General features: G+C 43.9%; 1 protein-coding gene across 1 annotated transcript; it reads left to right on the forward strand.

The window, feature by feature from the left end:
• The first annotated feature begins 14,057 nt into the window (after positions 1 to 14,057).
• On the forward strand, positions 14,058 to 44,662 carry LOC143766285 (uncharacterized). The gene is made up of 7 exons (XM_077253840.1): positions 14,058 to 14,183; positions 25,914 to 26,063; positions 26,193 to 26,372; positions 26,455 to 26,578; positions 26,656 to 26,753; positions 30,073 to 30,163; positions 41,006 to 44,662. The coding sequence occupies exons 1-7, from the start codon at positions 14,157 to 14,159 to the stop codon at positions 42,418 to 42,420; spliced, it is 2,085 nt and encodes a 694-aa protein (XP_077109955.1). The 5' UTR covers positions 14,058 to 14,156; the 3' UTR covers positions 42,421 to 44,662.
• The last annotated feature ends 27,427 nt before the right edge of the window (positions 44,663 to 72,089 follow it).

Genomic DNA, 72,089 nt, shown 5'->3' on the forward strand with positions numbered 1-72,089 from the left:
CCGGTCTCTCAGAGGATGTCTGTCATCTGGGTGGTTTGCGATCGTTTTTCTAAGATGGTCCATTTGGTGCCATTGTCTAAATTACCTTCCTCCTCTGATTTGGTTCTGCTGTTCTTTCAGAATGTGGTTCGTTTGCATGGTATTCCGGAGAACATTGTGTCGGACAGAGGGTCCCAGTTTGTGTCCAGATTTTGGCGGTCCTTTTGTGCTAAGATGGGCATTGATTTGTCTTTTTCTTCGGCTTTCCATCCTCAGACAAATGGCCAAACCAAAAGAACTAATCAGACCTTGGAAACTTATCTGAGATGTTTTGTTTCTGCTGATCAGGATGATTGGGTGACTTTTTTGCCATTGGCTGAGTTCGCCTTCAATAACCAGGCTAGTTCTGCTACTTTGGTTTCACCTTTTTTTTGTAATTCTGGTTTTCATCCTCGTTTTTCCTCAGGTCAGGTTGAGCCTTCTGACTGTCCTGGTGTGGATTCTGTGGTGGACAGGTTGCAGCAGATTTGGAACCACGTAGTGGACAATTTGGCGCTGTCACAGGAGAAGGCTCAGCGCTTTGCTAACCGCCGTCGCTGTGTGGGTCCCCGACTTCGTGTGGGGGATTTGGTTTGGTTGTCTTCTCGTTATGTTCCTATGAAGGTTTCCTCTCCTACGTTTAAGCCTCGTTTCATCGGTCCTTATAAGATTTCTGAAATCCTCAATCCTGTGTCATTTCGTTTGGACCTCCCAGCATCTTTTGCCATCCATAATGTGTTCCATAGGTCATTGTTGCGGAGGTATGTGGTGCCTGTGGTTCCTTCTGTTGATCCTCCTGCTCCGGTGTTGGTCGAGGGAGAATTGGAGTATGTGGTGGAGAAGATCTTGGATTCTCGTGTCTCGAGACGGAAGCTTCAGTACTTGGTTAAGTGGAAGGGCTATGGTCAGGAGGATAATTCCTGGGTTGTTGCCTCTGATGTCCATGCTGCTGATTTGGTTCGTGCCTTTCATTTGGCTCGTCCTGATCGGCCTGGGGGCTCTGGTGAGGGTTCGGTGACCCCTCCTCAAGGGGGGGGGGTACTGTTGTGAATTCCGTTCTCGGGCTCCCTCCTGTGGTTGTGAATGGTACTTTGTTGAGTTCTGTTCGTGGGCTCCCTCTGGTGGCTTTGAGTGATACTCCTGGTCTTTAGCTGGGCTCCAGCTGCCTCGTTTTCTGCAGTGCTGGTTGCCTATTTAACTCCACCTAGATCTTTACTTGTTGCCAGCTGTCATTGTATTCAGTATTGGTTCAGTTCTCTCTGGGACTTCATGTGTGACCTGTCTCCTCCTGGAGAAGCTAAGTTCATGCTAGTTCATTTTTGCTCATTGCCTTTGGAAAATGTTTCTCAGTATATGATAAGTTCAGTCCAGCTTGCTTATATGCTATTTTCTTGCTAGCTGGAAGCTCTGGGGAGCAGAATTGCTCCCTCACATCGTGAGTCGGTGTGAGGGTCTTTTGTACTTTCTGCGTGGATATTTTGTAGTATTTTATACTGACCGCACAGTTCCCTTGCTATCTTCATACTATTTAGTACTAGTGGGCCTCTTTTGCTAAAACCTGTTTTCATTCCTATGTTTGTATTTTCCTCTTAACTCACCATCATTATTTGTGGGGGGCTGACTTTACTTTGGGGAAATTTCTCTGAGGCAAGTGAGGCTTTTGTTTCTCTCTAGGGGTAGCTAGCTCTCAGGCTGTGAAGAGGCGTCTAGGGAGAGTTAGGTACGCTCCACGGCTGCCTATAGTGTGTGTGATAGGATCAGGTTTGCGGTCAGTAAAGTTCCCACGTCCCCAGAGCTTGTCCTATATTTCTGGTTTACCTATCAGGTCATTCCAAGTGTTCCTAACCACCAGTACCATAACACTCCATATAGTATAATGCACTCCCATAGGTCTCCATATAGTATAATGCACTCCCCACAGGTCTCCATATAGTATATTGCGCACCCCTTAGGTCTCCATATAGTATAATACACGCCCCATAGGTCTCCATATAGTATAATGCACTCCCCATAGGTCTCCATATAGTATAATGCACTCTCCATAGGTCTCCATATAGTATAATGCACCCATAGACTCTATATTGTCTAATGCATTCCCCATAGGCAGACTATTTATAGTATAATGCACTCCCCATATTATAATGCACTTCCCGTAGGTCTCCATATAGTATACTGTACTCCCCATAGTCAGCCTCTATAGCATAATGTACCCCCCATAGGCAGACTCTATAGTATAATGCACTCCTCATAGGCAGGCTTTACAGTATAACGCACTTCCTATAGGCAGACTATATAGAATAATGTACCCTCATAGGCAGACTATAGTGTAATGCAGCCCCTAATATAATGCACCCACAATAGACAGCCTCTATAGTATAATGCACTCCCCATAGGCAGACTGTACAGTGTAATGCACTTCCCATAGGCAGACTATATAGAATAATAGAGTAATAAAATCACTGCACTCATACCATGGAAAATGCTCAGGTGAAAAGTTTATTCGAACAATATTGAAGTGGTAGGCGATTATTTTTAAGTTTCGGCCAACCCGTGGCCTTGATCACAATAACGCTGTAACAAACAGAAACTCACAAAATAAATATATACAAAATCAAATATATACATATATACAGTTGCCAAAGCATATATACAAATTCGAAAACATGTACAATTCAACAATAATGTCCAAATATATAATATGGCACTTCTTAGCATAGAGAACAACGATTAGGAGGTTCAGTGGAATCAACACCTAGCTCCAATGAAGAGATCCACAAAAAGCCAAATAAAATCAATTATTTATTTAGCCAAATTTATAAAACCATAACAATGAGACATACATAACAAAGAAATACCCAAGGGGCCGGAAAAATACCCTTGATATACATGTATACCATCAGAGAAAAGAACTAAAACAGCCCATATGAATTAAAGCCTTGTGGAACATATATTGAACACAGTATATAACACAATCCACCCAATGAATGTCTACTAGCAATATATAGTAATATGGTACCAAACAAAGGAATCCGCACTATATTGTTTAAAGTAGATAGATATAAGGGTTACGAAATATAGATAATCTCACCGCTATAAGCACGTATATTCTGTGGTATCAGGTGATCGGGTGATCCGGCGTTCCCCTGTCGCCCCGACGCGCGTTTCGCCCGTAGCTTCTTCGAAAACATGTCAGGACCATTTGCCAAAGAGAAAACATATCTAAAGATATATATGTTTTTCACAGATATATATGTTTTTTTGCAGATACATATATTGGTATGATACAAGGACATGCTATGGAGAAACTAGATTACAAAGGCAAAGCATATATCGTATGCACTAGAGGAGGCAGACATACCCTTGGTGCAGGTTCTTTCTAGGATGAGTATGTAGTGTTGCTGGGAAATCAGCTAGAGTTAGTGGTGTGTGATCCTGTTAAAGGTGACAAGGGGCAGTAAGGAATGATAAAAGCAAAAAGAAGAAACTAACTTAGCTGAGCAACTATATAGAATAGTGCCTGGAGAGGTATACATAAAGGGTGGTATGGCTACAGGGTGTTGTAATACTGTGGTAAAAAGAAAATACTCAGAGCAGAGGGGGAAAACAGGATTTGACATTAATGGGAAATCTTGGCACTGCCAGCTCACTCCTAGACACCAGGGTAGGTATGTGCGTAGAGTTATTATAACCAGATCAGCGTGGTGATGTAGTGGGGTCCCACAAGTGTTAGTTGCACCTCTGAGTACACAGGACCCTGTAAGTAACCAATGAATGGATACAAAACTATAATATACTTGCCAGCATGGTGTAAATATGACTAAAGCCAGGTATATAGCGGCTGGGATGCCATCGCTGAATGGGGCTGAAATGTATACAGGGGTATAGCTGTGGGGAGAAAATGGGGATACAATAGGTAGTGTACCCAGAGAATAATTAGGCAATGGGTATATTGGGTATATGGGTAATGGGCCTGTGCAATACCTGCCAATATATATAGACTGCCAGGTCCAGACCCTGATACCGCTGTATTGTTTTAGTGGCCAGAGAGAGGGTATGAAAGGAGAAAACTGTAAAAAATAAAGCAGAATCAAGATAAGAAAAAACGATAAAAGAGAGGGGGTGACTTATCTGATGAATTAAGTTGTCTCACATCCAATTCTAGCAGTGATCCTCGTGGTTATAGCCTACGTTGGTGGATAAGTGGAAAGAGCTCACACAAGCCGTGTCTTAGCAGGGGAGAGGCTGCAGTGAATGAGCCGGTCCTGCTGTATAAAGCCCCGGCCGGTCATGTGTGCGGATCGCCAGCGCATGCGCAGTGCGCACTGAGGGCAGGAGAGCCATATCGCTCTAAATGGGTGATGGGTGTCTGTAAGATGCAGGGTGCTGGCTCATGCGTGATGTGTGTTCATATAGTATCAACGGTGCTGTCTCCAGCCACCACATCTGTGTAGACAATGGAGCGCGGATCGCTAGCATACTACGTATAGATCCAAATTACAGCTGGATGGAGATGATTTGTTGCATGTACCGAGGAGTTGACACTTTCAGGATAGAAAATTCGCTACAATAATGTGATAATCATGTCATAAAATAATGACAATTAAATAGTTGATCAACAGACAACACATAATGTACATACACAGAAATATATGGTAGGAGTAGAATAATGCACCCCCCATAGGCAGACTCCATAGTGTAATGCAGCCCCTAATATAAGGCACCCCCATAGGCAGACTCTATAACATAATGCACCCCCATAGGCAGCCTCCATAGCATAATGCAGCCCCCATAGGCAGACTCTACAGTATAATGCACTTCCCATAGTCAGCAGCCTCTATAACATAATGCAGACCCCCATAGGCATCCTCTATAACATAATGCACTTCCCATAGGCGGCAGCCTCTATAACATAATACAGCCCCCCCATAGGCAGCTCCTGCAACATAATGCAGCCCCATAGGCAGCAGCCTCGATAACATAATGCAGCCCCCCTCATAGGTAGCCTCTATAACATAATGCAGCGCCCCTATAGGCAGCCTGTATAACATAATCCACCTCCATAGGCAGCCTCTAAAAATATATATATACTCACCTTTCTTTCTCCTGATTCCTGTGCTGCTCTGAGCGCCCGCACACCTCTGGGCCGCGTGTGCCAAGCAGTGATGTCATCGCTCACGCTGTCAGTGTCTACGTCAGACGCTGACGGGGATGATGGGAAAGGGAGTGTATCACTCCTTCTCTTATCAATGCAGACAGCTGTATCAGCATCTAGCCAATACAGCTGAACCTGCGATGATGTACAGGAGGGCCCACAGCTGGCACCGGGCCCCCACACCACCTCCTCAGGGGCACCATAGTGGCCGAGTGGCAGAGCAGGGAGATCGATTCTCCCTGCTCTGCCACAGAATGTAAATGTATCTGCACAACGTGCATGCCGATGCAGTTACAGTAGCCTAGCTCTGGGTGGACACTCTCAGAGCGCGGGGCGATGGCCCCCTCTGTCCCCTGGTATGCTACTGGTGAGGGGTGAGGGGTTGCATTATGCTGTCACCCTTTTAAGTTTTTTTGTTTGTGGAAGGTAAATTTTAATATTTCATAAAAATTCAAAAAGCAGTTGTTGTCGACCTCAGTGTTACCACAAACTTGTAAAAAAAAACAACTATTAACACCAAACTAACAAATAGGAAGAGTTAAAAAAAACTAATTTTGGTCTCTGAAGATGTCAACTTCATGGTAAAACTGAAAATATAACCTAAACGGAACCAACAATTCAATATACATTGCTAAAAAAAAGGGAACACTAAAATCCCACATCCTAGATATCACTGAATGAAATATTCGAGTTGTAAATATTCATTGCAAAGTGGAATATGTTGAGAACAATAAAACCTAAAAATGATCAACGTAATTCACAACTAATATCCCACGGAGGTCTTGAGTTGGAATGATGCTCAAAATCAAAGTGAAAAATTAAGTTACAGGCTGATCCAACTTCAGTGGAAATGCCTCAAGACAAGGAAGTGATGCTCAGTAGTGTGTGTGGCCTCCACGTGCCTGTTTGACCTCCCTACAATGCCTGTGCATGCTCCTGATGAGGCGGCGGATGGTCTCCTGAGGGATCTCATCCCAGACCTGGACTAAAGCATCTGCCAACTCCCGGACAGTCTGTGGTGCAACATGATATTGGTGGATGGTGCAAGACATGATGTCCCAGATGTGTTCAATCGGATTCAGGTCTGGGGAACGGGAGGGCCAGTCCATAGCTTCAATGCCTTCATCTTGCAGGAACTGCCGACACACTCCAGCCACAAAAGGTCTGGCATTGTCTTGCATTAGGAGGAACCCAGGGCCCACCGCACCAGCATATGGTCTCACAAGGGGTCTGAGGATCTCATCTCGGTACCTAATGGCAGTCAGGCTACCTCTGGCGAGCACATGGAGGGCTGTTATGGTCCGGTGGTAGGACCTCAAAACTGACCTGACACATATGACCAGAATATAGGACAAGTTCTGGGGATGTGGCAGCTATACTGACCGCAATCCTGATCCTATCCACACACACTAAAGGCAGCCATGGAGCGTTCCTAAAATCCTAGACGCCACGTTCACAGCCTGAGAAACTGACTACCCCTAGAGAGAAAGCAAAGACCTCACTAGCCTCAGAGAAATAACCCCAAAGTTATAGATAGCCCCCACAAATAATAACGGTGAGTTAAGGGGAAAAGACAAACGTAGAAATGAAACAGCTTAAGCAAATGAGGCCCGCTAATACTAGATAGACAGAAAATAGATAGGAGTCTGTGTGGTCAGTACAAAAGCTATCAAAAATTAACCACGCAGAGAATGCAAGAACCCCCACACCGACTCACGATGTGAGGGGCGCACTCTGCACCCCAGAACTAACCAGCAAGCAAAAATCACATAAAAGCAAGCTGGACTGAACTCATTATATACTGAGAAACGTTTTCAAGGAAATAATGAGCAAACAAACTTAGCTTCTTCAGCAGGAGACTGGTCACAAGGAATATTCAGGAGAACTCAGAAACAGGACTGAATACACCAACAGCAGGCAACAAATGAAGGGCCAGGTGAATTAAATAGGCCCAGCATAGCAGGAAATGAATAAGCAGAGCCCAGCCAAGACCAGCCATATCGCTAAAGGCCACCAGAGGGAGCCCTAGAACAAACTCACACAGTACCGCTCACGACCACAGGAGGGAGCCCGAGAACGGAATTCACAACAGTACCCCCCCCCCCTTGAGAAGGGGTCACCGAACCCTCACCAGAGCTCCCAGGCCGATCAGGACGAGCCGAATGAAAGGCACGAACCAAATCGGCCGCATGGACATCGGAGGCGACAACCCAGGAATTATCCTCCTGACCATAGCCCTTCCATTTAACCAAGTACTGAAGCTTCCGTCTCGAAACACGAGAATCCAAGATCTTCTCCACCACGTACTCCAACTCCCCCTCAACCAAGACCGGAGCAGGAGGATCAACAGAAGGGACCACAGGCACCACGTATCTCCGCAACAATGACCTATGGAACACATTATGAATGGCAAACGATGTTGGGAGGTCCAAACGAAATGACACAGGGTTGAGGATTTCCAAAATCTTATAAGGACCGATGAAACGAGGCTTGAACTTAGGAGAGGAAACCTTCATCGGAACAAAACGAGAAGACAACCATACCAAATCCCCCACGCGAAGTCGGGGACCCACACAGCGACAGCGGTTAGCAAAGCGCTGAGCCTTCTCCTGTGACAACGTCAAATTGTCCACCACGTGGTTCCAAATCTGCTGCAACCTATCCACCACAGAATCCACCCCAGGACAGTCAGAGGGCTCAACCTGACCCGAGGAAAAACGAGGATGAAAACCAGAATTGCAAAAGAACGGAGAAACCAAAGTAGCAGAACTAGCCCGATTATTGAGGGCGAACTCAGCCAATGGCAAAAAAAGTCACCCAATCATCCTGATCAGCAGAAATAAAACATCTCAAATAAGTTTCCAAGGTCTGATTAGTTCGTTCGGTTTGGCCATTCGTCTGAGGATGGAAGGCCGACGAAAAAGACAATTCAATGCCCATCTTAGCACAAAAGGACCGCCAAAATCTGGACACAAACTGGGATCCTCTGTCAGACACAATGTTCTCCGGAATACCATGTAAACGAACCACATTCTGAAAAAACAGTGGCACCAAATCGGAAGAGGAAGGCAGCTTAGGCAAGGGTACCACATGGACCATTTTAGAAAAACGATCACAAACCACCCAGATGACAGACATCCTCTGAGAGACAGGGAGATCCGAAATAAAATCCATGGAAATATGCGTCCAAGGCCTCTTCGGGACAGGCAAGGGCAAAAGCAATCCACTGGCACGAGAACAGCAAGGCTTGGCCCGAGCACAAATCCCACAGGATTGCACAAAAGAACGCACATCCCGCGACAAGGAAGGCCACCAAAAGGACCTCGCCACCAAATCCCTGGTACCAAAAATCCCAGGATGACCTGCCAACACCGAAGAATGAACCTCGGAAATAACTCTACTGGTCCATCTGTCCGTGACAAACAATCTCTCCGGTGGACAACGGTCAGGTCTATTGGCCTGAAACTCCTGCAACACCCGTCGCAGATCAGGAGAGATGGCAGACAAAATCACCCCCTCTTTGAGGACACCAGTAGGTTCAGAAACTTCCGGGGAGTCAGGCACAAAACTCCTAGAAAGGGCATCAGCCTTCACGTTTTTCGAACCCGGAAGATAAGAAACCACGAAATTGAAACGAGAGAAAAACAGCGACCATCGAGCCTGTTTCGGATTCAACCGTTTGGCAGACTCGAGATAAGTCAAATTCTTGTGATCCGTCAAGACCACCACACGATGCTTGGCTCCTTCAAGCCAATGTCGCCACTCCTCAAATGCCCACTTCATTGCCAACAACTCACGATTACCAACATCATAATTCCGCTCGGCAGGCGAAAACTTTCTTGAAAAGAAAGCACATGGTCTCATCACAGAGCCATCAGAACTTCTCTGCGACAAGACAGCCCCTGCTCCAATCTCAGAAGCATCAACCTCGACCTGAAAGGGAAGAGAGACATCGGGCTGGAGCAAGACAGGAGCCGAAGAAAACCGACGTTTCAGCTCCTGAAAGGCCTCTATGGCCGCAGGAGACCAATTCGTCACATCAGAACCCTTCTTGGTCAAATCCGTCAAAGGCTTAACCACGCTAGAAAAATTAGTGATGAAGCGACGGTAAAAATTTGCAAAACCCAAGAACTTCTGAAGACTCTTCACAGATGTAGGTTGAGTCCAGTCATGAATAGCCTGGACCTTGACTGGATCCATCTCAATGGTAGAAGGAGAAAAAATAAAGCCCAAAAAGGAAATCTTCTGGACTCCGAAGAGACATTTAGAGCCCTTCACAAACAAGGCATTGGCGCGCAGGACCTGAAATACCATCCTGACCTGCTTCACATGAGACTCCCAATCATCAGAAAAGACCAAAATATCATCCAGGTACACAATCATAAATCTATCCAGATACTTTCGGAAGATGTCGTGCATGAAGGACTGAAACACAGAAGGGGCATTAGAAAGCCCAAAAGGCATCACCAGGTACTCAAAATGGCCTTCGGGCGTATTAAATGCGGTTTTCCATTCATCGCCCTGCTTTATGCGCACAAGATTATACGCTCCACGAAGATCTATCTTGGTGAACCAACTGGCCCCCCTAATCCGGGCAAACAGATCGGACAACAGTGGCAAGGGGTACTGAAATTTGACCGTGATGTTATTTAGAAGGTGATAATCTATACAGGGTCTCAGAGAACCATCCTTCTTGGCCACAAAAAAGAACCCCGCACCCAAAGGGGACGAGGACGGGCGAATGTGCCCCTTCTCCAAGGACTCCTTTATATAACTCCGCATAGCGGCATGTTCAGGTACAGATAAATTAAAAAGTCGTCCCTTAGGGAACTTACTACCAGGAATCAGATTTATGGCACAATCACAATCCCTATGAGGAGGTAGGGCACTGGATTTGGGCTCATCAAATACATCCTGGTAGTCCGACAAAAATTCAGGGACTTCAGAAGGAGTAGAAGAAGCAATTGACACCAAAGGGGCATCGCCATGAATTCCCTGGCAACCCCAACTTGACACAGACATTGCTTTCCAATCCAGGACTGGATTATGAGCCTGCAGCCATGGCAGACCCAACACGACAACATCATGCAAATTATGTAGCACAAGAAAGCGAATCACCTCCTGATGTGCAGGAGCCATGCACATGGTCACTTGAGTCCAGTACTGAGGTTTATTCTTGGCCAATGGCGTAGCATCAATTCCCTTTAGTGGAATAGGAAATTGTAAAGGCTCCAAGATAAAACCACAGCGCCTGGCAAATGACAAATCCATCAAATTCAGGGCGGCACCTGAATCCACAAAAGCCATAACTGAGTAGGATGACAGAGAGCAAATCAAAGTAACAGACAAAATGAATTTAGGTTGTACAGTACCAATGGTGACAGACTTGGTGAACCTTTTTGTGCGCTTAGAACACTCTGAGATAACATGAGCAGAATCACCACAGTAAAAGCACAACCCATTCTGACGTCTGTGGTTTTGCCGTTCAACTCTGGTCAGAATCCTGTCGCATTGCATAGGCTCAGGTTTCTGCTCAGAAAATTCCACCAGATGGTGCACAGGTTTGCGTTCCCGCAAACGCCGATCAATCTGAATGGCCAAAGACATTGACTCATTCAGACCCGCAGGCGTGGGGAACCCCACCATAACATCTTTAAGGGCTTCAGACAGACCCTTTCTGAAAATCGCCGCCAGGGCGCACTCATTCCATTGAGTGAGCACAGACCACTTCCTAAACTTCTGACAGTAAACCTCTGCTTCATCTTGACCCTGAGAGAGAGCCAGCAAAACCTTCTCTGCTTGGTCTACCAGATTTAGTTCCTCATAAAGCACTCCAAGCACCAGAAAAAACGCATCCACATTTAGCAATGCAGGATCTCCTGGTGCCAGAGAGAATGCCCAATCTTGAGGGTCGCCACGTAACAAAGAGATAATAATTTTAACTTGCTGAACAGAATCACCAGAGGAGCGAGGTCTCAGAGAAATGAATAACTTACAATTATTCTTAAAGTTCAAAAACCTAGATCTGTCTCCGGAGAACAGTTCAGGAATTGGTATTTTAGGCTCTGACATAGGACTGCGGACTACATAATCCTGAATGCCCTGCACCCTTGCAGTGAGATGATCCACACTAGAAGACAGACTCTGAATGTCCATATCTGCAGCTGAATTCAGAACCACCCAGAGATTAAGGGGAGGAGAGAGACTAAACACAGTGCAGAGAAAGAAAAAAAAATGACTTCAGGATTTCTCTTCTCCCTCTTCTGCTGCATTAACACTTTGTGGCCTGCTGTACTGTTATGGTCCGGTGGTAGGACCTCAAAACTGACCTGACACATATGACCAGAATATAGGACAAGTTCTGGGGATGTGGCAGCTATACTGACCGCAATCCTGATCCTATCCACACACACTAAAGGCAGCCATGGAGCATTCCTAAAATCCTAGACGCCACGTTCACAGCCTGAGAAACTGACTACCCCTAGAGAGAAAGCAAAGACCTCACTAGCCTCAGAGAAATAACCCCAAAGTTATAGATAGCCCCCACAAATAATAAAGGTGAGTTAAGGGGAAAAGACAAACGTAGAAATGAAACAGCTTAAGCAAATGAGGCCCGCTAATACTAGATAGACAGAAAATAGATAGGAGTCTGTGTGGTCAGTACAAAAACTATCAAAAATTAACCACGCAGAGAATGCAAGAACCCCCACACCGACTCACGATGTGAGGGGCGCACTCTGCACCCCAGAACTAACCAGCAAGCAAAAATCACATAAAAGCAAGCTGGACTGAACTCATTATATACTGAGAAACGTTTTCAAGGAAATAATGAGCAAACAAACTTAGCTTCTCCAGCAGGAGACTGGTCACAAGGAATATTCAGGAGAACTCAGAAACAGGACTGAATACACCGACAGCAGGCAACAAATGAAGGGCCAGGTGAATTAAATAGGCCCAGCATAGCAGGAAATGAATAAGCAGAGCCCAGCCAAGACCAGCCATATCGCTAAAGGCCACCAGAGGGAGCCCTAGAACAAACTCACACCGTACCGCTCACGACCACAGGAGTGAGACCGAGAATGGAATTCACAACAGAGGGCTGTGTGGCCCTCCAAAGAAATACCACCCCACACCATTACTGACCCACTGCCAAACTGGTCATGCTGAAGGATGTTGCAGGCAGCAGATTTCTCTCCACGGCGTCTCCAGACTCTGTCACATGTGCTCAGTCTGAACCTGCTTTCATCTGTGAAGAGCACAGGGCGCCAATGGCGAATTTGCCAATGCTGATGTTCTGTGGCAAATGCTAAGCGTTCTGCACGGTGATGGGCTGTTAGCACAACCCCCATCTGTGGACGTCGGGCACTCAGACCATCCTCATGGAGTTGGTTTCTTACTGTTTGTGCAGACACGCACATTTGTGGCCTGCTGGAGGTCATTTTGCAGGGCTCTGGCAGTGCTCCTCCTGTTCCTCTTTTCACAAAGGCTGAGGTCCTGCTGCTGGATTGTTGCCCCCTCCACGTCTCCTGGTGTACTGGCCTGTCTCCTGATAGCGCCCCCAGCCTCTTGACACTATGCTGACAGACAGAGCAAAACTTCTTGCCACAGCTCGCATTGATGTGCCATCCTGGATGAGCTGCACTACCTGAGCCCCTTGTGTGGGTTGTAGAGTCCGTCTCATGCTACTACGAGTGTGAAAGCACAACCAACATTCAAAAGTGACCAAAACATCAGCCAGAAAGCATTGGTACTGAGATGTAGTCTGTGGTCCCCACCTGCAGAACCACTCCTTTACTGAGGGTGTGTTGATAATTGCCAATAATTTCCATCTGTTGTCTATTCCATTTGCACAACAGAATGTGAAATTGGTTGTCAGTGTTGCTTCTAAAGTGGAAAGTTTGATTTCACAGAAGTTTGATTTGCTTGGAGTTATATTCTGTTGTCTAAGTGTTCCCTTTATTTTTTTGAGCAGTGTAGTTTTCAGCGAGCGAAGCCGTGGTTAGAGTGCTAGTAACATATACAGCAGAAGACCTGAGTAGTCCCTGTACATAACATTCCCCCATTACTGCCCCTTCCTAGCCGCGGAGGTTGGCACTTATTAAACGCATATAACGCCCCCTACTCAGCGTAGGTGGACCCCAATGTCCGAGCATACCCTATATATATATAACATAGAATTATTAATTCCTTTATACATTAGTAAGCGGTCAGCTCCGGACATGTGACTGATCACATGACTGTGACATTATGAGCACTCCCTCAGGCCATCGTTGTCCACCATCTCCTATCCGGCTGCTCCATGACCTGCAACTTCTGCAGTTCTCTCCATTGTAGGAAGCTGAAGAGCGATGAGCACATCAGAGATATGAGGGGCCGCACAGAGATCGGTGGGACGAGGTGGGATTGTATTTCTTGTGTCTCATGGAGAAGACACAGGAGGGACAGCAATTATAGCAAAGTAATGGGAGGGACAGATACACGCGGCTCTGCTACATATGCTCCGTACACACGGCTCTGCTACATACGCTCCGTACACACCCGGCTCTGCTGCGTACTCTCTGTACACGCACGGCTCCGCTCACCTCATACTCACAAGGCTCCACTCCATACACTCCGTACACACACGGCTCTGCTCCGTACACCTCGTACACACACGGCTCCGCTCCATACATCTCGTACACACACGGCTCTGCTCCGTACACCTCGTACACACACGGCTCCGCTCCGTACACCTCGTACACACACAGCTCCGCTCCGTACACCTCGTACACACGCGGCTCTGCTCCGTACACCTCATACACACACGGCTCTGCTACATCCACACTGTAAACCCCTCCTGACCCCACACATAAACTTCCCCTCATCCAGCACCATGACAACCAGCACAGCAGAGTCCTGCATACACTGAGGCCCCTGATCATGTGACCCCTGACTCCTCCCCTCCTGTGACCTCATCACAGGTCCTGTTTGCACAGAGCAGCCATATATGTGGAGTGCGGCTCTGCAGGTGGAGGTAGGTGCTGGAGCCCCGTTGTTCTCTATCAGGATTAGCCGCTGGTCACACTCGGCCATTTTTCCTCCCCATGTAATAAATGGCCTTTATGTTTTCCCCCTGAATACACACGTTCTCCCCCAGTTGCTGGTCGCTGGGCTCTGACCTGTGACCCGGAGACCCTGAGATCGGGCTCTGCAGTCTCGGGTGTCTGGCAGATATTTTCCCACAAGGTTTTTTGTTAACTTTTTCTTATGTTTGCGGCTTTATTTCTGTTTTTTTTCGTCTTTGATCACTTTTTTGCATTTTGTGCGGGGGTCAAAAAAGATTAGTGGCCCAGACCACAAGACGTGTATTATGCTGCTCTAGCAAAGAATACAAAGCTGCCTCACAGATAACAGTGATCAGGGCCGGCTCCAGGTTTTTGAGGGCCCCAGGCGAAAAAGTCTCAGTGGCCCCCCCCTTTAACACACACCACAATTCATGATGCATAGATACAGCAGAGAAATATAGGTATAGCACAATGCCAGAATTCACTTCTTACATGAATGATAGCTATTGTAAATTCTATAAAACCATACAGCAGAGGGGCTTTATATAAGTCAGCCCCTTATATGCCAATTATGCGAGAGCGATGCTCGAGCCTTGCATTGCCTCACCCGAAACGTTTGTATTTCTATGCAGCTGCACACTCCTGTCCAAAACACGGACGGCTGAGCAGGGTGAAGTGATGCAAGGCTCTCGCAAGTGGAACTCCGAGTCCGACCTAATATATGGTAATGATTGGTCACTTAGTCACTTACTAGTCCACGTGTGTGTTCTGGAAAATAAGTCCTGACAGTGGCGTTTCTGCACTGTGTCACTCTTGGAGTAGGTGACATGTAGATCCTGTGCTTTAGCAGATGGCTAACTCTGGTGATCTAAGGCCCACAGGTCTCAGGGTATCAGTACCTGTAATATTATTGGCAAATCAGCGTTATAGAATACTTTTGGGTTTTCATTGGCTGTAAGCCATAATCATCTACATTAACAGAAATAAACACATGAAATAGATCACTCTGTTTATAATGACTATATAATATGGAGTTTCATTTTTTGTATTGAGGAACTGAAATAAATTAACTTTGATGATATTCTAATTTTGTGAGCAGCACCTGTATGCATACAACTTGATGAATAGTCAGCATTTTGTTTGTTTAGTATAATACACCCCATAGTCCTCCATATATTATAATGTTCACCACAGTCCTCCATATAGTATACTACACTCCTCAGTCCTCCATATAGTATAATACACTCCTCAGTCCTCCATTTAGTATAATACACTCCTCAGTCCTCCATATAGTATAATACACTTCTCAGTCCTCCAAATAGTATAATACATGCCTCAGTTCTCCATATAGTATAATACACTCCTCAGTCCTCCATATAGTATAATACACTCCTCATAGTCCTCCGTATATTAAAATACACTGCTCAGTACTCCATATAGTATAATACACTCCTCATATTGCTCCATATAGCATAATGCACTATCATAGTCATCCATGTAGTACAATTCACTTCGAAGAGTATAATGCACCCCATAGTTCTTCATATAATGTATTCCCCATAGTCCTGAATACAGTATAATGCAGCCAACATATAGTATAATGCTGCCACCTCACAGACTATAATGCAGCCGCCCCACAGAGTATAATATAACCCCCCAGAGAATATAATGCAGCCCCCTCATATAGTATAATGCAGCCCCTGCATATATAATATATGGTAGGCCCCTCATAGAGTATAATGCAGCCTTCCTCATATAGTATAATGCAGCCCCCCCCATAGAATATAATGTAACCCCCTCATAGGGTCATTCCATGTCAAGTGAACCAATGATTTTTACCACTATATTTTTAATTCTTTTGAGATTTTGTTATTTGGTAATAGTGTGTCAGAGAATGCAAAATATGAAGAAGAAAAAATTCTAGATATTTATTTTTTATTTTTTATTGATTTTCAAAGTTCGGAAAAAGTGCGAATTTCGGTGTTGCCTGCCTTTACATTTCTCCACATAACTCAGGCTAGAAAAGAGGTAGAGAAACCAAATTAACACCATTCTACTCAGAACTGTACAGGCTTTCACCAGATATGTCACAAGAGTATCTTTGATAATATTTTACCTATGCGAACGCAAGCGCAAAACTTTAAAACGCATTTCCGAAAAAAACGTTTAATTTAAAAATTTCAAAAACTGCACATGTGCCTGCTATGCTCCTACCCACATCTGTACCAAAATACAAGCTGGGATCATGATGGGATCATATTTTAAAAAATAAAACTATTAGTGTCAGTTCAAAAATCTTGATCTCAGGTCTGTTCAGCCTGTGGTGTAGAAGTGTGGGGTCCATATTTCCCAAATAATCCATGATTGTTAGATATTCCTGTATTATTTTATTATGTTACCACATAGAAGAGGAGAGGACAGAGGAGAAAGCTTTGTTAGGGCTGAGGATGACCAGGGGTAGACGGTGACTGCAGAGCAGATGACCGGCCGGCAGCTCCTGCCTCCACAGGCCATATTCACACCAAATCTTATCACCCAGGAAACTCCTCAAATGTAGGGAGAAAAATATTCTTAACATCCAGTTCATGTATTGTACAAACCAGGACTACGGGGAGGAGGAGAGTTTGTTATATTGGTTACAGGAAGCAGAACCCATCACAGGGACTCAGCAATACCGGACTGTCATCCCATGTAGTGGAAATAAAGACAGTGACGTCCATGACGTGGTAGAAGGTGGCACAAGATCGGCCATGGATGACAACTGGTTATGTGACCTGTAAATATGATCGGCGCTGTCGGCTACTGGACTCTCCAAAGATTGTGAAAATGAAGACGTAGAAGTGACTTTCCTGCACCTTCTGGTCCAGCGCCGTCCTTTGTGTATCCAAGAAAATCAGACATTGTAAAAGTGAACAAAAATCAGATATAACTCAGGTGGAGCCGAGCACCATGACAGCTGCACATACTCTGACACAGAAGGAAACGGCCATTGCTAGTTAGCGCTTATGGGCAAGATGACATTTCACCCACTAGAAGGGACACATTGATGATAGAAGCCCAGTGTAAAAACCTACTATTAATTGTTTGATTAGTTCATATTTTATAGTACGAGGATTTAACTACTGTACTATTCTTCTTAAACACTTCAGAAATGACGTTTAGTGATATAGTAGAAAAAAAATTGTTCCATGTATAAATAGGTGGTAGAAATATTGGTTCTTTTAATCTGGTTTTTAACATATAATTAGGATCAGACTGAATTTAGAAAACCACACTTGAGGATGTGATCACCTTTTATCTTTTGGCTTGTTCAATGCATTCAGGTTGAAAATACTGAGTAAGTTGTTATGATGATTAAGATGTATTTAGGCTACTTTCACATTAGGTTTGTGCACTGCACGTCACAATGCGACGTTGTGGCGCACCGACGCATAATGAAGCGCCGCACAACGGGGGCAGCGGATGCTGTTTTTCAATGCATCCGCTGCCCCATTGTGAGGTGCGGGGAGGTGGGGGCGGAGTTCCGGTTGCGCATGCGCGGTCGGAAATGCTGCAGACGACACCAAAAAACGTTACATGCAATGTTTTTTGGTGGCGATGGACCGACGCAACCGTCGCACGACGGTTGCGACGTGTGGCAATGCGTCGCACTGCGTCGCTAATAAAAGTCTATGGAGAAAAAACGTATCCTGCAAGCAATTTTGCAGGATGCGTTTTTTCTGCAAAACGACGCATAGCGACGCAGTGCACAACGCTAGTGTGAAAGAGGCCTTATTCTGGCACTTCGGTATTTGTTTTTTGTGTTTCTTTATTGTTACATATAAATGTTGAATGCAATAAGTTGTAATTTGAAAAGAAAAAAGGAAGAAACTCACACAAGCATAAAATCAGATGATTCAAGGCTTAAAAAAAAAATACAAATTTGATAGATCCCAAGTTGAATCCCTGTACAAATATAAACAAGGACACAAGTAACACACATGCATGTTTTCACAATTTTAAAACATACGTTTTTTTCAGAATTGCGCATCAAAATTTTTAATTTGATTTCTCCAAAGCAAAATATAAAGAAACATAGTCTTGTGACATATCAAATGAAAGCCGGTACCGTTCTGAGAAAAATGATGCCTCTCCCACCTTTATATCTTAATTCTAACCCGAGATACGATAAAAAATGTAAAGCCATACCAGGCCAAAATCCGCTCTTTTTCAAAACTTTAAAAATCTGTAAAAAATTAACTGATGAAGAAAAAAATTCTAAACTTTTAATTTGTAATTAACTAAAGTTGTACTTCATAAAAACAAAAAATAAAAAAAATCTAAAGACGTAAGGTAAAAAAAATACTCATATTTGGATCACTTGATATGGAATGACCCCATAGAGTATGATGCAATCACCGCTCATAAAATATAATACATTTAATACATTAATACATAGAATATAATACAGCCTACCTCCCCACAGAATATAATGTAGCCCCATAAAAGAGTATGATGCAATCCTCCCTCATAGAATATAATACATCCCTCATATAATACAGCCCCCATAGAATATAATACAACCCCCCATAGAATATAATGCAGCCCTCCCATAGAATATAATACAGCACCCCATAGAATATAATACAGCCCTCCCATATAATATAATACAGCCCATCCATAGAATATAATACAGCCCCCATAGAATATAATACAGCACCCCATAGAATGTAATACAGCCACCCATATAATGTAATGTAATACAGCCCCCCATAGAATATAATACAACCCCCATAGAATATAATACAGCCCCCTATAGAATATAAAACAGCCCCCCACAGAATGTAATACAGCCCGCCATAGAATATAATACAGCACAGCATCCCATAGAATGTAATACAGACCCCATTAGAATGTAATGTAATACAGCCCCCCCATAGAATTTAATGTAATACAGCCCCCCATAGAATATAATACAACCCCCCATAGAATATAATGTAGCTCCCCGAGAATGGCCCCACAATCCAGTTATCACTCATTGATAGATTTAAAAAAAAAAACACACAATCCTCACCTCTCCTCGTGCCCCGCGCTGCTCCTAGTGCTCCAGGCTCAGCTCCGGTCTCAGCGGCGGCAGTCGGCCCGACACACAGCAGGTACGATATGACGTCATCGCGCACCTGCAGTGTCAGAGGCAGAGGGGAATGATGGGAGAGGGAACGTCATCTGATGCTCTCTCCTCCATCATTGAATTCAACTGTACCGGCGTCATAGACGCCGGTATAGTTGAATGCGGCGGCGCTGGTGGGGGGTGAGTCGCCTGTATCCCAGACAGCGGGATGTGCCCCCTATCTCGCCAGGGCCCCGGCACTTTCCCGGGTACGTCTGATGCTGACGCCGGCCCTGACAGTGATAACACTCTAAGGACATTTTCACGATAATATGAATATGCCATGTTTTGAGTATATGCCAAAGAGGCCCATTGCTTTTCAGACACATGCCTGTGGGTGATGACAGCCCCCCTTCGCTTGAGGTAAAAACAACTTTTCTCCTTACTCTGCCTGCGTGCGTAATCCTATACTTCCCCCCTCCTTCAAGAATTTATATGGCCCTGTGCTGTGAACCCCAGTCTTTCCCTACATTCCTCATTTCCTCCTCCCACCTGATACTGGCTAAAATTGGTACAGCAAGCATGGGATTCTATTGTTCTTTTAAGTTTATGTATATTGGCACCAATCCTGGCTAGAGATATAAGGATTATATAGTTAGGATGTCCAGCGACAGATCTATAGCTCACGGAAATCGCTAGGAGCTAAACCCAACGAGTGCACATCCTGATCCTTGTGTCGTTCGTATATGAGGTTCATACAGCGAGCTATGTATTAAAAATGGTTTATCACAGGTCTAAGAAAGGGGAGGATTCAGCCTTGAGTGAGGTCACCACAGGGGATTGCTTTGGTTTTAGGCTAGGAAATAAGTGAGTGAAGCAGCAGTCTTCCAGTGTCTTTTGTCCGGGGTCTAGCTGCTGTACAGGTTTGTGATGCATCTTGATGTGTCCCCTGAGCACATGGTCAGCCAGGAGATGAAATGATCTGAACCAAATGGGAGTGTCTTTTCAACTTTAAACCCATTTTATTTGTAATTGTTTTTGCATACGACTCGTCTACTTTTATAATATCTTTTTACCTTTCTGTAAACACTGCCTACCTTTTTTGGAGTAAAATATATAAAATTACTAGCTTTATATTTCCTTGCTCTATAACGAACTGTCACATCCTCTGAAATGAATTACGCTACTAATTTGGGTTGGCTCTGGACCTGTTACTACATAAGAAATCGAAGCTGGTGGCAGCGGAGTTGTCCTGTGCATTTGGGAGGTGTTATAGGGACGGCGGCGTTGATAATTATTGTTCCCCCCTGAGTGGGAGTAGGTATATCGCAGCATGCCCATTAGCCATTACAAAGTAAGGCAGCCTTTCTGGTGACTAATTATCCTAGCTGCAGTACCTAGTCTGACCTGAGGGTAAGGGGAGCGCCAGAGACCTGCAAGTTCCAAACCGGAACTGGGAAGTGGGATATAGATAAATCCCCTTCAGAAAGGAACCAGGGGCAACCAAACAACCCCGGTTTATGACAAATTGGTGTGAGTGGTGGGGATGATAAAGGTATCCTCCCCGTGAACCGTGACAGACATATCATGAATAAATATCACCTGCAGTCCTATGTAACGCCACAGATAACACGGTGATAACTCTGAGTACAGATAATGTAGTAGATGTCACCTGCAGTCCTATGTAATACCACAGATAACACAGTGATAACTCTTTTGAATACAGATAATGTACAAAGAGCACTTGTCGGTCGAAGCACGTCATATGATGCCTGTATTTTCTTTTTTTGTGAACACACAATTTTAATCAATTCAAAACAGAACTTCTTGTGTTTCTCCCTTCTTCTAACCTCACTCTTCCCAACATCGAAATTACCCTGGAGGGTTCAACCATAACTCCCAAGCAGCATGCCCGCTGTCTTGGAGTCATATTTGACACCGAACGTTCTTTTACTCCTTATATCCGATCACTCACTCGCTCTTGTCACCTGCATCTTAAAAACATTTCCAGAAACCGACCTTTTCTCACCTTTGAAACTGCTAAGACTCTTACTGTCGCTCTTATTCATTCTCGTCTGGACTACTGCAACTCTCTTCTGATCGGTCTCTCTCTTACCAAACTCTGTCTATCGCCCTACACGTGCCCTCCGTTCTACAAATGACCTAAGACTAACATCCCCCGTAATCCGAACCTCGCACCTCCATCTCCAAGACTTCTCTCGTGCTGCGCCAGCTCTCTGGAATGCACTTCCCCAGACGATCAGACTGATACCTAGCCCCGACCTATTCAAGCGCATTTTAAAAACCCATCTCTTCAAACAAGCCTACCACATCAACTACTCAGTAAACTAACTTTGCCCTGTTCCCTCCTTCCAAATACTATTCTGAATCTGCACCCTACTATTCATCTGTCTCCACACCCTCCATGCACATGATAACTGCACTTGATACTTGACTATTGCACTTAAACACATGGGCTGATGACCGGATCGTGCAGCTTTATATGAAAATCCCTATTTATTATAATGCCAGACCTGAAATAAAAAGCACTTTTCACCTATTGTGTCCCCCCCCCCCCCCATTTCCTTCTAGATTGTAAGCTTGCGAGCAGGGACCTCACTCCTAATGTCACTGTTTAAATTGTCTTAACTTGTATTGAATTTGTCTGTACATGTCCCCGCTTAATTGTAAAGAGGTGCGGAATATGTTGGCGCTATATAAATAAAAATTATTATTATTATTATTATTATTATTATTATTATTATTAATCTTTGCTTCCTGTACCTTGGATAATAAAATAGACTTTTTTGGATTTCATCTGTGAGCTGGACTTTTCTGCTTTCTCCTTACAGATAATGTAGTAGATGTCACCCGCAGTCCTATGTAACACCACAGATAACAGAGTGATTACTTTTAGTGATGAGTGAATAGCATTGTTGCTTGGGTCTCCCCAAGCATGGTCGGGTGATCTCCGAGTATTTGTTAGTGCTCGGAGATTTTGTTTTCCTCACCTCAGCTGCATGATTTACAGCTGCTGGACAGCCTGAATACATGTGGGAATTTCCAAACAAACAGGCATTCCTGACATGTATTCAGCCTGACTAACAGCCGTAAATCATGCAGCTGAGGCCACGAAAACTAAATGTCCGAGCACTAAAATACTCAGAGACCACCCGAGCGTGCTCTGGGAAACCCGAGCAATGAGTACACTCGCTCATCACTAATAACTGTGAGTACAGATCATGTTGTAGATGTTACCTGCAGTCCTATGTAACACCATAGATAACACAGTGATAACTCTTCAGAATACAGATAATGTAGATGTCCTCTGTAAGTCCTATATAATCAGCAGATACCGGTGATACCTCTCTGAGTCAGGACATCAGCACCGCAGCCAATAGTGGACACTGGGAGAAGAGGTGTAGACTTGTTACCCGGATCCGCATTGACATATGGATGTGTATGGTTAGATGTCTCGCTATTATCCGTGTTCCCATACCTTGGGTGGTTTTTCCGATCCGGGATTTCACTAGAGGATGATGGACCAGGATTTCAACTTTCTTTGACTCTTGCATTCTATTATAAAAGGATGGGCCTCCACTCTATGCCACGGGTTACATACCCTAGCTGGAGCCCATTTTCCCTTTTTTAGGCAGCACTTCTTTTTCATTTTAGCGACCTAGTAAAAGTTAATTTTTAATATAAACTCTCACATTCTGCTGTAATTCAGTTGACATTGTGAGATCCTATGATATTTGAGGAGGACATTTATTCCCTCTCTATTCTGTTTCTCCGTTGTTTGGGGTGCCATCTACTGGCTAAGTATAAACAGTATTCATATTTTAATTTCCATTTTTTAAATTATTGTTCTCTATCTGCTGTTTACCCCAAAAGAAAGCAGATGCCCCACCAAAAGGATAGCACTTACCAGACCCTAAACAAAAAAGGTGACAAGTGATTGGGCTCTCGCATACAAATCTGCCTCACTGTCAGATCTCCCTGCATTCCACAGAGGTTGGCCCCCTCCTGCAGGCTGGAAGCAGTATCGCTCGCTTGCAGTTGGTGAGAGCGGAGTGATAGTGGGACCTGATCTTTGTATGTACACTGTGTTCCAAATTATTATGCAAATTGGATTTAAATGTCATAAAGGTTTAATTGTTTTGTTTTTCAAATAAACCCGTGGATGGTATTGTGTCTCAGGGCTCAATGAATCACTGAAATCAATCTTAAACACATGTGATAATTAGTTTTCCAGGTGATTCTAATTAAAGGAAAACTACTCAAAAATGATGTTCCACATAATTATGCAGGTCACAGGTTTCAAGCAATATGGGAAATAAAAAGGATCTCTCTGCTGCTGAAAAGCGTTAAATAGTGCAATGCCTTGGACAACGTATGAAAAAATTAGATATTTCACAAAAAACTTAAGAGTGATCATCTGATGAGATTTGTGACTGAAACAGAGCACATACAGAGTTCATGCAAATAAAGGCATAATGAGAAAGTTTTCTGCCAGACAAATTCATTGGATTAAGAGAGCAGCTGCCAAAATACCATTACAAAGCAGCAAACAGTTATTTGAAACTGCTGGTGCGTCTGGAGTCCCTCGAACCTCAAGGTGTAAGATCCTTCAAAGGCTTGCTGTGGTGCATAAACCTACTATTCAGCCACCCCTAAACAGTGTTCACAAGCAGAAACGGTTGCAGTGGGCCCACACATACATGATGACTAATTTTCAAACAGTCTTGTTTACTGATGAGTGTCGAGCAACCCTGGACGGTCCAGATGGATGGAGTAATGGATGGTTGGTGGATGGCCACCATGTCCCAACAAGGCTGCCACGTCAGCAAGGAGGTGGAGGAGTCATGTTTTGGGCTGGAATCATGGGGAACCAGCTGGTAGGGCCCTTTAAGGTTCCTGAAGGTGTGAAAATGACCTCAGCAAAGTAAATAGAGTTTCTGACTGACAACTTTCTTCCATGGTCTAAAAAGCAGAAACGTGCCTTCAGGAACAAAATAATCTTCATGCATGACAATGAATACCTCTGAGTAATTGGCTGCTATGGTCATAAAACGAGATAAACTCATGGTGTGGCCACCATCTTCCCCTGACCTCAACCCTATAGAGAACTTTTGGAGTATCATTAAGCAAAAGATCTATGAGGGTGGGAGGCAGTTCACATCAAAACAGTAGCTCTGTGAGGCTATTCTGACTTCATGCAAAGAAATACAAGCAGAAACTCTCCAAAAACTCACAAGTTCAATGGATGCAAGAATTGTGAAGGTGATATCAATGAAGGGCTCCTATGTTAACATGTAACTTGGCCTGTTAGGATGTTTTGGAGTTAAATAGCTTTTTTGTTCAGTGAATGTGACCTCCTAATGCTGCAAATTCCACAAATGAGCATTTTCAGTTCTTTAAAACATATCAAATGTTTAGAAATACTCCTGTGCCTAATAATTTGGAACAGTGCATTTTGAGTTTTTATTCATTTTGTAGATTATACTGTTGTCATTGGGAGGTTTCTTCAATAAAATTTGATGTATACTCTAACGGGTGATGACTTTTATTAGACTGACTGTCATTTGCACTGACCATTTAGGAAAATCCGAGAAAAATGTCATTTGCATAATAATTTGGAACATAGTGTAATCCACAAAATTCCACAAAAATTTAAAATAACCAATAAATTTCATTCGATTGCACAATTGTTGATTCTTCACCAAAAATTTACATTTGGTATCTTTATGTTTGAGGCATGATAGGTGGGAAAAGGTTGAAAAGTTCCAGGGAGCCGAACACTTTCATAAGGCACTCTACATATTAAAGGAGACTATGTATTATATATACATGTATGTGTGTGTGGCTATATATTTATTTGTAGCTTTGTCGCCATAAAAGGAGGGGGGGCCCAGACACATTTCTTGCACAGGGGCCCCAAGCAATGCAGCTGGAACGACGAGGGACCGGATAGTGAAGCAGATCTCTGTTCAAGAGCCCATCCACCATGGCACTTGCCAGCTGTAATTTTTTAGGGTCTAGTGAGTGCGATTTTTTTTGAAAAAAATTTTTTGTGTGTGCTTTCTTTTGTTGGTATCCGGTTCCTTAAATTAAGGATCCCGCTGTATTCATTAACTTTTTTAGCTGCCTGGACACTTCCTCATTCAACCGCAACTAGGGCTTATTTTTGGAGTAGGGCTTATATTTGAAGACTACTCCAAAACGGCCAATAATTCCTGCTTATCTTGGGGGAAATGGGGTATCTACATTTCCTGATATGTAGAAAATATGGGAATTAATCCACAAACTTTACCATATCGCACTTTTGGAATATTTATTTACCAGTAGCGCAGCAGATAATTCTCCCCAACCAAGACAGTGCCATTTAAAGGTCAGGGTTGGAGACTGATATTGGCAATTACGTTGGTAAATCAGAAGCGATAAGACGGTATTTTCAGTCCGAGTGCGGTTTATAAAATAATGGACCGCACTCTGACCAATGTCATATAATGTCATTTCTGTGTTCAGTGATTGGATCTAAAGTCTTCATTAATTGTATTATTACATGGGATTCTTTATGATGTTACATTGTCATCTTCTCCTCATACAGGTCCCTACAATATCAGATCCTCTCAGTGGAGATCTTCTATATAAGGGAATTTTCCTGACTGACCCATCAAGGATGGAACAGAGCAGTGACAAGATGGTGGAGAGGATATTACACCTCACCCTAGAGATCCTCTTCCGGCTTACTGGAGAGGTGAGAGATTCTGATGACGTCACATTACATCATTCTTATCTATGGGAATAATAGATGGACAGAACTGGAGAGGTGAGGACTCTGGAAATGTCTGTAGTGAGGTTTATTAATGTGTCTCTCCATAACCAGGATTACACAGTAGTGAAGAAGACCTCTAGTGAGCGCTGTCAGGACCCTGTGTCTGAGGTATGGGGAAGACCCCTGAGCTCAATCACAGGGCCTTCACCTCAACCCCTGATACATGAGGACATCAATGACCAGAAGATCCTAGAACTCACCTACAAGATGATAGAGCTGCTGACTGGAGAGGTGACACTGCTGGGAATGCTGGGACATTATACAGTAACACTATGAAGGGATCGGGGGATGATGGTATCATTGTATCTGTCAGGTTCCTATACGATGTCAGGACGTTGCCGTCTATTTCTCCATAGAGGAGTGGGAGTATTTAGAAGGACACAAAGATCTGTACAAGGGCGTCAAGATGGAGGTTCCGCAGCCCCTCACATCACCAGGTAATAGGACTAAATACACACAGCCTATAATTATCTATATATAAAGAATGAATTCAGTCTCTATGTGTTTCCTCCAGATCTATCCAGTAAGAGGACAACACCAGAGAGATGTCCCCGTCCTCTTCTACCACAGGACTGTAAACAAGAAGATACCAATGTTCCTCAGGATCATCAGGTAGATGGAGAGAAGGTGACATGAGATCTCCCCTATGATGTGTAGACGGCTGTGACTGTCTTGTGTTCAATCTTGTTTTATCCACCAGTATTAAATGTTTTACACGTGTTTAAGGTTTCACTTGGCCGAGTGTGATTTAGAAACTGTGAACTCCAGTGAAAAACGTGATGTAGTGACACTGTCTTCTCTACATCACATCCTCACTCTATTGGTACTGCTCCCTTGGAAGCCGATGACAATGACCCGTGATATAGTGTGGTGGAGGAGGTGAACAAGGAATCAGGAGAGGCCATAATAGTCAACAACAGAAAGTCTTTTACTGAGGTAGAAGTTGAACATACATAACGTAACTGCCATCGGACTGTATGGTATTCACATTTGGATTTGACAGAGTTTTCACATAGATGGTTACACATGGCAGTACTTTACATTTCTACTTCAATGTGATCTCATAGTCATATCAATCCATTTTTAGCAAACTCCATTTTTATTACTTCCTTCACACTGGCTACATCAGCTTCCTTTTCAAATGTGGACAACTTGCAGGGTGACTTTGTCCAGCCCACAGCAATCTCAGGACTACCAATTGCTCTGCTTCTTGCTGTCCCCAACTATGCTCGCGTGTGAGCCTTTTCCAGCTTCCCACTAAGGGCTCATACCCATACGCGAGAAAAAAAAAAGTTCCGTAGTCTGGACCAAAAAAGCGGACGAGTGTCATGAGAGTATAATGCGATTTTCACATCTAGCATCTGATTTACATCCGAGTGCATTGCGATTGCTATCAGATTGCAATGTGATTTTTAACATGAGCTTTTACATACAGCAGTTCTCTATGTCATGTACACATCGTTTTCAAAGGAAATATTCGTCAAAACACACATGGATAGAAGAAAAGCTGGCAATTCTTGTGCACGTACAGTAAAATCACACTGACAGGTTAGAATAGAATAGATATATACACATAGAATACATATATATATACAGCTCTGGCAAAAATTACGAGACCGCTGCAAAATGTTTAGTTTGTCTGATTTTTCTCTTTATGGGTATATTTTTGAGTAAAGAGTAAATTGTTCTTTTATTCTATAAACTTCTGAGACATGTCTCTGAATTTCCAAGCAATACATTTTATATTGTTTTCTGAAAAGGAGAAATGGTCAAAATTAAAAACAAACAAACAGTGCTTTCAGACCTCAAATAAAGCAAATAAAAAAGTTCAGAATCATTTAGAAACAAGAATACTAATGTTTTAACTCAGGACAAGTTCAGAAATCAATATTTTGTGGAGTAGCCATGATTTTTAATCACAGCTTTCATGCATCTTGGCATGCTTTCCACCAGTCTTTCACACTGCTTGTGGCGCAAAAATGTAAGCAGTTCTTCTTTGTTTGATGGCTTCTGACTATCCAGCATCCTCTTTATTACATTCCAGAGGTTTTCAATGGGATTCAGGTCTGGATATTGGGCTGCCCATGACAGGGTTTTGATGTGGCGGTCTCTTAATTTTTTTTTAATGCATAGAGCGATAGATAGAACAGATGAATTACATACAGTAAATACAAATAGAATAGGTAGATATATAGATGACAGTGACAAATAAATCGTAGAGTGTGTGTGCAAATTACTGTACATGTATTTAATTAATAGAAGATTGTTTTGCAGAAAAAAAGGGCCTGGGCTCCCCCGCAATTTTCGCAACCAGCAGAGGGAAAGCAAATGACTGGGGGCAGATGTTTATGGTCTGGGAAGGGGGTAATACCCATGGAGCTCCCCAGGCTATTAATATCAGCTCACAGCTGCATACTTAGCCTTTCCTGGCTATTAAAATGGGGGACCTCCCAAAAAATGACGTGGGGTCCCCCATAATTAATAACCAGCAAAGGCTATGCAGACAGCTGCGGGCTTATATTAATAGCCTAGGAAGGGGCCATAAATATAGCCCCCCAGCTAAAAACATCAGCAATCAGCCACCCCAGAAAAGGTGCACCTCTAAGATGCGCCAATTCGGCACTTAGCCTCGCTCTTCCCACTTGCCCTGTAGCGGTGGCAAGTGAGGTAATAGTTGTGGGGTTGATGTCACCTTTGTATTGTAAAGTCACATCAAGCCCACGACTTAGTAATGGAAAGGTGTCCATAACCTATCCATTCCTAATCCTATAGTTGTTACATGTTAAATAAAGACACAGCTAGAATAAAGTATTTTAATTAAAAAAAACACAACACAGTTTTCTCATTTTATTATTACTCCTAATCCATGCGACGTCCATGTCCGTTGTTGTGTCCCATGCTGTAATCCATATCTGGGGTATATACTGTTTTCAACCAGGATGGTGCCAAGATGCAACCGCCCTGGCTGAAAACTACTGGTGAATGAGGAGATGCTGTGAGCAGAGCTTCAGTGACTAGCTGTGCTCCCTCACAGCCTGAACTGCGGTAACCTCTGGACCATGGGAAAATGCCAGTGCATTTTCCCACAGTCCACAGGTCATCACAGTTCAGCACGGCTGCGAACGGCAGCTTCAGTGACTAGTGGTGCCGTCACTGATGCTGCGCTGCCTCACAGCCTGACCTGCGCTGAACTTTGGAGCATGGGAAAATGCACTGGCATTTTCCTACGGTCCAGAGGTTACCAGTCCAGAGAACTACCGGCTTTTAAAAGGACACCGGTGCGATGGTGCGAGTGCTGTGCGTTTTTTTTCTCTCATCCATTGAATTGCATTGGTGAGTCTCGTCCGAGATATGCAGCAAATGGCAGCATGCTGCAATTTTTTTTTTCTCAGTCCGATTTCAGCTGAGAAAACGCAGATGAGATGTAACCCATTGAATAACATTGGTCAGAGTGCAATCCCATTTTTTTCTCTCGGATTGCTCTCATCTGTTTTTTCTCGCAAATGAGTATGAGCCCTAACCTGTAATCCCTTCCAAGATAATGCTTCTGCTACTTTCTCTGGATTCCTCTTCAGACAGAATCTGCTTTCTGTCTGGCTTATGTTCACATTGCTGTAAGTACAGGCAATCTGGTGTACTAGGCCTTCACAGCCCCCTATATTGCTGATGCCCGAGCTTCTAATTGTTAATCGTTTGTTATCCAAAACTCCTGCAGCAAGCATTACTTTACACAGTACCCTGGTAAGTCAATGCAGTAACTGAGAAAGGCAGCAATGTAACATATTACATTTATTATATGATCTTCAGGGGGTTCTGATCATTTTTCCACTCTCTTACACTTGTTAATGAGAATTGTGAAGATGGCAGGATTAGAATTGATCATAGATGTGACTTCTCCATCTGTCTGTTACTTTTACAATATTTGTTTCAGGGTGAAGATCTGACCTATATTAATACTACAGGGACATATGTGAAGGGTGATGAGTGCTGTAAAGAGGAGATTCCTGCAGATAACCCCCCAAGTGAGTAGTAGCTTCTATATTTACGTATTGACCGATTGGAACAATTATGTGTTTAATTTTGTAGACTTTCTATTGAATCTGCACTCTGTTCTGTGCCCATGCCTCACAAGCTATGCACTACTCAGCTGCCTATTTGTCACGATTCTACCAGTCACAGTGTCCTAAGGATGCTGTGAGTGACAGCTCAGCCACCCTTAGGACCCAGGGCTGTCAGTATTGTGAGTGACAGCTCAGCTGCCCAATCTGGCTTGTACGGCAGGGTTTATTCCAGGTCTCACCTGTTCAGAGTGATTATCTGGTATTTCGCTGGATGGCAATGGTCATACATGGCCTTTACTCTGTGTACTGATTTTCTGACCTGCGCTGCCAGACCTTGAATTTGCTTGTTGACTACTCGCTTGTATTATCCCTTTTGCCTTGATGTACTCTGACTTCAGCTGCCTGACCCTGGATTTTGCCTCTGACTGTTCATTTTTTTTGTATTCCTTTGCCTTTGATGTGCTATTCTGGCACTTGATCTTGGACTACTGGTCTTCCCTGCCACATGGATTGTCCGTGAGTAGTGACTCAGCATCACATAACATTTTTTTTTTTGTCAGGAAGGATCCCATTCACACGCATTGTGATCAGGAGGCAAATCTGACCCAAATGATTCAGTATCTAGCTAAACAGCACCAGAACCTTGAATCATTACAGTTCCAGGACCAGGAAAAGGTGTCTTGCTATGTGAAAGCTCACCAGCTCTTTGTTGCTTGCGGTGACTGTGACATCTGTACCTTCTGAATGCGTAACTCTTCCTGATACATTTTTGGAACAGAAGAAACAGTTTGAGTTTTCAGCAAGAGCTGTAGGTTAGATTTTACCCTGCTACCTCAGTCTTCAAGCTATGAGCGCCAGGAGGTGGGAATACTTATATACTTTGTGCAAGGGGGTTCTCGGACCTGGGCGTTTTCACTGTCCCCACAGGCCCCAGAACAGGTTTCTGCTGACGCATTCTTTGACAACTTAGGTTTAATTTATGACAAACCTGACAGATTCTGGGTCACTATGGTTAAGATCATGAACCTGACATAGGGGACCTACACCGCTGAGTACTACAGTACCGAATTCCAGCAATGGTCCACCAGAGTTCAGTGGAATGATGTCCCTCAGGTGCCAATTCATTAGAGGCCTTTTTGAAGCCCTTACGTACACTCTGGTTCTTCATGATTCCCCTTGCTCTTTGGCGGAGGCCATGACCCAGGCTAAAAGGATGGACCGCAGAATTTTGGAGAGATGTGGTGGGCAAGCAGCAGGGTGCCTGTTATACTCCCCGGAGCGGGTCTGTTCACATTTGATGGAGGTTGGAGTTGCCGGTTCTTGTGCTGTGGAGAGAAAACTTAGTAACTATCTTGGGCTCTGCCTATACTGTGGTCTTGTTGAGCATGTTTTAAGGACTGTCCAAGTTGCCCTCAAGCAAACAAGCCATTGAGAGAATGCCTAGGTCTGGGTGATTGTTGAGAGTGTCATTCAGACTTTCAGGTACGTTTTCTCCTTTGATAAAGTACTGTTTAATATGGTCTTGTCCTCCAAAAAAACAGGTATTACCAGCATTGGCTTTCATTCACTGCAGGTCTGCAGCTAACTTTATTGATTTGGGACTGGTTCTGAAATTACGCTTAGGGACAGGTAGTTTGAAAAAAAAAAAACCTTCAAAATTTTGCCATTGACAAAACACCACTACTTCAGAACTTTGTCAAATGGGTAATGGTGGAATTCACTCTCTATGTGGGAGCACTTCACTCTAAATCCTTTTCCTGTTTTATTTTGGATAATTTTCCTGCTCGGTTGGTACTGGGACTTCCATGGCTGCTTATTCCCGATCCTGTTACTGATTAATGTTAGAAGGATATTGTTAGGTGGAGCCCTAATTGTCATAAGAAATGTGTAAGTTTGGCACAAATTTACTTTTCTAGATCGGAGGATTTGCCAGGTTACCTGAAAGACTTCGGAGATTTGTTTTCAGAAATATAGGTGGAGATACTGCCTCACCATTGTCGCTATGATTGCACAATTAATCGTGTCCCTATTGCCAAGTTACTTAAAGCTTGACTTTGCAACTTGTCTGGGCCTAAATGTACAGCTATGAAAAATTATGTGAATGAAAGTTTACCTGTGCTGCTGGATTTTTCTTTGTAAAAAAGAAAGAAGGTGGCCTCTGTTCTTGCCTTGATTTCTGAGCACTGAACAAAATCACTGTTAAGACTACATACTTGCTTCCACTCATGCCCGATCTACATAATCATCTTATGGAGGCTATGTGTTTTTTTTACATTTTGTCTTAGAGGGGCTTACAATTTGATATGGATCCGGAAGGGTTATTTCACAACTTTATGAATTATATTTTTTCTGATTGCATCAGAAGATTTTTTTGTGATTTATCTTCATGATATTTTTATTTTTTTGCCAAATTTGGATTCTCACCAGGAACATATCTGTGCAGTAGTAGAAAGGTTGAGAGAGAATTCTTTTTGCTATAATTGAGAAATATTATCACCAAAGGTTCCCAAATCATATATGAAGGACAAAAAAATCAAAATTCAATATAGCACTGTCAGGAATAGGTGAATAAACCACCAAAAGAGAGTATAATCCTTAAGGGTATGTGCACACATTGCGGGTTTTGCAGCGGATTCGCAGCAGTTTTCCACGAGTTTACAGTACCATGTAAACTTATGAAAAACAAAATCCGCAGTGCACATGCTGCGGACAAAAACGCATGGAAACGTAGCGTTGTTTATTCCGCAGCATGTCAATTCATTGTGCGGATTCCGCAGCGGTTTACACCTGCTCCTCAACAGGAATCCACAGGTGTAAAACCGCAGGTGAAATCCGCCGAAAAACCGCGGTAATTCCGCAGTAAATACGCAGTGTGAATTTCCTGCGGATTTACCAAAATCAGTGCGGAAATATCCACACACCTTTCTGCAACGTGTGCACATACCCTAAATGTAACTTTTATTAACCCCTTCCCGACCCATGACGCCACGAAGGCGTCATGAAAACCCGTGCCAATCCGACCCATGACGCCTATGTGGCGTCATGGAATGATCGCGTCCCTGCAGATCGGGTGAAGGGGTTAACTCCTATTTTACCCGATCTGCAGGGAGAGGGGGAGTGGTGCTTCAGCCCAGGGGGGGTGGCTTCACCCCCCCCCCCGTGGCTACGATCGCTCTGATTGGCTGTTGAAAGTGAAACTGCCAATCAGAGCGATTTGTAATATTTCACCTAAAAAACAGGTGAAATATTACAATCCAGCCATGGCCGATGCTGCAATATCATCGGCCATGGCTGGAAAACCTGAAGTGACCACCCCCCACCCCACCGATCGCCCCCCCACCGCTCCGTTATGGGGTCCGGTCCCCTCCGTCCTGTGCTCCGCTGCCCCGTGCTCCTGCCCGCTCCCCCGTCCTGCTGTCCGCTCCCCCCGTCCTCCGATCACCCCCCCTGTGCTCAGATCCACCCCCCCACCACCCCTTCATACTTACCGATCCTCCCGGTGTCCGGCCGTCTCCTCGCTGGGCGCCGCCATCTTCCAAAATGGCGGGTGCATGCTCAGTACGCCAGCCGGCCGGCAGATTCCTTACAGGTACATTTTGATCGCTGTGGTAGGTTCTACCACAGCGATCAAAATAAAAAAAATAATAAATAAACCCCCCCCTTTATCACCCCCATAGATAGGGACAATAATAAAATAAAGAAAATATATATTTTTTTTTTTTCCCACTGTGGTTAGGGTTAGAACTAGGGTTAGGGTTAGAACTAGGGTTAGGGTTACGGGTAGGGTTAGGGTTATGGCATGTGCGGATTTGGCAGCGGATCCGCAGCGGATCGGCCGCGGATCCGCAGCGGATCGGCCGCGGATCCGCAGCGGATCGGCCGCGGATCCGCAGCGGATCGGCCGCGGATCCGCAGCGGATTGGCCGCTGCGAATTCATAGCAGTTTTCCATCAGGTTTACAGTACCGTGTACACCTATGGAAAACCAAATCCGCTGTGCCCATGGTGCGGAAAATTCCGTGCAGAAACGCTGCGTTGTATTTTCCACAGCATGTCAATTCTTTGTGCGGATTCCGCAGCGTTTTACACCTGTTCCTCAATAGGAATCCGCAGGTGAAATCCGCACAAAAAAACACTGGAAATCTGCTGTAAATCCGCAGGTAAAACGCAGTGCCTTTTACTTGCAGATTTTTCAAAAGTCGTGCGGAAAAATCTCACACGAATCCGCTACGTGGGCACATACCCTTAGGGTTAGGGTTGGAATTAGGGCTAGGGTTGGAATTAGGGTTACGGGTGTGTTGGGGTTAGGGTTGTGGTTAGGGGTGTGTTGGGGTTAGGGTTGGGATTAGGGTTATGGCTACAGTTGGGATTAGGATTAGGGGTGTGTTGGGGTTAGTGTTGAAGTTAGAATTGAGGGGTTTCCACTGTTAGGGCACATCAGGGGTCTCCAAACGCAACATGGCGCCACCATTGATTCCAGCCAATCTTGCATTCAAAAAGTCAAATGGTGCTCCCTCCCTTCCAAGCCCCGACGTGTGCCCAAACAGTGGTTTACCCCCACATTTGGGGTACCAGCGTACTCAGGACAAACTGGGCAACAACTGTTGGGGTCCAATTTCTCCTGTTACCCTTGCAAAAATAAAAAATTACTTGCTAAGACATAATTTTTGAGGAAAGAAGAATTATTTTTTATTTTCACGGCTCTGCGTTGTAAACTTCTGTGAAGCACTTGGAGGTTGAACGTGCTCATCACACATCTAGATAAGTTCCTTGGGGGGTCTAGTTTCCAAAATGGGGTCACTTGTGGGGTGTTTCTACTGTTTAGGCACATCAGGGGCTCTGCAAATGCAACGTGACGCCCGCAGACCATTCCATCAAAGTCTGCATTTCAAATGTCACTACTTCCCTTCCGAGCCCTGACGTGTGCCCAAACAGTGGTTTACCCCCACATATGGGGTATCACTGTACTCACAACAAACTGGGCAACAAACATTGGGGCCCAATTTCTCCTGTTACCCTTGTGAAAATAAAAAATTGCTTGCTAAAACATCTTTTTTGAGGAAAGAAAAATGTTTTTTTATTTTCACGGCTCTGCGTTGTAAACTTCTGTGAAGCACTTGGGGGTTGAATGTGCTCATCACACATCTAGATAAGTTCCTTGGGGGGTCTAGTTTCCAAAATGGGGTCACTTGTGGGGTGTTTCTACTGTTTAGGCACATCAGGGGCTCTGCAAATGCAACGTGACGCCCGCAGAGCATTCCATCAAAGTCTGCATTCCAAAACGTCACTACTTCCCTTCCGAGCCCCGGCATGTGCCCAAACAGTGGTTTACCCCCACATATGGGGTATCACCGTACTCAGGAGAAACTGGACAACAACTTTTGGGGTCCAATTTCTCCTGTTACCCTTGCAAAAGTAAAAAATTCTGGGCTAAAAAAATATTTTTGAGGAAAGGAAACACATTTATTATTTTCACGGCTCTGCGTTATAAACTTCTGCGAAGCACTTGGGGGTTCAAAGTGCTCACCACACATCTAGATTAGTTTCTTGGGAGGTCTAGTTTCCAAAATGGGGTCACTTGTTAGGGAGCTCCAATGTTTAGGCACACAGGGGCTCTCCAAACGTGACATGGTGTCCGCTAATGATTGGAGCTAATTTTCCATTCAAAAAGCCAAATGGCGTGCCTTCCCTTCCGAGCCCTGCCGTGTGCCCAAACAGTGGTTTACCCCCACATATGGGGTATCATCGTACTCAGGACAAACTGGACAACAACATTTGGGGTCCAATTTCTCCCATTACCCTTGGAAAATTAAAAAATCCTGGGCTAAAACTCATTTTTGAGGAAAGAAAAATTATTTTTTTATTTTCACGGCTCTGCGTTATAAACTTCTGTGAAGCACCTGGGGGTTATAAGTGCTCACTATGCATCTAGATAAGTTCCTTGGGGGGTCTAGTTTCCAAAATGGGGTCACGTGTAGGGGAGCTCCAATGTTTAGGCACACAGGGGCTCTCCAAACGCGACATGGTGTTCGCTAACGATTGGAGCTAATTTTCCATTCAAAAAGTCAAATGGCACGCCTCCCCTTCCGAGCCTTGCCGTGCACCCAAACAGTGGTTTACCCCCACATATGAGGTATCAACATACTCAGCAGAAATTGCCCAACAAATTTTAGGATCCATTTTATCCTGTTGCCCATGTGAAAATGAAAAAATTGAGGCTAAAAGAAATTTTGTGTGAAAAAAAAGTACTTTTTAATTTTTACGGATCAATTTGTGAAGCACCTGAGAGTTTAAAGTGCTCACTATGCTTCTAGATAAGTTCCTTGGGGGGTCTACTTTCCAAAATGGGGTCACTTGTGGGAGCGCTCCAATGTTTAGGCACACGGGGGCTCTCCAAACGTGACATGGTCTCTGCTAGCGATGGAGATCATTTTTCATTCAAAAAGTCAAATGGCGCTCCTTCCCTTACGAGCCTTACCATGTGCCCAAACAGTGGTTTACCCCCACATGTGAGGTATCAGTGTACTCAGGAGAAATTGTCCAACAAATTTTAGGATCCATTTTATCCTGTTTCCCATGTGAAAATGAAAAAATTGAGGCTAAAATAATTTTTTTGTGAAAAAAAAGTACTGTTTAATTTTTACGGATCAATTTGTGAAGCACCTGGGGGTTTAAAGTGCTCACTATGCTTCTAGATAAGTTCCTTGGGGGGTCTAGTTTCCAAAATGGGGTCACTTGTGGGGGAGCTCCAATGTTTAGGCACACGGGGGCTCTCCAAACGCGACATGGTGTCCGCTAAAGATTGGAGCCAATTTTTAATTCAAAAAGTCAAATGGCGCTCCTTTCCTTCCAAGCCCTGCCGTATGCCCAAACAGTGGTTTACCCCCACATATGAGGTATCAGCGTACTCAGGACAAATTGGACAACATCGTTCGTGGTCCAGTTTTTCCTTTTACCCTTGGGAAAATAAAAAAATTGTTGCTAAAAGATCATTTTTGTGACTAAAAAGTTAAATGTTCATTTTTTCCTTCCATGTTGCTTCTGCTGCTGTGAAACACCTGAAGGGTTAATAAACTTCTTGAATGTGGTTTTGAGCACCTTGAGGGGTGCAGTTTTTAGAATGGTGTCACTTTGGGGTATTTTCAGCCATATAGAACCCTCAAACTGACTTCAAATGTGAGGTGGTCCCTAAAAAAAATGGTTTTGTAAATTTTGTTGTAAAAATGAGAAATCACTGGTCAAATTTTAACCCTTATAACTTCCTAGCAAAAAAAAAATTTGTTTCCAAAATTGTGCTGATGTAAAGTAGACATGTGGGAAATGTTATTTATTAACTATTTTGTGTCACATAACTCTCTGGTTTAACAGAATAAAAATTCAAAATGTGAAAATTGCGAAATTTTCGCCAAATTTCCGTTTTTTTCACAAATAAACTCAGAAATTATCGACCTAAATTTACCACTATCATGAAGCCCAATATGTCACGAAAAAACAATCTCAGAATCGCTAGGATCCGTTGAAGCGTTCTTGAGTTATTACCTCATAAAGGGACACTGGTCAGAATTGCAAAAAACGGCAAGGTCATTAAGGCCAAAATAGGCTGGGTCATGAAGGGGTTAAATAAAACTATCTATATAATCGTCTAAGGGGTACTTCAGTCTGTCTGTCTGTAACAGAAGTCCCGTGTCACTGATCAGCGACACGCTTAGTCCGACCGCGAATTGGCCCCACCCTACTCCCCTCCAGTCAGCGCCAGTGTGTCGCCCCATCCCGCACCAACTTTTTACTATTGATGCTGGCTATGCAGCAACAATAGTAAAAAGATATAATGTTAAAAATAATTAAAAAAAATTAAAAAATCATGCTATTCTCACCTTCCGTCACCTCCGCAGCTTTCCCGCTCCTCGCGATGCTCTCGGCAGCTTCCGTTCCCAGTGATGCATTGCGGAATTACCCAGATGACTTAGCGGTCTCGCGAGACCGCTACGTCATCACGGGTTATGGTGCGAGATTAAAACACAGCTTCGCTGTCAGCGGCTATCCCAGACCAACTTTTTACTATTGATGCTGCCTATGTAGCATCAATAGTAAAGGGATATAATGTTAAAAATAATAAAAAATAAAAAAAAGGTGATATTCTCACCTTCCGGTGTCCGCGGCAGCTTTTCCTGCTCCTCGGGATGCTCCGGTCTCACCGTTTCGCTGATTAGTTGCGGCCAGCCATTGTCACCCGCGGGTTCTGCTGATAGATCTTCCATATGACAAATATACAAAATTTCGTCCTGCCATTCTGACAGATGGAGTGACTGATCGTATTATTATTATTGTACGTGCTGCCGCCAAGCAGAATCTCAAAAGACTACGTTTCTATGTACCTAGATGGCCTGGGAGCATAGATAAGAGGGCAATCCGGGGGGAGGGAGTGTTTCTTTCCCCTGAGATCCTACAATATGCGTAATTACTAATTACAACATCCCAAAAAGGTCTGATTTGGTCACAATCCCACCAAATGTGCAACATCGGATAATGTTGTTTTTAAACCAGGTATCAGTACTTTTGGCAGTGCGTACAGGAGCCAAGTCCTTTTGGAGAATGAAATTTCTATCTCCAAAAAGCTTGTCGGCAGAGGGAAGCATAAAGTGCTGTAAAATGTCCTGGTAGACGGGTGCACTGACTTTGGTCTTGATAAAACACAGTGGACCTACACCAGCAGATGACATGGCTCCCTAAACCATCACTGATTGTGGAAACTTCATACTAGACCTCAAGCAGCTTGGATTGTGTGCCTCTCCACTCTTCCTCCAGATTCTGGTACCTTGATTTTCCAAATGAAATACAAAATTTAATTTCAGCGTAAAACAACGCCTTGGACAACTGAGCAACAGTCCAGTTCTTTTTCTCCTTGGCCCAGGTAAGATGCTTCTGGCGTGGTCTATTGGTCATGAGTGGCTTGATACAAGGTATGCAACACTTGTAGATCATGTACTGAATAAGTCTATGTTTGGTGGCTCTTGAATCAATGACTCCTTCAGCAGTCCACCCCATGTGAATCTCCCCCAAATTTTTGAATGGTCTTTTCTTAACAAGCTTTTCAAGGCTGCAGTTATCCTGGTTTCTTGTGCACCTTTTTCTACCACACTTTTTTCTTCTACTCAACTTTCCATCATGCTTGGATACAGCACTCTGTGAACAGCCAGCTTCTTTAGCAATGACCTTTTTTTCTTTAGCAATGACCTTTTCAGGCCTCATTGTGGAGTGTGTCAATGACTGCCTTCTGGACATCTGTCAAGTCTTCCCCATGATTGTGGAGCCTACTGAAACAGACTAAGGGTTTGTTTCAACAGTCAGTAAACGCTGCCGTTTGGATGCTGCGTACAGCGTCTCCGCAAGATGAATATCACAGTCCAATGTATAGGATGCTGTGATTCCGCATGGTTCAATGAACACATGCAGAATCACCGCGCGTACAAAAGCTGGTAGCGCTTTGGATGGAGCGGACATGTGCTGCATCTAAAGTGCTGCCAATACTGACCGTGGAAACATACCCTGAGGGACCTTTTTAAACGCTTAAGAAGCCTTTGCTTGTATTTTTTGTTAATTATGCTAATTTACTGAGATAATTACTTTTGGGTTTTCATTGGCTGTAAACCATGATCATCAACATTAACAGAAATAAACACTTGAAATAGATCACTCTGTTTGTAATCACTCTGTAATATGAGTTTCACTTTTTTTGTTGAAGAACTGAAGTAAATTAACTTTTCGATATTCTAATTTAGTGAGAAACACTTGTAATAATGCTCACAATCACAAAATGAAGCTAGTTGTCTAAACGAAGAGTTGTCAGAGTGGCTAATCTGCCATGTACGTGGTTAGATTGTGAGACCACATGCATCATGCAGCATCCCCACCAGCGCTGCCATGGACTCTATTAATGCAGCTGGTATGAAGTGAAGTGCAAGATCATGCCAACTCCATTATAGCATAATCATGTGACAGTTTAGCAAATATATTGTACGTACAAATAGAATTTTTCTAGATCAGCTTTATATTTGTTGTGCCCCATTTTTTATTGGAATCCTTCTTTGTATTTTATATAAGCTTAAGTACTTTGGGCAAAGAAGCATAGCTCATCTTGATGCAGAAATGGCCAAACATTTCTGTATTGAAAATACAATACATTTAATGTAACTTAAGCTGGATGGTTATTATTATATCCCAAAGACCAGATGCTGGCTGTCATAATAGGATAATGACACTGCTTTAAGTTAATTTTCAGGTGTACCAGCTCTCCCATATGGCTTAAAAGCCAATATTTCACTTGTCCTCCTTTAATTTTTAATTAATTAATTTCTCTTTGCTTATTATTTTTGCTTCTTAAAATACATACAAATATGTACTTACTGCTCCAACCTTACACCTCCTCTAACGTCGTGGCTTCAGTGTACATGAACATCTTGCTCCTCCACTTTGCCGTCTGTGCTATAGGTCATGTAGATGTCAGAGAATGTATGACACAGACACCACCTAATAGCACTGACTTACAGGCCTCTTTATGATTCTCCACTGAACATTACATTACAAAAATTTGGTGACAAGCACAGTGAAATATAAAGCTATAAAATAAATAATCTAGCATTGGATGAGAAGTTAATTGTACAACTTTTTATTATCATAATCTACTAGTCCTTGCATTGAAGTATACAGTTTGTTTCCCTGTCTTCATCATCTAGTAATTGAATTTAAATCCAATTTGTTTCTAAAGGCAGCATTTCTAAAAAAAAATATTTGTTTTTCTTGGCAGATGACTGTGCACCAGAGGGACATTTGACATATACTGATATTGAAGCAGCTGCTTATGGTATCATACCATATATATATGAAGATTATGACTTTATTCCAGATATATCGCCAGCTCTTCACATCAAAAATCTATCATCTATTCCTTATCAAAAGGTTTCATCTTCTGAGTCATTACAGACCGTTAAGGAAAATTATAATAACAAAAGGGATTCTGAACATCAAACAGCTCATACAGGGGAGAAACCATTTTTATGTTCAGAATGTGGGAAATGTTTTACAATGAAGACAAGTCTTGCTGTACATCAGAGAGTTCACACAAGGGAGAAACTATTTCCATGTCAAGAATGTGGGAAATGTTTTACATGCAAAGGACATCTCATTAAACATAAAAACAGTCACACAGGGGAGAAGCCATTTTTATGTTCCCAATGTGGGAAATGTTTTACCAACAATGGAAGTCTTAATGTACATCAGAGAATTCACTCAGGAGAGAAGCCATTTTCATGTTATGAATGTGGGAATTGTTTTACTTACAAACGAGATCTCATTAAACATAAAAGCACTCACACAGGGGAGAAGCCATTTTCATGTGCAGAATGTGGGAAATATTTTACCTACAAAACAAATCTTGTTTCACATAAGAAAATTCACACAGGAGAGAAGCAATTTTCATGTTCAAAATGTGGGAAATATTTTCTCAAGAAATCATATCTTACTGTACATCAGAGAAGTCACACAGGGGAGAAGCCATTTTCATGTCAAGAATGTGGGAAATGTTTTACTTGCAAAGGAGATCTCGTTAGACATAAAAGGACTCACACCGGGGAGAAGCCATTTTCATGTTCAGAATGTGGGAAATGTTTTACTAACAAAGGAAATCTGACTGTACATCAGAGATGTCACACAGGGGAGAAGCCATTTTCATGTTACGAATGTGGAAATTGTTTTACATACAAACGAGATCTTGTTAAACATGAAAGAACTCACTCGGACAAAAAGCCATTTTCATGTCCAGAATGTGGAAAAAATGTTACCAGCAAAACAAGTCTTATGGCACATAAGAAAATTCACACAGGGGAGAAGCCATTTTCTTGTTCAGAGTGTGGGAAATGTTTTAACAAGAAATCAAATCTTGTTGTACATCAAAGATTTCACACAGGGGAGAAACCATTTTCATGTCCAGATTGTAGGAAATGTTTTACTTGCAAAGGAGATCTCATTAGACATAAAAGAACTCACACAGGGGAGAAACCATTTTCTTGTTCCGAATGTGGGAAATATTTTGCCAGTAAAACAAATCTTAATTTACATCAGAGAATTCACACAGGAGAGAAGCCATTTTCATGTTCCAGATGTGGGAAAGGTTTTACCAAGAAATCAAATCTTGCTGTACATCTGAGAATTCACACAGTATAATTCATTTTCATGTCCAGAATGTGGGAATTCTTGTTCCTGTGAATCAACTCTTGTTATTAATCAAAGAATACACACAGAGGAGAAGACGTTTTCACATTGAGAATATGGAAATCTTTAACAACTAAATTATATTTTGTTAAACAGAGAAATTATATAAGGAAGTAGCCATTTCTTATTATATCAAATTATTTTATTAATTAAATAAGTAAAGTTACAGTAAAAGTTAAACTACAAGTCTAAAAGGGAAACAAATTTAGAACACTAAATGATAATGATTAGGAAATGTAGTGTATGCAGTGACCAATAACCATCAGCAAGTAGAATGGCTATAACAATCCTAAATATTTCACCATGTATGCAGAATACTTTACCGTCATGTGATCACTATAGCTACATCTTAAAGGAGTTGACCAGCACTTCTCTGGTATTCATGATCGGGACAGTTGCTGAGGCAAGCGTCAGACACCAAACATGTCACATCTAACGATTATGGTGTCTCATTAATCAGATGAGACCAAGTAGGGACTGGATGATCCCCCCTTTAACTGTCCTAATCAAGTTCAACAGCATCTACCCACACGTGATACCAGATCACATGAAAAGAGAGGCGTCGAACCACCTCTTTACAACTTGTAACCAAAGGTTAATACACATCTGCCCTAAAATACTAACATCCATCTGTTTGTATTTATATCTTTATTGTTTATATGATAAGATATTGCTTTAGAACCTGTATAGTTGAGGGACAGCTGGTATGCAGTTTGTATAGAAATATTAAAGGAATAATTACATTATGTATTTCAGGTTTGTTAAATAGTTTTTCACTTTTAAAATGATCCTTTTATAGGGGACTAATATAATTATCCAGCTTTTCTTGGATTTATAAGGCTTTGGCTGGAGTCACACAAGTGAGGATTCTCTCTTTCGAGAGAATCGGATCAATGATGTAAATGATACTCGGCTCAAGCAGCCCGATGTTTTACATGCTCTCTTAGACTTGAATGGGTTCTTGTGGTCCGAACCTGCATGAGAAAAAAAACACAGATCTGCTTTACACCGTAGTATAATATTCGTCCATGTGCTATCCTATAAAACATCGGATAGCACTCAACCGTGTTATACGCTTGTGTGAACGAGCCCTTTAAGAGAAAATGTCATCTGACCACATCATGAAAGTATTAAGTTACTTACTGGTAACGTTATTTTTCGGAAGCCCATGACAGCACCACGAGAGAGAGGATCCGCCCTTCAGGAACCGGAAACCTACAGAAACAAAAGGGCAGCTCCTCTCCCACGCATCAGTTGGATTACAGAGCTTGAGAGGACCACCATGGTTAATGGGAAATAATATGTACAAAATTTCAATCTGAACAATTCCACACTCGTGACAACTTATAAGAGGGGAAGTGCACACCTACACGTGAAGGGAGGGAACTAAGGGTGCTGTCATGGACTTCCGAAAAATACTGTTACCGGTAAGTAAATTAATACTACATTTGGACTTCCATGACAGCACCATGAGAGAATTACAGAGATGTAAACACTATCCTAGGGAGGGACTACAGCCTGCAGCACCCGTAACCCGAAGGTGAGAGCTGAGGAAGCACCCATGTCCAGCCTATAATGATTAGGAAAGGTGGAAGGAGATGACCATGTAGCCGCCTTACAATTTGGCCAATGGAAACTCCCAATCATTCTGCCCAAGAGAATACCATGGCTCGAGTGGAATGTGCCCTTAAATTCTGCGGAGTCAGACTGCCACCTTCTGTGTATGCTAGAGAGATAGCCTCCATAATCCATCTAAAGGCCCCGTCTCACTTAGCGACGCTAAAGCGATCCCGACAACGATACGACCTGTCAGGGATCGTTGCTGCGTCGCTATGTGGTCGCTGGTGAGATGTCAAACAGTGAGATCTTCCCAACGATCGCTGCTGCGATCTCACTGTTTGACATCTCACCAGCGACCTGTACAACGATGTCACATGGGAGCTATTATGACGATTCAGTGTCTGAGTCGTCAACGAGGTCATTGGTAAGGTGTCAAACACAGCGATGTGTGCTACCCAGCGGGACCTCAACGATCAAAAAAAGGTCCAGGCCATTCCGACACGACCAGCGATCTCACAGCAGGGGCCTGGTCGCTGCTACGTGTCACACATAGCGAGATCGCTACTGAGGTCGCTGTTGCGTCACAAAACTTGTGACTCAGCAGCGATCTCGCTAGCGATCTCGCTTAGTGAGACGGGGGCTTTACTAATGTACACTCTGAAACTCTATGACCCTTCCTAGAGTCCTGGAAGGATATAAACAAGGCATGGTCCTTTTTCTAAGGATTAGTAACAGAGAGATATCTTCTAACATCTAACGTGTGAAGTTTCTCTTCCTTTTGGCTAGTAGGGTTGGGGAGAAAGGAAGGAAGGACTATCTACTGTGATCTGTGGAAGTCTGAGGCAACCTTGGGCAAGTAAGCAGGATCTGGCCTGATGACTACCCTGTCATCCAGAAACTGCGTATAAGGAGGAAGTCTAGAGAGTGCCTGAATATCACTTATTCTGCATGCTGAAGTCATCGCTACCAGAAAGGCTACCTTAAGAGATAGAACCTTAATTGAGGCAGATACCATGGGCTCAAACGGAGCCTCAGTCATAGCCTTAACCTCACTTTGTGTGCGGGCCTAGATCTGCCAGCTGCTTTAATAAATCTGGAAACCAAGTAATTATTAGAGATGTCCCGGCGCCCCGAGGAAGCCATTTGCAAAACGCGAGTCACTAAAATGGGTAAGACTATTTACAATATACAAGGCCTTTTAGTGCTGTAGGTGGGGAGGTTTCTATGAAAGGTCACTGACCGGAGAATAGAGAGAAATCTCCAGGATATTATGGTATTACCTCCCTCTATGACACAATTTGGTCATCCCTATATCTTTCCTGCACTAGGCACTTTAGTTTGATTTGATACCTTACTTCACTCTCATAATTCATATACATGACTATTAGGAATATGTCTTTACATGTCTAGAGACTTCTACTAAGCCATACCTGCTGACAACGTTATTATTGATTTGACCTGCTGACTGCTAATTAATATTGTTGATTAGGTCTAATAAAGATGAGACTTAGACCTTTAGCTTGTGACATGGCTAAACTCGAGTTACCCCTTATGTAAGACTCACCTGACCAGCAAGATAACCTTATTAGGAATTAGACCTGATATCTTAAGAATGATTTCATATGTAATAAACAGCTGATTGGCGCTCGGACAATGTATACGCCTACTCAAATGTGTATATAAGTTCATGTCTAATAAACCAGGTTTTATGGCCTGATCAGATACCACATCTGTCTGTGTCCATCACTTTCCGGAAAGGTTCCTCCAATTCGGCAGCCGTCCAATATCCCTGACTGGTCTGACTTGCAGACCACCCCAACATATTTGGCGTCCCTTTGGGTGGGCGGCCACAACAGGAGACCGTCATTATCTGGAAGCCGGCATCCCGCAGCCCTGAGACCAGGACACACAGACGACATCACCGGTGAAGGTAAGAACCATTAGCTTCTTACAAACTCTCTCTGTGTCTCCCATTGTCTCATAAGCTGCACGCCGGCCTCCAAGGTAAATTATAGTTTTGGTCTACCTTACAAGGCCGTCCTTTTTGGCAAAGAACCGTAGAATATCCTAGTGATACTTAAAAGGCATATTGGATTGGTTGATTTTATGTGCTGCTATACCTGTTGTCTGTCTTGTTACTTGTTCAGTATATGACTGAAGATTGCCTGACTGTGTGAATTTGCCCTTGAGGAGACGTCCTCTGGGGACAGGTGTGATAGAGGTACGGTGTAAAAACCGGGCTGAATCGGGTCAGGGTCTTTGCAGTTCCCAACAGCGACTCCAAGTGGGCACTTTGGGTCAGAGGCCAGTATCACGTCCGTCTGTCTGTATTATGTGTGCATAGATGCTGCCCACTACCTAGATGGTGCTAGTAGATCGAGAGATAGTTTTTATCACATTACTCTGCCTAGCGTTAGTTAGTTATGTTCTCTGGTTAGTATTCAGGGTTTCTGTGTACGTCAGGTTAAGTCAGAGACAGGTGCCCTAAGGTAGAAGGCCTGCGGTGGATTAGTGTGTGACGCTGCGGCGGTCACATCGGCCAAAACACTAATCATTAAAAACCCCCACAAACCTAGTGGCTGAGTTTTCGGCGTAGGTTACGAAAGGAGCGGTAAAGGGGGAATTGCGTTTCTACACACCTTACCTGTGAGAAACAGGATAGGTTAGAAAGTGTAGATAGGGTGCTAGCACCATAGAGTAAAGGAGAGGCCGTGAGGAGTGGGCACCTTAAGAGACTACACATGAGTAGAGTAGTTAGTTGTCAGTGTAACCAGAGAACGCAAAGTCTTCGGCTGATAACAGAGAGCAGAGGACAGGTGTAGGCAGATAACAGAGAAGCACTAGCACAGGCTGAAGTGATATCAGGCAGCAAGGAAGGGCAGGTCAGAGTACACAGATAAGGGAAAGATAGTGACAGCCACTTAGCAGCTGAGTGAATAAATGTGTATGTCAGAGAGTGATTGATATATGAGACTCCTTGCTTGTTCTCGCATGATGTGTGTATCCATAAGGATTCACAAATAAGAATCCTGCGTGTATAAGGGAGTCCAAACTAGGTGTGGTCTTTTGGTCAATTGGTACCGAGACAAAACATAGGAACGCTAGTAGTTAAAACACATAGTCACATGTGTATGATGAGCTGAAACCAAATATTTGTTACCTGGCTAACTGATATTTGGGGAGGCTGTAAGTGAACAATTGTGCTGAATGATCTGCAGAGTGTGTTAGAGAATAGAGGGTCAAGTTTTTCAGACCAAGTATATATGTGTTAGAAATAGAGCTCATTTCTGAACACATAGGTCCGTATATAGGTTTTTGATGCTTTTTGTTGTATGGACAATAGTACCCAAGATTGTGGACATCCTTTGAGATACGTTAATTTATATTGTCCTGAAGGTTTTGCTTTTGTTTTTCTGGGACTCTTTGTATTTGTATGGTGTATAGGAATTAGGATTACTTGTAATCTTGTAAAGAACCGACCCCCAGCGCAAATTTTGTGAATGTCTTGCCCTGATTGCAAAGTAGGGATGATGCTGGCTATCTCGCCAGAAGGATGGAGAATTGTAAAAATAGTGGAACCCGGTTATAACCAGGAGTACACTGGGTTCGGACCTCTGTCACATAATTTCCCTGAATTGAAGTGTTTCCGTCTTAACGGTCACGGGGCAATTCTGTTTAGTCCAGGAACCTTGCTGAGTCAAATAGAAGACAATAATCTCTGGTACCCCAATGACGTACCATTCAGGTGTCCCCTGAATAGAGGGCACCCTGAGGATTATGTCCAGGTTGCTAGACACTTTGCTTATCTATGTGGATTTGATATGGACGAGCTGGTTGTTTCTGTCATGCAGCCAGATCAATAGAGGGTGAAGTCATGTTGATTTAAAAGGAAAAAGCATGTTGATAAGAAGGAACAACTGCAATGATGATCGCAAGTGTGTTTTAGATAAGACCGCCTAGCAAGGTACGAAAACTTGGCATTCTGCCAACTGTCCAAAATTTGCACGTAGGTTCTATACCCCAAGTATATGCTACCCTATTACCAGATTTTTCTGTTTTTGCTTAGTTCATAAGTTGTTGAAGTTTCAAATTTTAGGCTCCCCGCCAGCTAAAAAAACTTTTTCTTAGTTGAATCCAGCTACTCTCCTGCACTGAGGTAGTGGATTCAAAAGGGGGGAGGAGTACTAGTAAATTACTGTGTTTTTGCTGTTTTCTGTTGATTTTGTAAAATTGTGTAGCCCTTATGGCTCAAGAAGTAAATGCAGATTTCTCACATGTCTCTCGTGTACCTCTCAGTAATCCAGATGTTGAGCTTTTTGTAGATGGTGGAAGGAGCATTGGAACGGATGGACGGCTCTACGCTGGGTATACGGTGGTCACACAGCATGAGGTAATAAAATCACACCCACTCCCTCCTCGCATGTCCACAAGAGAGGTGGAGCTGGTGGCACTCATTGAGGCGCTTAGAGGGGCAAAAGGGAAAAGATGCAATGTTTATGTAACGTCAGGATATCTTCTGAGAGTGACCCATGAGTTTGGCCCCACATGGAGGGCAAGAGGCTTTCTTACAGACACAATGACTCCTGTCAAACACTGGTACCTCATTAAGCAGGTGATGGACGCACTATTGCTCCTGAAAGAGGTTGCCATAGTTGAGTTAAGGACACACTGGAGGCTCTCTACCAACAAGGCACGAGGCAAGTACAAGAAGAACAAAGCAGCCAAGGAAGCTGCAGGAATGCACAGGCGACACGAGACCTCTGCGGCCGCCCCACTTACTATGGTAAGCACGGAGTATAACCTGTTAACTGTAAGTATCTTGCAGGCTCTGACTTGGGCATTCACCGGGGAGGAGTCGAGGATCTGGTTGCAGAGTGATACCCGTCACCATGCAGGTTTGTGGAAGGTGGAACAGCAGGTGTGTCTGCCAAGGTCTTTGAACTCTGTGGTGGCCCAAGAGGCTCACAAACCGATGCACCGGTCCAAGGATATATGTGCCATGGTAGATGAGAGGGTCACTCACAACTTCATAATGCTCCCTTTTGGGTTCTGCTCAGGCATGTACCCCATTGCACAACACAAGTAGTATAGGCAATGCACCACATACACATGCCCAAGCCTCTCTTCTCGTCCCAATGACTGCAAACTGACTGCATACAACTACCCCCAGGTAGGAATGTATGTGCCCGTGTGTGTTGATCTCTTCCCAGGGTATCCAGAAGCCTTCCAGATGCCAAAAAAGCTGCGGCAGCAGGGAGGTAATACAAAATGTTGTGCATCGAAGGCCGCATGGGAGAATGTCCCCTCTCAGACAACCTTGTAGCTGCGTCTAGAGCCACAAGGAGAGACTGTTGCTTATGCATGAATAAGTTTTGATTCTGTTCCAGGAGGTTGTGTAGTGATCCAAAGACACGCAAGGAAACCACTGGAGCTGGAATCTCACGGTTCTCCCACCACAGCTACACCATTGGAGGGAAGACCCTGCGTGGAATCATGCAAGCCAGTGTATGGTCCGGGAGTGGAAGAGTGATATCCCTGCTCCTGATGATGATGTCAACAGTCTCATCTCAAGAAGGACGGATACCCATGCTAGATGATGATGCCGCCGGGATACCAACAATTTGGTTTGATGCCGTGGGAAAATCTGTGACTTTTAGATTTGACTTTTGTAGGATAGTAAAATGTCAATGGAATCTTAAATTTGGGAAAAAGAGCAGTAATCCCAGTTATAAATTCATAACAACAATTGAAGGGGCGGTGGTATATATCTGTGTGACCAGACCAGGGAATGAGAACTGTGCTTCATGGTCTGATGTAGCTTGGAATACTGGAGACAGCTGGGGATATGAGCCAGAGGAGGCTAAGACTCGCCTCAGTGCATCAGGACAACCTCTCCTTCACAGGGTGAAAATTGTAGCAACAGGGGGCAGATGGGACTGTAAAACAGAGGAATATGCATGGGGAGCATCCTGCAACCCTATCCTTATGATAATGAATGAACCCTCTCGGGTAGATGAAGGTCTTTATGTGTTAGGACTATTTTCCCCGGGAAAAAGGGCTCAGTTGGGGAAGTTCTGGCTAAAAGCTTACCCACCAGAAGAGAGTGGGAATACAGAAAAGGAGCCCCAAGAAACAACAGCAGGAGAAAAGCCAAGATTCAACGTGTTTAAGGAAGTGAGCTACGAAGAGAAAGTTGCCATAGAAACAGGCTATACTGAAAGAAATGAGTGGCTCATGTGGATGAGATTTACAGCAGGACAGCATAACAAGTCTAACTGTATTGCATGTGCTACTGCCAGGCCTCATCTAGGGACAATCCCTGTCAGGTCTTCAGAACCAGACCAAACAGACTTGCAATGCATTATAGCCTTGTATGATGCTACCTATGACCCCTCTGATAATACTCTGTGCCATGCCCTGTCAGCTTTGTATCCACCTGTAAAACTCGATCAGGTACCCCCTAGAGTCTTTGCATATCCAGGGAACTACACTTGTTTCCAGAGACTAGGGACGGGAGCAGGTAAACCAGTATCAGTAGGAAACCTTACGTCAGAGTTCTGTGACACTCCCATCCCCATAGACCAAGACGCGGGGGGCTTCAAGGCTAAATGGTTTCAAGGACAGGTCACAGCAAGGAGTGATATATGGTGGATATGTGGAGATATGCTACTTAGAGCCAGGTTGCCAGCAGACTGGGTTGGCAGCTGTGCCCTAACACAGATACTTATGCCATTTCAGATAATCTCATCAGAAGAGTTACAAAGGGGTAAACTGAGTGTTGATGCTCTGCGTAGAAATAAGAGATCAGCACCTGCTGGATCCTTTGACCCAAGGATTTACATAGATAGCATAGGAGTTCCTAGAGGTGTACCAGATGAATACAAAGCTAGGAACCAGATTGCAGCAGGGTTTGAATCAGTTTTCTTTTGGTGGGCCACACTGAACAAAAATGTGGACTGGATAAATTATATATATTATAATCAGCAAAGGTTTATAAATTATACAAGAGATGCTATAAAAGGGATAGCAGACCAATTAGGGCCTACTTCACTGATGACGTGGCAGAATAGAATGGCTTTAGACATGTTGTTAGCAGAAAAGGGAGGTGTCTGTAAAATGTTTGGCACTTATTGTTGTACTTTCATTCCTAACAACACAGACCCAGATGGAAGCATCACTAAAGCTCTGGAGGGTCTTACATCACTGTCTGAGGAGCTGGCAGAGAACTCGGGTATCGACAATCCCTTCACAGACTGGCTCGAGTCATGGTTCGGAAAATGGAGCCACCTGGTGTCCAGCCTCCTCATCTCCCTCTCCGTCGTCACGGGAATCCTTGTGATCGCCGGATGCTGCTGCATACCCTGCATCAGAGGGCTCCTCCAGAGACTGATCGATGCGTCCCTTAACAAGACCATGTACATGCAGATGAAACCCCGCAATGATGAATATGAACAAGTGATATGATTGAGATGGGATATGATCTCCCCATCCTATGGGGGATTCGGCAGAAGAATTGACAAGAAAGTCCGACATTGGCACTAGGCCAGTGACAGCACCTATGGGTTAGGGGTAGAATCATATCTAATCTCAAAAGGGGGGACTGATAGGGAAATCAGGGACCACCTTACTTCACTCTCATAATTCATATACATGACTATTAGGAATATGTCTTTACATGTCTAGAGACTTCTACTAAGCCATACCTGCTGACAACGTTATTATTGATTTGACCTGCTGACTGCTAATTAATATTGTTGATTAGGTCTAATAAAGATGAGACTTAGACCTTTAGCTTGTGACATGGCTAAACTCGAGTTACCCCTTATGTAAGACTCACCTGACCAGCAAGATAACCTTATTAGGAATTAGACCTGATATCTTAAGAATGATTTCATATGTAATAAACAGCTGATTGGCGCTCGGACAATGTATACGCCTACTCAAATGTGTATATAAGTTCATGTCTAATAAACCAGGTTTTATGGCCTGATCAGATACCACATCTGTCTGTGTCCATCACTTTCCGGAAAGGTTCCTCCAATTCGGCAGCCGTCCAATATCCCTGACTGGTCTGACTTGCAGACCACCCCAACACCTTGATTGGGGACATTAATGATGATTATATATTACCTATACCCATGATTTTGCCTTGTATGTAGCAACTTTACATCTTGGCATCTATGGCCATATTCAAATAGCTCTGTTTGTATATGAATAATTTAATGACTGTTGTTTTTACTTACTTTTTCAATGAAAGAATACAATTTTATTTTAAAAAACTCTTCTCTCTGATTTTGTAGTGGTGTATATGCTCCATATTTTGGTGGTTTAATGTTGTTAGGGAGCTCTGCAGGGTAGTGCCCACATGCATACGGGTTGCTTTAATCCCGAATTTCTATGATGGTATCTGTATTTGAGATTTTGTTATTTATTATTAGCGATGTCACAGCTAACTAACAGAATCACAAAGATTGAGCGGGCACCATCCTATATTAATATTAATAGGGGATCACCTGATGCATGTGAGTATAATCCAAAACTACACAAGAAAACAAGACAGCATCATAGAAATGGGATCACCACAAATTTCAAAAACATGACAACAATTTTATTTAGACCACAACACACAGAAAACTGTTATAAAAACAATTAAAAAACTCCCACAAAAAATGGGAGATGAGGGTCCAGATAATACAAAGTACAATACTCAAAAGATGTTGGAGAGTCTAATAACAGCTAATAGTGCCGGTAAAAATATGTGCACATATAGTGGGAAAAATAATGAAACATAATGACAAACCCTAGATGCATGCTGTGCCGCCTATCAATAGCCAATTGGCCTCATATGTAGTTTGTCAAGTATGCACGACACACTATAAAATATAGGAGGCAAATACTCCATGCGCATATAAAGGGAGATGCAAAATATCCCAGGGGGATCTAGCTAGCAGCGGCTGTAACAAGAAAAGCCGCCCCAGAACTGCTCCCAAACAACCTTCCCACAAAGAAAACAAATGACCGGCAGGATAAGTGAAGGGACTCTACCAACACGTGACCCACGCGTATCGACACTAGAAGCATCTTCCTCAAGGTCCACAGCTAACTGGTGGTGTGGACCCACTTTAAATAGTATACAAAATAAAAAATAAACAATAATACCCACCAGGTGAGCGGCGTGGTGGCGGCAGAAGCTAATAGGAAATCAATGATGGCGTATGTGCCAGTAAAGTGCGCAGGCGCAAGAGATCCTGAATGTGGTGGATTGCGCAAGCGTCAGTCTGTAACTACAATAACCAAGGCAACCTGCGAAACAGGAAGAGCCCCAAGCCTATGTGCAGCAACGACGTGGCTATAGGCCAGACATGCAGGCGCCAAAATGACCAAGTACCAACTGCGCAAACACACGCCTATCATAATGGTTACCAAGGCAACCTATTTGAGGGGAGCGCACACAAATGACAAAGCTGTGCGGGTGCCCTAATCCAGCAAAGAGGCAATGAGCACTGCGCAACTGCCAAACCCTATGCCACCCGTGCACAATCAAAAAGATCCGTAGGCACATACCACACAATGCGCAGGCGCCCAGCTCCCAGGAAACCAGTCTGGGCATGCGCAAGCCTGCGATATCAGTTGTCATATCAACTGCTATGCACAAACCTCAAGTGCACTCCAACCATACCAGGCCACGGCCGTAACCCGATTTAAGGAAGGGGGCACCCAGGGGTGTATAGACCCGAGTATTTGCTAGTATACTAGTACAACTAGCATTGGTATCTTCAGGACCACTAATGATCGCATAGTAATGAGCAAAAGCATAATCATGGTCACCATACCTTATGCGCATGCGCAATATGCAAAAGTATAGCGACAGACAATGCTCATAATGGGCATGCATGGAGACATATCAAAAACCAATAAAGGTAAGTATAGTGTAATAAAGGGTCATAATAGGACCAAGAGATATTCAGGCAACCCCCAAGAGTTATATGGGCACTAAATAGTTTAATCAGATTGTAACAATCTACAGTTGGAGTAACACTCATAACGTTTAGAGTGTAACACCTAATGTCCCTAAACAAACATACCCTGGCCCAAAAAAACGGCCTACCAAAGTAAGGCCTCAATTAGGTAATTTGGACACAAGATCTCCTATGTTGCCCATGATAACCAAGAGCCCAACAGGAGATGTAACCAATAGGAGGCACAGCATGCAAAAAAAAAAGGGAAAGGGGAATTTTTTGTAACAATATTACATATTATTATTAAATAACAATAGTGTTCTGAACATGAATGCCAAAGTCCATAAAAATGTCCCTGTCCTTCTCATGGTCTCGGGCCTCATTTCAGCCTTCATCCAGGATTGCATCACAAATGGGTGCGACAGAAGCCGAAGTCCACTCATATCCAAGAACCCCCTAGACTGGGACTTGATTCATGTCAATGGTACAAGATGTCCAAGCTCCTGAAAATAGAAACTTCGAAGAAAAGCCATGACCTAAATAAAAAGAAAGGGAGAAAAAGGGGGAAAACTAAGAAAAGTCAACAAGGCCAAATAATGATAAAGAAAAAATAATAATAATAATAAGGATTGCGCACACCTGCCCCCCACCCTGACACCATACTCAAAACTAAAGTCACTTGTAAAAACCCATGTATAGGAGCTCTTCATTTAGGCCATAAGGTGCCAAGCTGTTTAATTTATAAATCCAGCGAGATTCTTTCCGTAGGAGTTCATCTGTAATTCTCCCACCCCTAATACTCACAGAAATTCTCTCCAACCCCATAACCCTCAGGGTTCTGGGGGTACCGTTATGCTGGTCCAAGAAGTGAGCCGCCACTGAGGTAATTTGCTTACCCTTGCTCCTGTCTGTCCTGGCCATACAGATGTTAGACACATGCTGCTGGATCCTGCGGAGCAACTCTTGAGTGGTTTGTCCCACACAGACCTTATCACATCCGCAGATCAGAGCATAAAATAGGTTGCGAGTACGGCAGTTGAAAAACGATTTAGGAGACACCTGGAAGGATAAAGAAGGTAATGTGATCCCCGTCTCTGCTATCATGTATGTACATATGGAACATCCCCCACATGGGTAAGATCCAAAAGTTGGATGGTTCACACGGATCTTCGTGGTAGGGCGTCTGAAATGACTGCTCGATAGGCAGTCCTTAAGATTTCTTGCCCTCCTAGCCACAATCCTGGGTTTGTCCGGAATGACCAATTTCAGCCTACTGTCACTAAGTAGGATACCCCAGTTATCTTCCATAACCTTGCGAACATCCCCCCATTGATTATTAAACTGTGTGATCAGACTAGATGTATATACATTAGTTCTCACCCGGGGTTTCAGAGCTTCCTCTCTTGGCTTCTGTCGGGAATACTCAAAGGCACCAGCAATAATCCTCCTGGGATACCCGTGTTCCCAGAAGCGATCTGTAAGCAGTCTTGATTCAGTTTGAAAGTCTGACACCCGGCTACAGTTTCTTCTTAGTCGCAGAAACTGACCCTTCGGGATACTATTGCGCAAATGGCGCGGATGGAAGCTAGAATAGTGCAATAGGTTATTAGTAGCCATGCTTTTACGGAAGAGTGTCGTACAGATACGATAGTCCTGGAGCATGATCTTCAGATCCAGGAAATCAACAAAATTAGTAGAAAAGTGAGAGGTCAATTGGATGTTCACATGGTTGCTGTTGAGTTCTCCCACGAAGGTCTCCAGGTCAGCAACAGAACCTGTCCATAAGATAACAATGTCGTTGATAAAACGATACCACTTCAGTACATTGTTACAAAAGAGTGGACTGTTTTTCACCTGAGTCTCCTCCCACCATCCCATAAACAGGTTCGCGTATGAGGGCGCACATCTGGCCCCCATCGCGGTACCCGAAACCTGTTTATAGTATACTCGGTCAAAAACAAAATAGTTCCTTTCCAGGATCATTCTCAATAGATCTAAAATGAAGGAGTCATGCCCCCTATTACCCGTTGAAAATTTATCTAAATAAAAGGACACAGTCAAAATACCTAGGTCATGGTTGATATTCGTATAGAGTGCTTCTACATCCAAAGTTGCTAGAATAGTGTTATCAGGTACTTCCAGTGTGTCCAATTGGTGAATTAGAAAGGAGGAGTCACGAATGTAAGAATCCAGATTAAGGACGATGGGCTGTAGGAAGAAGTCCAAATAAATGCAAGCTTTTTCAAAAAGTCCCCCTATCCCCGAGACTATGGGTCTGCCCGGGGGATTGGATAACGACTTATGCACTTTTGGGAGCATATAAAACGTCGGAATAACCGGGACTTTAACTGTTAGGTAGTCCAGTTCCTTTTTATCAATAATACCTCTAGCCTGAGCATTTGAAAGTAGTTTATCCAACCCAGACTTAAATACTGGTGTAGGGTCAGAAGGTAGGGCAACATAGTGCTGTGTATTGCCCAATTGCCGCCTTGCTTCCAGGCAATACATGTCTTTAGGCCACAGCACTATGTTGCCCCCCTTATCAGCCTCCTTAATTTCAAATAGATCATTTGATTTTAAATTGGCCAGGGCCCGTCTCTCCTCCCTCGTCAAGTTGTTCTGACAATGCTTATTGACCTTTAAATCACGGATGTCTTTACTGGCTTTACCAAAAAAGATTTGAATGGCCGGTAAGAGCGAAAAGGAGGGTGTGGCCTGTGATGGTAGGCGGCCACTAAATTTCCTCCTACCCTGATAGCTCTCATTCTCATCCAATAGCTCAGTTAAATCACGGAGAGCTTGTCTATCAAGGTCACTCAGCCCGTCCATTATAGATGGATGTTGGTATAGTAGTTTAAAGGTCAATTGCCTGCAGAACAAATACAAATCCTTAGTCAGTTCAAATTTATCTAAGGTACTCATTGGGGAGAATGACAGACCCCTAGCCAATAGAGATCTCTCTGTGTTAGACAAGATGTAAGAAGATAAATTGATGATGTTCAACTCACCAGACTCTTTTTCCAGTTGCCCAGACCGGACTGTGCCTGACTCTATCTCCTGCGATTGTTGAGGCGGGTCACCCTCCTGAAGCTCGGAGACCATGCCTTGTGACGCCCGTTCCTCCTCCTTGTTGTTCGTGCGTTTTCTTCTCCCCCGTCGGTGGCGCTTTCGCGGTCGCTGGTATCCGTGGATAAAAAATCACTTGAAGAAATATCTGAATTCACTGTATTCGTAGACGGCATCGTCTGATGTCTCCCAGAAGTCCTTCTCCTATTGCCCTGGTGCGTCCATCTAAATGCTCTCCCCTCAGCGTAGTCCAATTTATCCCTCTGTAACTTATCACGTTTCCCTCTAATAATGTCCTTTTCAAAACGATCAACAATCAGTTTTAACCTCTCCTTAAAAGGAATGACCAAGTCTTTTTTGTTCTCAAAAGCATCAAGTAGGGCCTCCTTACTCCTGATCTCCTCCTTCAAACTGGATAATAACTGATGATCGTGGTCAATCAGTAAATCTATCAATAAAAACGAGCACTTATGCAAGCTGCTCTCCCATTTAGTTTTGAAGTCCATGTCCACTTCCCAGGCGGGGAATATATGTACCCGTAAACCCCTAGGTACTAGATTATGTTTTTTGAACTCCTCCAATGTCTTGAGATTCCACCAAGTCTTGGTGAGATTTTTATGCAAACTAATCATTTGAGTTGTAAGAGACTCAAAGCCTCCATCACTAGGGGCTGAAGACTCCAATGGCACTTCAGGTGGACCAAAAATATCCACACCTTGGCTCCGCCAGGCTGCCTCCCTGGAGCTTAAATCCATATTAGAAAACCACCTGGATGTGCCTCCACTCAGAAAAACCAACAAAATAAGTCAGTTAAACCAAATCAGCAGAATCACAAAGATTGAGCGGGCACCATCCTATATTAATATTAATAGGGGATCACCTGATGCATATGAGTATAATCCAAAACTACACAAGAAAACAAGACAGCATCATAGAAATGGGATCACCACAAATTTCAAAAACATGACAACAATTTTATTTAGACCACACCACACAGAAAACTGTTATAAAAAAAATTAAATTGTTGTCATGTTTTTGAAATTTGTGGTGATCCCATTTCTATGATGCTGTCTTGTTTTCTTGTGTCACAGCTAACTAAGGCCCCAAGGGCCGAAACTTGTACTTTAAGGGTACTAGTGGAAAGTCCTAATTCAAGACTCGTCTGAAGAAATTCTAGAATCTGCCTTATATATTGTCTCTAGGTTCTAGCTCAGATCTTAGTTGTAATGAACTTCCTACTCTTTAGCAGGGTAGTTATTAAATTCGGGGAGAAACCTCTATCCCTCAACAACACCCTTTCAAACTCCATGCCGTCAAGTGGAGACCCGCTACTTGTGGATGGTTGACCGGGCCCTGGGAGAGAAGATCCAAAAGATTTGGAAGCACCCAGGAATTGCAGTCTGACATAGTCCTTAGCCACAAGAACCAAGCACTACTGAGCCAAAAAAGGGCAATTAGTTTAATCCTTACCCTGTCTTCTCTGATTTTCCTCACTACCAGAGGTAGCAGGGATAATAGAGGTAATGCGTAGGCTAGGTTGAAGTCCCACTTCCTCAAGAAGGCATCCACCATAAGAGGATTTTCCCTGGGGTTCAAGGATCAGAACTGCTCTACTTCTCTGTTCTTCCTGGTGGCAAAGAGATCTATGTCTAGTAGACCCCACATGTAGACAATCTGGCTGAAGAAGACCCCATTTAGAGACCATTCTCCCTGTCTCAATGTATTGCAAATTAGAAAGTCTGCTCTGGCAGTCTTTTCCTTTTATGTGTAGCGCTGTCAAAGAAAATGTCTTTCCACTATCTGAAAAAGGTGATCTGCTGCTTCAATCAGAGCTCTGGATCGGGTCCCACCTTGGTGGTTGATGTAGGCCACCGCCACCTGGTTGACCGAGAGAATTCTTACATGGTGACTCTGTAGGTACACAAAGAGTTTTTTAACTGACAATTCTACCGCCGATAGCTCCTTCAGGCTAGATAAACCTTCTACCTGAGGATCCCATTGACCCTGTACTATGATATCCCCCATATGGGCCCCACAACCAGCGTCTGTGGTTATTATTCAGGATATGCGATTCTCCCTGGGAACCCCCGAGGCCATGGTATCCTTGTTTCGCCACCACCTTAGGGAACTTACGTCTGACGGACTTAATGTCATTTTCCCTGCAGGGACCCCCCAGGGCCTTATCATTAAGTAAGACATCCATCCGAAGGGATCTTGTGTGAAACTGAGCCCACCTGATGGGATGCAAGATGTTGGGGGACCCAATAGGGACATGACTTGCCTATTTACTGCCTTCAAAACCTGGTGACGAAGGCAAATTATTTTGTCAGGTAGCAGACGACATTCCTGATTTACCAAATCTAAAACAAGACCCAAGAACTTCTGAACCTTCAAGGGTTGTAAACGGGATTTTTCAGAGTTTATCAGCCATCCTAAAAGGTCTACTGTAAAGTGGACCTAGACCTTTTTACCTGTGAAAAGCAATGATCAGCAGAGCTGCCTATAATCAAAAAGTTGTCCAAGTACGGTACAATCAGGATGTCCGACTCCCGAAGGTGGGCCAAGACTTCAGCAACTAACTTTGTGAAAACTCGTTGAGCAACTGAAAGGCCAAAGGGGAGGGCACTGAACTTGAAATGACGGACTATGCTCCCTATAGATACTAATAACATGCACCAAGTATGAACCAGACCAGTGGAAAAAGTGATGACAGAGAATTTTTTCAAATTTTTAGATGTATATATCTTTTATTTAATGGCAAAAGCAAAAAAAACTTTTTAAAAAAAAAAAATTGGTATTATAAAATAATATTAGAGGCGTATATATGTATATTATTCACGGGCACATATCCAACATATCACGGTTCACATAACAAATATTGACTGTGAGTGGAGAGGGAAATGACATACGCAGAATGAAACCAGGGTGTAGCAAAGGAGGCCAGTCTAACTAGATAAATAGAACAGGAAAGAATACTGTGCGGTCAGTATTAAAAACTAGAAAAATCCACCACAGAGTTTACAAAAATCTCCACACCTGACTAAAGGTGTGGAGGGTAAATCTGCTTCCCAGAGCTTCCAGCTTAACTGAATAAATCCATACTGACAAGCTAGACTAGAAAAAACATAGAAAGTGCAGAAAGATTAAGTCCACAACAAGTGGACTGCAAAAGAACAAAGCAAGGACTTATCTTTGCTGAACTGGTCAGAATATCAGGGAAATCCAAGCAGAGATGTGAATCCAACCAGGAACCATTGACAACTGGCACAGGCTGAAGGATAGAACCAGGCTAAATAGTCAAGCCAGAAAGACAATCAGTGGAAGCAGCTGCTGACTACTAAATCCAAGGAGCAGCAGTACCACTTAAAACCACCGGAGGGAGCCCAAGAGCAGAACTCGCAAAAATGCCACTTACAACCACCGGAGTGAGCCCAAGAGCGGAATTCACAACAGTACCTCGCCCTTGAGGAGGGGTCACCGAACCCTCACCAGAGCCCCCAGGCCGATCAGGACGAGCCAAGTGAAAAGCACAAACCAAATTGGCGGCATGGACATCGGAGGCAACAACCCAAGAATTATCCTCCTGGCCATAACCCTTCCACTTGACAAGATACTGAAGCCTCCGCCTCGAAAAACGAGAATCCAAAATTTTCTCCACCACATATTCTAACTCCCCATCAACCAACACCGGGACAGGAGGATCAACAGAGGGAACAACGGGCACCACATATCTCCGCAACAAAGATCTATGGAAAACATTATGGATGGCAAAAGAGGCTGGAAGGGCCAAACGAAAAGATACAGGATTGATAATCTCAGAAATCTTATAAGGACCAATAAACCGAGGCTTGAACATAGGGGAAGAAACCTTCATAGGAACATGACGAGAAGATAACCAGACTAAATCCCCCACCCGAAGCCGGGGACCAACACACCGACGGCGGTTAGCAAAACGTTGAGCCTTTTCCTGAGACAACGTCAAATTGTCTACCACATGAGTCCAAATCTGCTGTAACCTGTCCATTACAGAATCCACACCAGGACAATCAGACAGCCCAACCTGCCCCGAAGAAAAACGAGGATGAAAACCAAAATTACAAAAGAAAGGCGAAACCAAAGTAGCCGAACTAGCCTGATTATTAAGGGCAAACTCGGCCAACGGCAAGAAAGCCACCCAATCATCCTGGTCAGCAGACACAAAGCATCTCAAATAGGTTTCCAAGGTCTGATTAGTTCGCTCAGTTTGGCCATTTGTCTGAGGATGAAATGCCGAAGAAAAAGACAAATCAATGCCCATCCTAGCACAAAAGGCCCGCCAAAACCTAGAAACAAACTGGGAACCTCTGTCAGACACAATATTCTCCGGAATGCCATGCAAACGAACCACATGCTGAAAAAACAATGGAACCAAGTCAGAGGAGGAAGGCAATTTAGGCAAAGGAACCAAATGGACCATTTTAGAGAACCGGTCACAAACCACCCAGATAACAGACATCTTCTGGGAAACAGGAAGATCCGAAATAAAATCCATGGAAATATGTGTCCAGGGCCTCTCAGGGACCGGCAAAGGCAAAAGCAACCAACTAGCGCGGGAACAGCAAGGCTTGGCCCGGGCACAAGTCCCACAGGACTGCACAAAAGAACGCACATCCCGCGACAAGGAAGGCCACCAAAAGGACCTAGCAACCAAATCTCTGGTACCAAAAATCCCAGGATGACCAGCCAACACCGAACAATGAACCTCAGAAATTACCTTACTTGTCCATCTATCAGGAACAAACAGCTTCCCCACAGGACAGCGGTCAGGTTTATCAGCCTGAAATTCCTGAAGCACCCGCCATAAATCAGGGGAGATGGCAGAAAGAATCACCCCTTCCTTAAGAATGCCAACCGGCTCAAGGACTCCAGGAGAATCAGGCAAAAAACTCCTAGAGAGGGCATCAGCCTTAACATTCTTAGATCCCGGAAGATACGAGACCACAAAATCAAAACGGGAGAAAAACAGGGACCATCGAGCCTGTCTAGGGTTCAGCCGCTTGGCCGACTCGAGGTAAATCAGATTCTTATGATCGGTCAAGACCACAACGCGGTGCTTGGCTCCCTCAAGCCAATGTCGCCACTCCTCAAATGCCCACTTCATGGCCAACAACTCCCGATTGCCGACATCATAATTGCGCTCCGCAGGCGAAAACTTTCTGGAAAAAAAGGCACACGGTTTCATCAAAGAACCATCAGAACTCCTCTGAAACAAAACGGCCCCTGCCCCAATCTCAGAAGTGTCAACCTCAACCTGAAAAGGAAGAGAAACATCCGGCTGACGCAACACAGGGGCAGAAGTAAATCGGCGTTTAAGCTCCTGAAAGGCCTCAACAGCCGCAGAGGACCAATTTGTCACATCAGCGCCTTTCTTCGTCAAATCGGTCAGGGGCTTAACCACACTGGAAAAGTTGGCAATGAAACGGCGATAAAAATGAGCAAAGCCCAAAAATTTCTGAAGACTCTTCACAGATGTGGGTTGAATCCAGTCATGAATGGCTTGGACCTTAACAGGATCCATTTCTATAGACGAGGGAGAAAAAATAAAACCCAAAAAAGAGACCTTCTGAACTCCAAATAGGCACTTAGACCCCTTCACAAATAAAGCATTATCACGAAGGATCTGGAATACCATCCTGACCTGCTTCACATGAGACTCCCAATCATCGGAAAAAATCAAAATATCATCCAAATACACAATCATGAATTTATCAAGATAATTGCGGAAAATATCATGCATGAAGGACTGAAATACAGAAGGAGCATTAGAGAGCCCAAAAGGCATCACAAGGTATTCAAAATGGCCTTCGGGCGTATTAAATGCAGTTTTCCATTCATCACCCTGTTTAATACGAACAAGATTATATGCCCCTCGAAGGTCAATCTTAGTAAACCAACTAGCCCCCTTGATCCGAGCAAACAAATCAGAAAGCAAAGGTAAAGGGTATTGGAATTTGACCGTGATCTTATTAAGAAGGCGATAATCAATACAGGGTCTCAAGGAGCCATCCTTCTTGGCAACAAAAAAGAATCCCGCTCCCAATGGTGACGAAGACGGCCGAATATGCCCCTTCTCTAAAGACTCCTTAACATAACTCCGCATAGCGGCATGCTCTGGCACAGACAGATTGAAAAGTCGGCCCTTAGGGAACTTACAACCAGGAATCAAGTTAATAGCACAATCACAGTCCCCATGTGGAGGAAGGGAACTGGACTTGGGCTCATCAAATACATCCTGGAAATCCGACAAAAACTCAGGAACTTCAGAAGAGGGGGAAGAGGAAATTGACATCAAAGGAACGTCACTATGTACCCCTTGAAAACCCCAACTAGTCACAGACATAGATTTCCAATCCAGCACAGGATTATGTCCCTGTAACCATGGAAAACCCAGTACAACAACATCATGCAAATTATGCAACACCAGAAAACTGCAATCTTCCTGATGTGCTGGAGCCATGCACATGGTCAGCTGAGTCCAATACTGAGGTTTATCCTTGGCCAACGGCGTAGCATCAATGCCCCTCAAAGGAATAGGGCTCTGCAAAGGCTGCAAGGAAAAACCACAGCGCCTGGCGAATTCCAAGTCCATCAAGTTCAGGGCAGCGCCTGAATCCACAAATGCCATGACAGAAAAGGACGATAATGAGCAAATCAAGGTCACAGATAAGAGAAATTTAGGCTGTACAGTACTGATGGTAACAGACCTAGCGACCCTCTTAGTACACTTAGGGCAATCAGAAATAACATGAGCAGAATCACCACAGTAAAAACACAGCCTATTCTGGCGTCTGAATCCCTGCCGTTCTGCTCTAGTCAAAATCCTATCACATTGCATAGGCTCAGGACTCTGCTCAGAGGACACTGCCATATGGTGCACAACTTTGCGCTCGCGCAGGCACCGATCAATCTGAATGGCTAGAGACATAGATTCGCTCAAACCAGCAGGCGTGGGGAACCCCTCCATAACATCTTTAAGGGCTTCAGAAAGACCCTTTCTGAAAATTGCTGCCAGAGCCTCCTCATTCCATTTAGTGAGCACAGACCATTTTCTAAATTTCTGGCAGTATACTTCTGCCGCTTCCTGACCCTGACACAGGGCCAACAAGGTCTTTTCTGCATGATCCACAGAATTAGGTTTGTCATACAATAATCCAAGAGCTTGAAAAAATGCGTCTACATTAAGCAATGCCGGATCCCCTGATTCAAGGGAGAATGCCCAGTCCTGAGGGTCACCACACAGCAGAGAGATGACAATATTAACCTGCTGAATGGAATCACCAGAGGAACGGGGTTTCAAGGCAAAAAACAATTTGCAGTTATTTTTGAAGTTCAGAAATTTGGATCTGTCCCCAAAAAACAAATCAGGGGTTGGAGTTCTAGGCTCTAAAGCCGGAGTCTGGACAACATAATCTTGTATACTCTGTACTCTTGCAGCAAGTTGATCCACACGAGAAAACAAACCCTGAACATCCATGCCAGCGCCAAAATCCTGAACCACCCAGAGATTAAGAGGAAAAAAAGACAAAACAGACTGCAGAAAAAAAAATGGCTCAGAACTTCCTTTTCCTTCTTTTGAGATGCATTTAATTCATTTGTGGCCCATTGTACTGTTATGAGCTGGTGGTTTAGGAGCAACATGGGACGTGCTCTGGAGGAGGTGGTACCTGTACTGACCCTAGTTCCTGAGCTTAACACAACACTAGAAGTAGCCGTGGGATGTTCCTGTCACTCCCTAGACACCTCGTCACAGAGGACTAACTACCCCTAAAGATAGAAACTGGAAAGCTATCTTGCCTCAGAGAAAATCCCCAAAGGATAGGACAGCCCCCCACAAATATTGACTGTGAGTGGAGAGGGAAATGACATATGCAGAATGAAACCAGGATGTAGCAAAGGAGGCCAGTCTAACTAGATAAATAGAACAGGAAAGAATACTGTGCGGTCAGTATTAAAAACTAGAAAAATCCACCACAGAGTTTACAAAAATCTCCACACCTGACTAAAGGTGTGGAGGGTAAATCTGCTTCCCAGAGCTTCCAGCTTAACTGAATAAATCCATACTGACAAGCTGGACTAGAAAAAACATAGAAAGTGCAGAAAGATTAAGTCCACAACAAGTGGACTGCAAAAGAACAAAGCAAGGACTTATCTTTGCTGAACTGGTCAGAATATCAGGGAAATCCAAGCAGAGATGTGAATCCAACCAGGAACCATTGACAACTGGCACAGGCTGAAGGATAGAACCAGGCTAAATAGTCGAGCCAGAAAGACAATCAGTGGAAGCAGCTGCTGACTACTAAATCCAAGGAGCAGCAGTACCACTTAAAACCACCGGAGGGAGCTCAAGAGCAGAACTCGCAAAAATGCCACTTACAACCACCGGAGGGAGCCCAAGAGCGGAATTCACAACACATGTCCGCATGTGTCATGTCACCAGTGATGCCCCGGCGATGTGCACGCGCACGTGATCGCCCGCACATCGCCGGGAATCATCTCCCCGTGTGACGGCCCCATTAGGGCCCAGGAGTGACTCCAAAACCCAGAACAGGTGTCAATCTTGAAAGAAAACTGATCAGGAACTGAAGTGTGTCCCTACCCAAAGAATGTGAGCTGCTCCTGAGTGTCTGCCCACCCCCCCAGCTGCATTGCATTAGCAAATTTGCATGCAGCTTTATGTGCTGTGGGGGAGAAACCTATTTTGTTCACAGGAAAGAAAATGGAGAGAAGGCACACCATAGAAGAGGCATTGGAACTGATTCTGAGCAACACAAACCCTTCTGACTCAGATGGAGAAGACATAGTCCTTCAACCGGATTCGGACTCTGAGCTGTCTTCAGGTTAGGCTGGCTTCACACTCCCTCTTTTGCCTGTTCATTTGGATCCTATGTTTTGCAGGGGTTGGTGCAGATAAGGGTCGGTGCGGGGCAGGTGTGGTGCGTGGGCAGTACGCTGCGGTGCAGGGTGGGTGTGGTGCCTGACTATCTTTTTTATTTTGAACCAAAACAAAATGCTTATTTGAAATTATTTATCTTGCAGATGAGGAGACTCTGCCTCTACCAAAAAAGAGAGCTCGGTTGGCGAGTGAGCCGACAGAGACCGCAAAAGATGGCACAGTGTGGCATGAAGTACAAGTGGGGAAACATCTCCATTTGACCCCAATAGAACCGTACCCTACAGGTGGAGAGTCAAGTGCTAAGGCCAGACGAAGTGTCCAGAGTCGACTTCAGAGCTTCCTCTGTTTTATCAGTCTTGACATGCTTTGTAGCATTGAAGAATGGACTACTCAACATGCACGTCACACGGAGCAGGTGGATTGGTTCATGGGTCTCCCGGAACTAATGGCATTTATTTCAGTCATTATCTTGCGGGGGGTGACCAAGGTTCCATCACTACGTGACAGCTGGTCAGCAAACCTGGGAAACCCAAGGATCATTGCCACTATGACCCGAAACCGCTTTCAAGACATCATGCAACACCTACGCTTTGATGACATGTTCACGCGCAGTGAGCGAGTGGAGAACGATAAGTTTGCTGCAATCTCCGATGTGTGGAGATCGTTTGTCACCAACTGCATCGCATCCTACAACCCTGGTCAACACATCACTATTGATGAACAGCTTTTCCCGTCAAAGACTCGCTGCTGTTTTCTGCAATACATTGCAACAAAACCAGACAAGTTTGGCATCTAGTTTTGGGTGGCTTGCAACTTGAAATCAAAGTACATCTGTAATGTCCTCCCATATCTTGGCAAGGACCCCAGTCGTCCCAGCGGGGAGAGACTGTCCGAAACTGTAGTGATGAGGCTGATGGAACCATTCATGGACAAGGGCAGAACTGTAACCACGGACAATTTCTTTACATCATTGTCACTTGCACAACGACTGCTTAGCCGGGAAACCACTATCCTCGGCACAGTCAACAAGAGTCGCCGGGAAATTCCTCAATCCGCTAGACAGATGGACCGCACTGAATTCACCACTCAGGTGTTTTCAACCACTGGTGCCACACTGACAGTGTATGCACCCAAACGAAAGAAGGCCGTCTACATTCTCAGCAGCATGCACAGCGTGGTTGAGACTGAGGATACCAACAAAAGGAAGCCAAACACGGTCACACAATACAACCACACAAAGTGCGGTGTGGATGTAATGGACCAAATGGAGCGGGAGTACAGCGTGCGTGCAGGAACACGGAGATGGCCAGTCGCCGTGTTCTACAACATGATTGACATGGCAGCACTCAATGCTCATGTTCTTTATCAGGCATGCACTGGGGTGCAGGAGAGACGGGTGGACTTCCTGGCTGAGCTTGCAAAAGAGTTAGGTGGCCGTCATGTGACTGAAAAGAAGGCACGCAAGGAGAAACTCCTTTGGCAACTTCCTTCCACACCCAGTCCTGGCAAAAGGGTGAAGTGTCAGATCAACCATCGATGCACGAACAATTGTGCAACTGAGAGATGTGTTGACTGCTACAAATACACGTGTGGCAAATGTACCAGGGACATACCCAGGCAGTGCAGTGCCGGTATGTTCCGACATGTTCAGACAGACTGCTGAGTGAGTGCTGAAATGCTAGTCACACAAGGACATGCCACTCACACACACACAGCCCCCCCCCCTGCAGCCTATTGAAAATATGTGTGGAATTGTTTTATTTCTTGTATTTTTGTAACATTTTTATAACAAAAATAAAAAGCATCCTTTGATGCGTGCTCCTTTACTCCCCAACCCCCATGTATTTGTCTTTACCCTTTCCCCCCTCCCCTCTTCCCACTCCTCCACCAACATCCCTCCCTGTTGTATAATTTGATTATATTGTTTTCTTGTTCACTGTTTTATCACATTTGTTTGGCCATGCTGCTTATACACTGCTCATCTTGAAAATGTGACTATTTGTTTGATGTTGGTGTGAAATAACCCTCTAGTGAAAAAAAAATCTTATTGGTTTAAAAAAAAAAAAATAAAAAGCATCAAAACAAATAAGTTGTTCTTTTGTATATTTTTCACACTAAAATTTCAGTCCTCTTGTGCGAATTTTTTTCGCGCCAAATTTGCACAAGAATGAACATGCTGTGATTTGTTTTCGCTAGTGTGATTGAGGCCTAAAGGTACAGTTACACGTTACGATCTCGTTGACGATATCGTTTGAAAACGTCACGTGATCACGTCGTTCATGCGATGTCGTTTTCACATCGTTGCGTGTAACGTGAAGATATCGGACGAACACATTGTTGGATCGCTGATCGCAGATTTGAGGTCAGGATCTCAAATCTGACGATCCTCGTCCAATTATGTGTCAGAAGATGTGCAGCATCGTTCAGTGTAACGCTGAGATGAACAATGTCGGTCTAAATTCTCCTATTCCTGCCATTGTGAAAAATCGTTCTGCAAACGTTTGCAATGAGGCTAACGCGGAGCCAAAATTTACATCGTTAACAAGATAGTTGCATGTGACGCCTCTTGGACGATGTGAAACTGATTGCACGAATGATGTGATCACGTGACATTTCTAACTATATCGTCGACGAGATCGTAACATGTACCTTTGACCGCTGCGGATCCGCAGCAGTTTCCCCTGAGTTTACAGTACAATGTAAACTTATGGGAAACAAAAAACGCTGTGCACATGCTGCGGAAAAATCCGCGCGGAAACGCTGCGGATTACATTCCGCAGCATGTCACTTATTTTCTGCGGATTTTCACCTGCTCCAATAGGAAACTGCAGATGAAAATCCGCAGAAGAAACCGCAGTAAAAAACGCGATAAATCCGCAGTAAAAACCGCAACGGGTTTTCACTGCGGATTTTGGAATTCCGCTGTGGAAAAATCCGCAGTGGAATCCGCAAAGTGTGCACATAGGCTTAGACACAAATGCTTCTGGTCATTACTCACAGTTGTACCTTGCTCTAAAATTTCTAATTCTCTATTTAAAATATATAAAAAATGATTCATTGTTTCAGCGCTTTTTTGCTCAAATAAAACTAAACTAAATACAATATGTATAGTCTTTATATTATCAAATACAATAAACTGAACAGAACTAAGGGTACCGTCTCACAGTGGCACTTTTGTCGCTACGATGGTACGATCCGTGACGTTCCAGCGATATCCATACGATATCGCTGTGTCTGACACGCAGCAGCGATCAGGGACCCTGCTGAGAATCATGCATCGTAGCAGATCGTTTGGAACTTTCTTTCGTCGCTGGATCTCCCGCTGTCATCGTTGGATCGGTGTGTGTGACACCGATCCAACGATGCGTTCGCTTGTAACCAGGGTAAACATCGGGTTACTAAGCGCAGGGTCGCGCTTAGTAACTCGATGTTTACCCTGGTTACCGTCGTAAATGTAAAAAAAACCAAACAGTACATACTCACATTCCGGTGTCCGTCAGGTCCCTTGCCGTCTGCTTCCCGCACTGACTGACTCCCGGCCGTAAAGTGAAAGCACAGCACAGCGGTGACGTCACCGCTGTGATCTGCTTTCACTTTACGGCCGGGAGTCAGTCAGTGCGGGAAGCAGACGGCAAGGGACCTGACGGACACCGGAATGTGAGTATGTACTGTTTTTTTTTTTTTTACATTTACGACGGTAACCAGGGTAAACATCGGGTTACTAAGCGTGGCCCTGCGCTTAGTAACCCGATGTTTACTCTGGTTACCCGGGGACCTCGGCATCATTGGTCGCTGGAGAGCTGTCTTTGTGACAGCTCCCCAGCGACCACACAACGACTTACCAACGATCACGGCCAGGTCGTATCGCTGGTCGTGATCGTTGGTAAATCGTTTTGTGAGACGGTACCATAACTTGAAACTTGAAGCTACATGGGTAAACTCGATGGAAAACAGCAAACAACCTCCTGTGGTGCAACAGTAATGGCCTTAATTACAGAACAAAAGACAGTGAATAGAGATAAGATAAGCTATAGATAAAATCCTTTAGGTCATTTGACCCTTCTCTGGGTTTCAAAGGTAGAAATGTCAAATGACCCGTCTCTGGGACTTCTAGTGTTAAAGGGGCGAATGATCAAAAACTTATTGAGCGACCGAAGATTGATGATGGTTCTTTAAGAGTTATCCAGTTTCTGAACCAAAAACAGGGGAGAGAAAAAACCTCTACCCTCCTCGGATTCCGGAACCTCCACCAGGACCTCTTTAAGACATAGTCTCATAATTTCCGCCTCCAGGGCAGACTGCTCTAGGCGAGAGGGTCAGAAGGGAGTTATTGTGAATTTATCCCCTGGAACCGGAAAAAAATTCTAGTTTTAGTCCCGATGATATCACTCCCTGCACCCAGTCACTGTTGGTAATTTCTGACCAGGCTGGGTAGAAGGCTGGCAATCTACCCCCTACGGGAACCACTAGTCATTGAGATGGCTTTTTGTGTTCTCGTGAAGAATGTCCAAACATGAAGCCTGTACCTCTCTTCTTTGTCATCCCACTTGGAATGGTCCTTGGTAGGCCTTCCCTGACTGATCTTTCTCTTGCTGAAGGGACGCCGATAGGAAGAATGAGGACAATAGGATGGGGAATTTCTTTTTCTCATTTCCCGCCTTATACAGAAGCTCATCCAGGACCAGGCCAAAGAGGTATTCCCCTTCACATGGGATAGCACAAAGTTTAGACCTCACCTGGATGTCCCCTGGCCAGCATTTTAACCACAAGGCCTTGCGGGCAGCGTTGGAAAGACCTGCTGGTCTTGCCGCCATCCTGACCGAATCGACTGAAGCATCGGACAGGAAAGCAGAGGCACACTCAATTACTGGAAGGGCTCCCAAAATAGTCTCTCGAGGAGCTCTCTCTTTTAACTGAGACTCGAGTTGGTCAAGCCAGACCATCAATAATCTGGCCGCACAAGTGGAAGCGACCGCTGGCCTCAGGGATCTGGCTGCCATCTCCCAAGTCCCATTAAGGAAGGTGTCCGCCTTTCTATCTAGAGGATCCTTTTGGGTGCCCCATATCCTCTAAGGGTAGGGAGGATTTCTTTGATGCCTTATCTACAGCTGCATCTAATTTAGGGGCTTTATCCCAAGTATTAACGGCTACGTCGTCAAAGTGTTATGTGTGTTTAAGAGCCGGAGGCAAGGAGCCCCTTTTTCCGGCCTCTTCCATTCCTGGAGAATCAGATCCTGAATTTTTCCATTCAAGGGAAAGGTTCTACGTTTCCTCTGATCCAATCCCTTAAACCTAATGTCCTGCGTGGAAAGTTCTGGCCTGAGCTCTACTATCCCCATTGTTCCCCTAACCGCCTTCACTAATTTGTCCACGCAGTCTAGAGGAAGGCAGAAGCGACCCAAGTCTTCCACAGATGAAGAAGATGAGGGAGATGAATCACAGGAATCCTTAGCACAGCACTCAGCACTTTATCTCCTTTTACAAGCTAGTCCCCTGATGATTAGGCTTGAATGAAACATGTTGGGATGACATTCAAGGGAGAGTGCAAGGCATGTTTATCACAGGGGTAGCTATGGACTGCCCTTGTCAGGGGGATAGACCATTGCTAGCTCCATAGGGACCGACAGGTTATTGTCCGTCCCATGAATCGCCTAATGATCAATCTACAATACAAGAATTTCTCTCTCCCCCCACCATACAGCCATCTGACTTGGTGAGAACGTTCATTTTTTACTATATTCTCACTATTGAATAATCTGTTGTTACAGGTGGTGACACCCTGCCGCTATGGATGCTAATTGAATCATTTACTATTGGCAGTATTACTCTGTTACCATAGATGTTTACCTTGTTACATTCAGACAGGTTGCATTGTCATGTATACCGTGTTCCAAATTATTATGCAAATTGGATTTAAGTGTCAGAAAGATTTAATTGTTTTGTTTTTCAAATAACCTCACGGATGGTATTGTGTCTCAAGGCTCAATGGATCACTGAAATCAATCTTAAACACATGTGATAATTAGTTTTCTGTGTGATTCTAATTAAAGGAAAACTACTTAAAAATGATGTTGCACATTATTAAGCAGGCCACAGGTTTCAAG

The sequence above is a fragment of the Ranitomeya variabilis genome, chromosome 4, assembly GCF_051348905.1.
Source record: "Ranitomeya variabilis isolate aRanVar5 chromosome 4, aRanVar5.hap1, whole genome shotgun sequence".
Lineage (NCBI taxonomy): Eukaryota > Metazoa > Chordata > Amphibia > Anura > Dendrobatidae > Ranitomeya > Ranitomeya variabilis.

Coding starts and splice junctions, on each gene's coding strand:
- LOC143766285 (XM_077253840.1), top strand. CDS start 14,157: ATGTGGAGTGCGGCTCTGCAGGTGGAG. Junction 26,373..26,454: donor TAGAGCTGCTGACTGGAGAG/GTGACACTGCTG, acceptor TGTATCTGTCAG/GTTCCTATACGATGTCAGGA. Junction 26,579..26,655: donor GCAGCCCCTCACATCACCAG/GTAATAGGACTA, acceptor TGTTTCCTCCAG/ATCTATCCAGTAAGAGGACA.